Source organism: Phodopus roborovskii, unplaced genomic scaffold, assembly GCF_943737965.1.
Source record: "Phodopus roborovskii unplaced genomic scaffold, PHOROB, whole genome shotgun sequence".
NCBI lineage: Eukaryota > Metazoa > Chordata > Mammalia > Rodentia > Cricetidae > Phodopus > Phodopus roborovskii.
This window is the reverse complement of record NW_026126549.1, coordinates 25422225-25494313: the sequence shown is the minus strand read 5'-3', so window position 1 is coordinate 25494313 and position 72089 is coordinate 25422225. Positions and strand designations below refer to the sequence as shown.

General features: G+C 39.8%; 2 pseudogenes; one reads left to right on the top strand and one right to left on the bottom strand.

Moving 5' to 3' along the window:
• Positions 1-14559: 14559 nt before the first annotated feature.
• LOC127234306 (60S ribosomal protein L29-like) lies at positions 14560-15031 on the bottom strand (annotated as a pseudogene).
• A 34578-nt stretch (positions 15032-49609) lies between these two features.
• LOC127234082 (alpha-enolase-like) lies at positions 49610-51219 on the top strand (annotated as a pseudogene).
• Positions 51220-72089: the final 20870 nt, after the last annotated feature.

The window sequence follows — 72089 nt, the reverse complement described above, 5'->3', positions numbered from 1 at the left end:
CAGCACAAATCACAGAAACCCTACAAAATCATGGAAACTGAACAATGTGCAATTGCACCATACCTGGGTCAAATAAGAAATAAATAAAGAAATTAAGGCCTTCCTAAAATTCAATGAGAATGAAAACATCCGAAGTTATGGGATACCTTGAAACAGTGTTACGAGGGAAGTTCATTTCACTAAGTACCCATATGAAGAAAACAGAGCATAATCACATTAGAGAATTAACAGCACAACTGAAAGCCTTAGAACAAAAAGAAGCAAACTCACCCCGGAGGAGTAGACGCCAGGAAATAATCAATTTGAGGGCTGAAATCAATAAAGTCGAAACCAGGAAAACGATACAAAAAAATAAATGCAACAAAGAGTTGGTTTTTCAAGAAAATCAACAAGATAGACAAACTTTTATCCAAACTAACCAAAAATCAGAGAGAGAACATGAAAATTAACAAAATCAGAAACAAAAAGGGGGACAAAACAACAGACACAGAGGAAATCCAGGCAATTTTCAGGTTATACTTTGAAAACCTGTACTCCACAAAATTTGAAAATTCAAAGGAAATGTAAAAATTTCTAGATAACTATCATGTACCAAAATTAAATAAAGAACAGAAAAACAACCTAAATAGACCTATAACCCCTAACGAAATAGAAGCAGTCATCAAAAGCATCCCAACCAAAACAAGACCAGGGCCAGATGGCTTCAGTGCAGAATTCTACCAGAAATCCAAGGAAGAGCTAATACCAATACTCCTCAAAAACAGGTTCATTACCAAACTCTTTTTATGAGGCTACAATCACCTTGGTACCCAAACCACACAAAGACACAACTAAGAAAAAGATCTACAGACCAATATCCCTCATGAACATTGATGCAAAAGTACTCAATAAAATACTGGCAAACCAAATCCAAGAATACATCAGAGAAATCATCCACAAGTAGACTTCATCCCTGTGTTGCAGGGATGGTTTAACATATGAAAATCTATCAACATGATCCACCATATAAACAAACTGAAAAAGAAAAACCACATGATCATCTCCCTAGATGCTGAAAAAGCCTTCGACAAAATTCTACACCCTTTCGTGATAAAGGTCTTGGAGAGATCAGGGATAACAGGAACATACCTAAACATAATAAAAGCAATATACAGTAAATCAACAGCCAACATCAAACTGAATGGAGAGAAGCTTAAGGTGATTCCTCTCAAATCAGGAACAAGACAAGGCTGTCCCCTCTCTCCCTATCTCTTCAATATTGTACTTGAAGTTCTAGCCAAAGCTATAAGACAACAAAAGAAGATCAAGGGGATTCAAATCGGAAAAGAAGTCAAACTTTCTCTATTTGCAAATGATATGGTAGTTCACATAAGTGACCCACAAACCTCTACCAGGGTACTCCTACAGTTGGTAAACACCTTCAGCAAACTAGCAGGATAAAAGTTAAACTCAGTAGCCTTACTTTATTCAGATGACCAAGGGGCAGAGAAAGAAATCAGAGAAACATCACCCTTTATAATAGCCACAAACAACATAAAATATCTTGGGGTAATGCTTACCAAACAAGTAAAAGACCTTTATAATAAGAACTTTGTGTCTTTAAAGAAAGAAATTAAGATACCAGATATGGAAATATCCCATGCTCTTGGATAGGTAGGATAAACACAGTAAAAATGGCAATCTTTCCAAAAGCAATCTATAGATTCAATGCAGTCCCCATTAAAATCCCAGCACAATTCTTCACTGGCCTTGAAAGGATAATAATCAACTTTATATGGAAAAACAAAATACCCAGGGTAGCCAAAACAACCCTGTACAATAAAGGAACTTCAGGAGCCATCACCATCCCTGACTTTAAGCTCTACTACAGAGCTATAGTCCTGAAAAAAGCCTAGTACTGGCACAAAAATATACAAGTAGACCAATGGAATCGAATCAAAAATCCTGATATTAATCCATACACCTATGAACTCCTAACTTTTGACAAAACAGCTAAAAGTATACAATGGGAGGAGAAAAGCATCTTCAACAAATGGTGCTAGCACTAGTGGATGAGGGTGTGTAGAAGACTGCAGATAGACCCATGTCTATTGCCACACACAAAACTCAAGTCCAAATGGATCAAAGACCTCAACATCAATCCAGCCACACTGAACCTCTTAGAAGAGAAAGTATGCTATACCCTTGAACAAATTGGTACAAGAGACCACTTCATGAACATAACACCAGTAGCACAGATTCTGAGATTGACAATTAATAAATGGGACCTCCTCAAACTGAGAAGCTTCTGTAAGGCAAAGGACACAGTTGAGAAGACCAAACAGCAGCCCGCAGACTGGGAAAAAAAATCTTCACTAACCCTACATCTGAAAGAGGGCTGATCTCCAAAATATATAAAGAACTCAAGAAACTAATCACCAAAACACCAAATAACCCTATTAAAAATGGGGTACAGAACTGAAGAGAGAATTCTCAATAGAGGAAATCATAAAAGGCTAAAAGACACTTAAGAAAGTGCTCAACATCCTTAGCTATCAGGGAAACGCAAATCAAAACAACTTTCAGATACCATCTTACTCCTGCCAGAATGGCTAAAATTAGAAACATCAATGACAACTTATGCTGGAGAGGATGTGGAGAAAGGGGAACACTCCTTCACTGCTGGTGGGAGTGCAAACTTGTACAGCCATTTTGGAGATCAGTGTGGCGGTTCCTCAGTAAAGTGGGACTCAGTCTACCACAGGACCCAGCAATCCCCCTCTTAGGCATAAATGATCCACATCCATGCAACAAAGACATGTTTTCAACTTTGTTCATAGCAGCATTATTTGTAATAACAAAAACCTGGAAGCAACCTAGATGCCCCTCAACTGAAGAATAGATAAAGAAGATGTGGCATATTTATACAATGGAATACTACTCAGCAGAAGAAAAAAAAAAAAAAAACCAATGGAATCTTGAAATTCGCAGGCAAGTGGATGGTACTTGAAGAAATCATCCTGAATGAGGTAACCCAGTCACAAAAAGAGGAACATGGTATGTATTCTCTCATATATGGATTTTAGACCTAGAGCAAAGGATCACCAGCCTATAATTCACACCACCAGAGGAACTAGGGTACAAGGTGGATTCTGAGAGATTCATATAAGGTTCCTCACAGAAGGGGAAAGGGACAAGTTCTCCAGGGCACATGGGGAGTGGGGGGCGGGTGTAGTGAGTGGAGAGAGAACTAGGAGAAAGAGAAGGGAAAGGGAGGAGTATTCGAGGAATTAGTTGGGAGGAGATTCAAGATGGAGGACTGACAGAAAAGAATTATGGGGTTTCTCTCCGGTAAGATAAGACCACATGGAAAAAAAAATTCTGGATATGTACATAAATTTCAAATATTCAAGTATGTTTTAATAACATTTATAATTCTTGTTCCCCATTTTAAAAGATGAATAAGTAATTTTTTTCCTGTTTCTCAGAGAACAACTAAAAATTCTGAATATATGCATAGCAAACAAAAAGAATACTAAGGGTCAGTGAGATGGTGTAACAGGAAAACGATCTTGCAGCCAAATGACATGCTGGATTCAATGCCCAGAAGCCAGGTGGTGAGAAGAGAAGACCAGTCTTCTCCAAGCTCTACGTGTGTGAATACACACATAAGCAGATGTACAAGAAACAATTTGTGTAGAAGACTGAAAGATGAAGTTGTCAGACTAACTATGGAAATTGCAATTTGAGACTAAACACATGATGGATTTTCTGAGGTTTCTTTTTGCTGCATATATCTTATATTTAGAACTGGAAAACTATCAACTCAGAAACATCATTGGATAGAGTTAGGGTGGGGGGAGGGGGGTTTATCACCCAAGAGCCTTTTCTTTCTAGCCAAAGAATCAAAACAGGGGCAACCAAGCAAAAAAGAAACTTTAAAAAGCTCCAAAGCAATACAGAGAAACACTTTCTCGAAAAACCAAAAGAAAAAAAAAAAAAAACAAACCAAAAAACAAAAACAAAAAAACCCAAAAAACAAAGCTGCTTTATTGAAAGCAAAACATAAAAGAAACCTACCTCAAAGTATAGGCTTCCTCCACCCAGTGGCAATGAGACAGCTTCTACTATGTACTGCCACTGCCATGGTATGAAAAGAGGCCAAGGATGAAGTCAAAACTCTCTCCATCACTTAGCAACAGTTAAGCCAGTCCTGCCTAGTCCTTCCCCAGTAACAAAATACCCTTGCCTACACAGCCTGTGTGGTATCGGGGGACCATGTAAGGAACCAGAACCTCCGTACTGTCCAGTAGCAAGGTGGAGGTGGGGTGGGGGGAACTCTTCTCCATCCCACATCAAACCTCCAGTTTGTAGAAGCACATGGTTTCTGGACCTCCATTCCCATCAACAGAGACAAGGTGGAGGCCACCCACTCCCTGTGCTGGAGCAACACCCAAGGAGGTGAAATGGGAAAATCGGAACTTGGGCAACAAGGTAACAATTGACAGAAGTTAACTCCAAGATGGTAGGAATGCTAGAATTGTTTGACGTTTTGATTGTCTCAAAAGTCCTCCAGAAAGCAGGTGCAAGTATACTTTAAGCAAATTTACAACCAGTGGAGGCAAAGACAGAGACTGTGAAGAAGTCATTGAAGCTTGGAGAACTGTAAAAGATCAATAGCCAAAAACTCATGGGGTAGGGATAACTGTAGACTGGGCTGGGGTAGGGCAGAAGACAGGGTCGACGAACATGAAAGACAAGTGATCTTCTACTCTGAGCAGTGGAGAGGATGTAAATGGGGATGTATGGAAGAACTGAGGACCAGGAACTCTGGAACTCTGGAGACAGCTAACATTTATGTCATTGGTACCAGGAAGAGAGGAAAAGCTTGGGGCTGGGGTGAGGTAAGTCATGACTAAAACGTTTCCAATTTAAAATCCTGTAAACTCTTTGCTCTTACATGGCAAATAACTGATTGAACTTGATGAAGGCAATTTGATCTGTTCCTGTTAGTGTTTATGTCATTCCAGCTTAGTCAGAACATTCATGGTAGTTGTTCTCATGACTTTTAATGACTCAAGAGGGCCTATATTTATGAAAAGAAAACATACTGTTGGCAATAGTATTCTAATAGACATCTGAATAGATTCTGAGACAGAAAAAAATGAAAACAAAGCAACGAGTGATTATCTAGAGACAGTATGGCTTGATACGTGTCAAAGAAAAGCCCAGGTTGAAGAGTTGATAAGATAAATATTAGACTGTTACTTCTACAGCCTGGGATGGTTTTGAATAGTTTTCTATTCTACTGGTTATATGTTAGATGCTATAGTAGCTCCACTAACAATGACATAGTGCTTAAAAGACAGCCCTTATCACACTGTCATATCTGTCAGGTAGTGTCTTTTTATTTATTTATTTTTATGTATATGGGTGCTTTACCTGCATGTGTGTGTGTGTACACCGTGTGTATGTCTGGTGCCTGTGGAAGCAGGAAGAGGGCCTGGGCCTGGAGTAACAGACAGCCATGATCTGCCATGTGGGTGCTGGGAATCAAATCTGGGTCCTCTGGAAGAACAGCAAATACTCTTAACTTCTGAGCTATCTCTCTAGTCCCTGATAGGATTTTAAACATTTAGATTAGTCCTTTTAATCTTTAAAACAACGCTCTATGACACACTATACTAAATATTATTAACCCACTTTGTGAACGAATAAAGCAAAGTAAAGGGTTAAAAATCTTGGCCATAATCATGTATCTGTTAAGGGAAAGGCCTGGTAATTCAGGCAATCTGACTTCAGTAAGACAGACTCTGTCTTGAAAGAAGGAATGTAGAGTATTTAAGACCACTTTTAAAATGACATTTCACTTGTAAAGACATGAGAAAACTAGTATTTCAATGTTAACATATAACAAAGATACTGTTGCAGTGTTTTATGCCAAGCTAATTGAAAAAAAAATATGCTTGCAAACATTATAACCTAGTAGTGTCAGCTACTGACCTACAAAATAGCAATGATATAAAAGCTTTCTTACCTTTACCCCCAGATCTTTACCTGGTAAAATGCGCTAGAAATTCAGATTGTAACAAAAAACAAAGGAATTCCCCTAATAACTGTTGATCATTTCTGGAATGATGGGAGACAGTGACAGAGGCTCTAACTCTCTTTTGGGAGAATCTCTACTAGTGACTGTAGATTCACCTGTGGTTGTTGTATCATTGTGGTACAAGAAGAAAAATCTACTCCGAGAGCTTTCATATCCAGGGGCATGCACAGTCAGAAACTGACACAGCACTGTGGGGATGTTCTTGACACCATGTGACAAGGTCTGATTATTTTCCAGATAGTAGTGTTATCCAAGTTCTGGAGAGTTCAGAATATTCATGACTTCATAACCCTCTGCATAGAATTTCTTTTTATCCTCTAGTCTACATTAACACACACATGAATAACATCTCTACAATAACAGCTTCCTTCAATTAGGATAATTTTCAAGGAGGGACTTCAGTTACAATGATGGTATGCCATGCTTAAATGTAAAATGTCTCCCAAATGCTAACAGAAAAGTTGGAGTATTTCCCAAGAGGCTATCACATCTCAGTGTCAGAGGTGGCTTCATTTTCTCTGAAAGATCAGTGGCATGGATACCAGATTCATTGAACTAGAGGACTGTTTTCCAAGAAAAAGGAAGCAAGGAGAATAAATCCACAGAACAAACTAACTATAATAAGATTTACTAAATTAAAATGCACTGCATTGCTCTGAGTCCTGTGTTATGATTACACAAAAATTGTTTTGTCCATGCACAAAGTGGAAATTACTGACAGTAGTATTGACTTATCAACAATGGACAATTTGGAGAAGTCATCTCTTTATTACAGAAGCATTTATTGAGCATTTTATCTGTGTGTTCATATGCTCATTGCAAGAAAACTGAAGTGATTTAAGAAAAATTATTAATGCGGCAATCACTGTGGGGGGGGAAATGTGTATAAAGTACACTCAAATACAAGTGAAGAGGATTGCATTCTGTTGGGTTGTAAAGGAAACAATAATGAATACAGGTCAATTGATGTGTGCCTTGTGGAAGTCTGCTAATTAAGGAAATTATAGACAAGACGGCTTTTGGCAGGTATGACAACATGAAAAGAGAAACTACATAAAGGTGTTAACACCTTTGGATTAGTCCTTTAATTACAATGGATAATCTAATGGGCATGGTGAGTTTCAGAATCGGGGAAGAGGATGGAGATGAGAATGGTCATGTAGATTTTGGGCAAGTATTAGATGAAACTTGGGATGCTCTTCTGAACCATGTGAGATTAGTCCTTGCTACAGTTGTTAGAAAGGCCATGCAGATCAATATAGAGTAAGAGACTCAATATGCAGTCCCCAAGTCAAATCTGATCTATCACTGCGTTTTCTGAAACATGTGATGTAAAAGGGATTCTGAGTACCACCATGCAATAAAATAATACTTGTCTCAGAGGCATTAGAATTGAGGGAGTAGATGCATGCATACAAAGAACTTAGGCAGTAATGTTAGAGGTCATTTTAGCAGTGTCCCAAATCCAAAAAAAAAAAAAAAAAAGAAAAAAGAAAAAAGAAAGCTAGCTCCAATTAGCTTTGTGCTGTTTATACCAATGTATTCCTCTTCCCTTGTCTGTCTCTCCCACTAGACTGCTCACCTTGTTAGGACAAACAGTTCTCTCCTCTGAACACACAATGGTTCTTGGAAGATAAATGGTCTATTTCATGATGTTGCTCTGATTAAACAATGGATGAATGGTAAATCAAGTTATAGATGGATAGGTGGATGCTTATTCACTGAAGCATCCATTACAGAATATTAGAAGAATTGCAGCATACATATGAAACAATTAGTGATTAAAAATAGTTACTCTTCTCAATACTCAATACAGACCATGAAATAGGCACAAACAATATAATGCAAGTTAGAAAGCAAAGAAATAAATTAGAAACCTATTTAGAGAAAGTTATAGTAAGTTGAAATGTAGGAAACAAGGACAATTATCTTAGGCTTAAAAAACACCAATTTTATTCATTCATTTGGTCAACAATAACCATAAATTCAGAACCTAGAATGAACTGGAATTGTGTTAGGAATAAAATGTAGGAAACTATTTTGAACTCTTCTTTTTTAAGATTTATTTATTTATTATGTATACAGTGTTCTTCCTGTGTGCCAGAAGAGGGCACCAGATCTCATTACAGATGGTTGTGAGCCACCATGTGAGTGTTTGGAATTGAACCTAGGACCTCTGGTAGAACAGCCAGTGCTCTTAACCTCTGAGCCTTCTCTCCAGCCCACATTTTAAACTGTTTATCTCTAAAACCAAAACAAAATTGATATTTCTCAATGGCCAGAAGGATATTTATTTCTGATGGCTTTTACAGGTAAAAACATCCATGTCTCAAGTTCTCAACAGGCCACCCTAGGGAGAAATTTCACCTGGGCACCTGTTTTGTACCTTTTGTAATGTGCAGTTATGACGCAACCTTAAACATTGGTAAAATGACTGGATTTGCTGACTGTCCAGGTAAGGGTTTTGCTACTACATGTGACCATTAAAAGCAGAAATGACGTCAGAAGAATGGGAAATGTGGGAACACTTTAGTGCTGACCAAGGGATAAGACATGGTTTGGTCTCTCAGAGGACATGTAGGCCCTCAACAGGCAGCTGGAATCAAACCTGTTCTGGGCAGAAAGGCAAAGTTTGAGCAGAGGTAAGAAAGTAGAAATATAATCTCGGATCACATAGGGTTTTCTTTCTCCTTGAATTAAAAGAAGCAAACAGTTGTCTCTATTTCAAAGACTTAAAAATGTGCTTTTACAATAGAAAACAATCAATTGATAAGCTGGAGACTTACTGCATAAGTTAGAACAAAATGTACTAAGTCTTCATAGATGTATGTCCAGAAAGAAATGCAACATATGCATATGATAATAATTCAAATTAGTAATAAAATGTCATATTTTAATTTTATAATACTATTTTAATTCCCAAAAACTGCACCATCAAACAGCATTTATGGTCTTAATCTAGAATGTATTTTAAAATGTTTAACTGTAAACAACTTGTTTTAACAAATTGTGACCCCAAAAATAATCTTGTCTCTTCATTAATCTAAAACCAGTAAAAGGCATTTGCATAAATGTGTTGTAAACACAATAGAATAACCACAAGTATCTTATATTCACACAAATATGCATTTAACAATTTTTAAAATATAATTCTTAACAATGCTCGAACTTACTTCTCAGCCTCTCACAATTCTCACAAGAATGTCTAGACAAGAGATATCCACATTTCCAAGAATACTGGGCACTAGATTATCTGAAAGCTACAGAACCATTTGTTTTTATTTCCAGAGCTCCTATTTGGAGCGTACGAGTGAGAAGTGCCTCTCTTGCCTCTCCAATATTCTCTAGATTTACACTGTGCCCAAAGAAAAACTACCACTGATTACTGATCAGGTCATTCAAATTTAATTAACTATACTTTTTAACTCAAGACAAGAAAGCCCTGGGTTTCAACTGCAGCACTATATAAACAGTGCATAGTAGTACATGCCTGACACAAGCCTGTGATTTTCAGCCATTAGAATGGTGAGGCAGGACAAGAAGAAGTTCACAGTCATAGTTGGCTGCATATATACAACAGTTTGAAATACAGGAGACCCTGTATCAAAAAGAACAACAACTATGGCTTCTTGAAGGAATGCTATACCCATGTAGGGTTGCTAAGTAAAACCTAGCATCACCTCCCTTCGAGTTGCTAGTTGGGGAGTCTGAGGTACCTCAAAGCAATGCAGTGCCAGTACCTACCATAACTTGCTTATAAGATCATATTGCTTAAATGATCACATACTTTGGTCATTTAACCTAAAGAAATCAGGTGAGCAGTGACCTTAGATCTTCCTCCACGTTGGCTAGATTTCATAGTACCAGAAAGTTCTGTGCAGACTGCTGGAGGAGAAGAGAAAAGCCATCAATAATCTTATTCAACTATGAATTCTGTGAGCTATAATAATGACCAGCCAGGGGAAAGACACATATGGGTGAGACAGAGGCATGAATGTTATGTTGGTAAGCAACCCCTATGTGACTGGATTTAAAGCCTGCTCTACAAGAGGAAACCCATGCCTAGTGCTAGAAATCTCTCCAAGAACCCATGCCTGGGATGAAGCTCCTAGGCCCTAGGGGTAAACCTACTCCTATTGTTTTGTTAACTAGGCACAGTACAAGCTTCCTTCTGAGTAGCTATCTCTGTATCCATGAGTTGGTGTGGCTCTCAGTCCTCATCAGAGAAGCATCTTTGTGCAGTAGTCAGCTGCTAACACCAAGACTCACAACTGGCCAAAATTTAGAGATCAAGTGTCCGTGGAGTGCTCAGCTATAAATGAAACATCTGTATCACACACCTCTCCACAGGGTGTGTGGAGAGCACAGGGATCATAGTGGAGGAGGAGGGATCTGGAAGTTTTTAAGAATCAGAGGTTGGAGTAGAATGAGGCAACATAGTATCTCTGAACGTTGTTGAACCTCTGCACTCATGTCCGTATGCAGCTGTGACTGTGTGCATAAGATCAAGCCAATTAACTTTCCAGCATGGATGGGAATAGCACATGAGCCCCTATCCCTGGCTGAGAAGCTATTGACAGGTGATGGCTTCTAGGGATGGGACAGTCCATTTTCTTTAGGGGTGTGTCCCCTGGTAGATTGAATTTGCTCCAGTGGATGGTCCCACACCCATGCAAACATGGCTCACACTAATTGTAAACAACTTGTTATATTTTAAAAAGAGATTATGAAATTCAGAGTGGAACATGGTTGCAGGGTCTTGGAAAAGTTAGAATAGAGAGTTTGGGTACATATTATCAAAATACATTGTGTGCATATATGACCCCCTCAAAGAATACATTTTTGACATTATATTAAAATTAAAAAAGAAATTAGATCTACTCTGGTAGTGTTCAAATATCAAACAATAAAATCATGTAATGGTCCTAAAACATAATTAGAGACTGGTAAACAGACACATTTACAGTCAAGAAAAATTAATCTATTCATATCAGCACATTTTTGTCAGATTTTATTCTTTATTTTATATGCACATCCTTGTGTGTGCAGGTACATGTGAGGGGATTGTAGTGGACATGTACACTTGCTTGTGAAAGCCAAAAGACATTCTCAGGTGTCACTACTAAGAAGCCCCCCCCTTTTCTTGAAACCCTCATCTCTCACTGACTTGGGGCAAGTTCCCAGGCTGGCCCTACTAGGCATAGGATTACAAATGTTCAGCATCATCATTGACTTTTAATATGGTTTCTGGGATCAAACTTGGGACTTCATGCTTTGCCAACAGAGCTATCTCCTAAGCTCCTTAACAAATATTTTATTTAAAGTGCATAAAGCATTTGGCATGCTTTGTTTAGTTACTTAGAACAGAGGAAACTGCTCCTTCTAAAGCACTGGCCTTAGCCAACACACTATAATCAATTCTTAATTTTTTTCATGAAGATTCAAAATTATGATACCATAAAATATGTTGACAAGTCTCATTTGTCTATGTTTGAATCTTGTATACAGACAATCTATTAAATGTTCAACTTATAGAGTGGTGTCTTCCTGATGTCTATAAGACATCTGGATTTCTCATAGGATGCTAGGTAAGGAAGCCTAAACATGAGTAGGAAGACAAACTATGCTTAGGGAATGTTCTCCAAAGCAACATACTGTTTTACATTACTGCTCAATTTCTGTAAATTTAAAAAATAAATGCTTTTGTTGAAAGAAGCTCTTTTGAAAGTAACAAATTAGAAACAAACAAAACAAAACAAAAAAACATAACTACCTTATTCACAGCTCCCAAATAGAGGAGACTTAAGATGCAAATAATGACAGTATGTTAACAATGGTTTTCTGTTTTCAAAGTGCTGAATATATACATATTCAAGAAGAACTTCAGGCTGGTACTGCAGTACCAGGAGCACAGCAGAGAAAGCAAGCTAAGATTACTGCAAAGTCTGCCTTAGGCAGCATCTTGCATAGAAATGAATGCGGTGGTTGCACTTGTAGGAAAACTGAGTTAGCACACAGTTCAATAACCCATAGAGCCAACTAATGTAACCCCACATCTCCTGCATTTCTTCCATTTCCTCCATTCTGTGTGTCAACACAGAGCTTGATGTTCCAATTTGCATGTCAGTTGGCCTAAATGCACAGCAAGTACAAGTGATCCCTCCATGCCAAAATTCTTGGTACCCTTAAGATACATAGTTTAGTCTCCTGAATGTAGTTGTATGTTCATTAGGGCACTTCTGGCTCACTTTTACACTTGCAGGAATCAGTGTGATTTACTTTGGCCCATGAAGCTAGAATAGTATCTCAGTCCTGGTGACTTGCCATCTCTTTTGTTAAAACTGAACCCTGAGTTTGAGTACTGTAAACTGAAAGTGCTGCAGAGCATGCTGGCCAGTACGCAGCTGTAGCGATATTTTGTTTGTAATCTAACAAATGAAGCTTGCCTGAAGAGCCAAGCCGCTAGTTAGCCATAGAGGACAGGCAGTAGTGACTATACCTTTAATCCCAGTACTCAGGAGACAGAGGCAGATGGATCTCTGTGAGTTCAAGACCACCCTGGGCTTCATGAGAGTGAATCAGTCTAAAAGAGAAACAGAGCTCACACCTAGAGAGGACTATAAAGCAGGAGCTCAGTGCAGTCATTCGGAGTAGTCTGAGGTTTGGTGGAGGGCACTGCAGTCTGCAGTCACGCTGAGGACTGGATCATCCCCTCTGGTCTTTTCCTTTGTAGAGGTAAGAACTCCCTCATGGTTTGACTGCTTTGCTTTTATGGTCTTCTGCTTGAGCCCCAATATCTGTCTATGGGTTTTTATTATTCATGTTGCATGGCTTTCTGTGGAAACGCAGTCAGTCAAGGCACGGCTCCCTTTGCCTTTCAGCTGGGGGATGAGAGTGGTTAGGGTAACAAGGAAGCCAAAATTCCCCATCTAAACTAAGAATGTATTCCAAAACACATTGTTCAGCATTGTTCCCTTATTTAGTGTGGAAATGTCATTTCTCCAACTCTCTTCGGAAAGCCGAACGGTGCGTGTGGTGGTGCACACCAGCCGGATATGCTGAGTAAAGCTGATAGTGTACAAAAATGCAGTTCCCACCCTGCTGGTTTAGGGCTAGGAGTGTCATGAGCCCTGGTGGCATCAAGCTACAGTTTTGACAACATGAGCTTCTAAACACTGCTTTGGAAATCATATAACAGGGGTTTAAATTAGATATTTTTAAAGTGGACAGACATCTCAGCTGAGAATAGTCTTACCTGGAAATGATGCTGAAGAAATAAAGTCTTTTATTTATTTGTTTGTTTGTTTGTTTACTTATTTATTTATTTTTGGATTTTTTGAGACAGGGTTTCTTTGAAAATAAACCCTTAGTTATTCATCTTTTCATAGATGTGATTGTCTCTGTCAAGCACAGTGATGCCTACTTCCAGCATCAAAGAGGAGATAGCAGAAACACTCTGCTCTCTGCTCCAGGCCATGCCCAAGTCCATCTGGCTAAGAGGCTGGCACTGAGTCATCTGTCACTAAGTAGTTTTGAATGAGTGAATGCGGTTCTGATAAATAAAATATCCTTACCAGCTCAGATACACAATAAAAGCTCTGGAGATTAGGGACTTTGGAGGAGTTAGAATAAATAAAACTTCATGCAGCCAATGGCGTGCCCAGCGCTTTCTTTCTCGCTTAAAGTATTCATTAAAACCTTCAGTCACTCAGCACTTCAAGCAGACAGAGTTAGGGATGCTGAAAGTATGAGGCTGCAGAGAATCTGAATGCTTAGGCTGTCTACAACTTAAGAAATCACTAGGTTAAATTAGTAAATTACCTACAGGCTATCTATAGATAAATGTAGATGTAAATTAATCATCAATGGGAAATGGATATGGTTAGTAATGAAAATACAAACTTGGGAAGAAAATTATTCGATCAACTTTCCCACCAACATTTCATGTACTAAGCAACATGGCCTACACTACCAGGGCCACTGTGTCACAGGAAGTAAATTCTGCCACCTTTTTTTAAGAGATGATTTTGGACATAAGGACTAAGTGATAAAGACCACAGTCACATTTGGATAAACTGAACTAGACTGTTGTCCCTGAACACAGACCTATTCACATTTGATTGAGTCCTCTCTTGGATCTCTTCTTAAGAATTTGTCTCTCTTCATTTAAGTTCCTACCCAGAGTCCACTTTGCTTACTGTTTTTTTTTTTATTTTGCTGGTAATGAATCATAAATTTATTTTAAAGCAATGCTTCAGTATACATATAATTTTATCATGTATTAAAATTTAAAAATTTGCATGATAATGAGATGGGTGTGATCATTTATTTTTACACAAATATTTATTTATTTATTAACAGATCTTGCCTCAAGTTTATTTGTAAAAACAGCATAGGGCACAGGTCATCTGCAGATAGTGTGTAGATGTGTCACACCAGTCCATCTGTCTTCAAAGTGGCAGAAACCCTTTCTATGGGGCCTTGGCGCCTTTGGGAGACTGAGCTGGAGCTGCAGCCTGGGCCTTAGATGGAGCTGAGGCCTCTGCCTTGGTTTGAACCTTGGGCTTTGGTTGGCAGAGCCTATGACCCTTGGCCATGTAGTTTCTAATCTTCTTCCCAAGCTTGGGGGTGAGCGATGAAAGCCAGATGGCTGAGTTTGCAGCCGAGACCCTTTGGCATCTTGGGTTTTACCACCTTGGGCTTCACAAGAGTTTTGATGGCCTCTGCGCGTGCACTCATTGCCTTGGCATTGTTTGCCTGCATCTTCTTCAGGCCTTTCTTGTTGTGTTTCTTGGCAAAGCCCATGTTCCTCAGGAACTTGGGGTCAACTCCCTTAAGAGATTTGTATCTTTGTGATCGGGGTTTCTTGATGCCATTTCTGTGCCATTTCTGGGACTGGTTGTGTGTGGTGTGGTTCTTGGAACGGTATCTGGCGGCACCCATTACACAAAGATTTAAATCTTGACTATTTAAAACTGATAGAAGAGCCATGGAGTGTTGAGACCTTGGTAGGATGTTCTGTAGGAGCTTGGAAAATAAGAATGTATTGTTTTCATTATTTCTACATTTTCCATGATAGTTTGCTTTGCTTTTTTTAAATAACTTTTTTGTAGTATACTCTGATCACCATTTCTCCTCCCAGATACTTCCTCTTTTCTCTAGCCTTCCAACTGCATGCCTACTTTATCTCTTGAGGAAAATAAAATAGGGAAACAAACAAACAAACAAAAAACTAAAATAAGAAACACATACACATGCAAATACACACAAAACATATAAAAACATAAACTCAGACATCATAAAATATAAACAAAAGCCCATCAAAATGAAAAAATATCCAAACAAAGCATTATGAGGCAAAAATCCCTCTAAAAATATTATTGAGTTCATTTTGTATTGATCATCTACTTCTGGACATGAGGCCTACCCCTAAGTGTGGTTTGTATATCCAATGATACTCCATTGGAGAAAACTTTTTACCTTTGCATGTGATTGACAATTGGAGATAGCTTCTAGGTTAGGGATGGAAGTCCATGTCAATGCAACTTTGCTATGATCAATATCTGAGGAAATCAACTTAAGGTAGGGAATATTTCATTTGTCTCATATGATTTCAGAGGTTATAGACCATTGTCAAATGGCCTCATCGTTTTGGAGCCTGTGGTGAAACAGACTATCATAGCAAAAGGACACAGTGGACCAGAGCTGCTCAGTTTATGACAGCTAGGAAGCAGATAGCAAGGCAAGAAGAGATCAGGGATGAGATGTTACCCCAAGATATGCTACCAGTGGCATTGTCCTCCAACCAGCCACCCTTCTCAATAGTGGCAACAAACCTTGAATCTAATATTGAATTAATCTATTGTTTAGATCAGAACATGTGTAATCCAATTACTTCTCAATGATTGTTACTAAACAACTGGGGACCATACCCTCAACATCACAAGGCTTTAGGATGGCTATTACATATCCAAACCATACCACTAACATAGATTGTTTATATAAAGCTTTAAAAGATTTTACTCTAGACAGAGTATGTCACTAAGAGTGAAAAATTAGATGGCGTAATTATATTTCTCAGAAGAAAACTATAGTATGGTGAACTTCAAATTTCAAATGGGGAAATAGGGATGGGATATGATATAGCAGAGACGGGGTCTTCATTAATGGGACATACTGATTCCTGAACCATGTAGTATGAGCAAAGATGTCCACCACATCATAGTCCAAATCTGCTTTTCATATTATTAAACTTGTCATAGCACTTTAAAAACAAACTATAGTCTTAGCCTCCTGCAAAATCACAGAAATTCAGACATTAGCTTCATTAGCTAGAAAATATTTATGTTGGGGCTGTCTCTGTAGCCATTTCTCAAGTTTGACGATGCAAATCAATATTTGTACTTCACAGAGCGTTTGATACATAGCATCCTGATTTGCAAAGATTAATTTAGCATTAATAAAAAATAATTAATTCAGCTTATGAAGCTAATTGATAGTCTGTTCATGGGAGCTTTGCTAGTCTCTGATAAGCACATAGCACTGAATTTGCACAACTTTTAAAAAAAATTTATAAATGTAATTAAATGTGCTAATGATATATCCAACTGAATAAAACCAAGTTTTTATTACATATTATACTAAACTAAAATATTTACAGATTGATATTTTAGTGTTGTATTATATGGCTAGCTGTTTCTTTTAAACAAACCATGAAATTAAAGAAAATATTTATTTAATGGACTAATTTTTTTGACTCAAACATCAGAAAGCATAAGGGCTTTCTGTTGCTTTGTTTTAGAACTAGTTATAAATGCTGAATCCAAAAATGTTCATGTTACTTGTCATTTCTAAATTCCTGTTGTACTTTTTCTTCAGTAGTGCTATGTTTTTCTTTGATCCCAAAATGGAAGTGGAAATGAGATCTTGATACAGGAAATGTTATGGTAGACTCTCTAGGACTCTGTTTCTAAAATGGAAAGGGGAAGCACAGGAGAACAAATCTGGCACAATTTCCATTAGTGTGGATGGTTGATCACGTCAAGAAGGATGAAAAATAGAGGAACAGAATCATGCTCTGTGGTGTGGAAAGATGACAAATTGGGGGTATGTAGGGATAATTTGAGATTCCTCTAGACTTTAGCAAAGGATTAGCCATAACCTATCTTCCACTAGCATAAATGAGGATCTGCTTCACCAGCAGAAACAAAGCTAGATTCTAGTGAATGCAAATACAACCAGATGAAGCCTTTCTCCTTATGGGACAGTGCACACAGAAAGTTGTACAGTCAAATAAGCTCACTGCAGGTACTCAGATGCTAAGGAGATCCCTGAATCTCCGTGAATAAAACCAAGATTTGATACATTATGGGTTTGCCATGCATAGTGAACAAACACAGGATTCTTTATTAGATGTGTGTATGTGACTAGGAATCAAACCTGGGGCCTTACATGTGCCAGACCAGTTTTCTACAACTCAGCTACACTCCCATTTCTTCCACTCCAGATAAACAAAGAATGATTTTATAATATAAATATGATTATTATTCGTCTGAAATAAAAATTAAATAGAACATTTTATATTTTTCTAACAATCCTAATGACATTAACATCATTAAAAAGGGTCAAACAATGTTAATTAAGCAATAATACCATCCATTATTGCTAAAACTAATAATTAAAAATAATTGAAAAGAATAGATGGCACATGTTATAACTATTTCATTACCATAATGTCTGTGTAACAGAATTGAAACAGTTTACTGAGTTGTCAAAATAGCTGTAAAGTCTTCATTGGGAAAAACAAAACCATACATTAAGCTTTTTGACATTTTTTTATTGGCACTGACTGAATCTGCCCTTGACCTTAGGGACATGCTCAAACAAAACTACGGTTATATTCTCAAGGAGTATCACCCACATACCAGTTATGACCGCTGGTTGACAATGGCAGCTACAGCTCCTAAGCAGACAATGCCAGTCTTAATCACATGTGAGTCATATACACACCTGACAGTTACTGCTGACAATGAGCAGTACTAGTATAGGAATCCTGACATCACTGTGGCAATTTAAAAAGGCTCACTCTAACCACTAATCCTACTGCCTCACCTTCACACTTCCATTGTAACCCACAGATCAACTACTGCCCCTGAAATGGTTTTTACCCTAGCAATGAAAGGAGGCCACTGAGATAAATAATTATTTTAGGTTTAGCTTTCTTCTATTCATTTTCTTTGTGAATAATTTAATATTTGAGTACTTACAAATTAGTGTACTGGTGAAAAAAACATTGCAAGATAACAATTCATTGGAAGTTACATATTTGTCTTGGATAGCATTCATTACACACAGCACAGCAGCAGTTTATGACAAATATTTGTGAATGTGCAAGGTCATACACTAACAATGGACTACACAAAAGAACACTTGTCTTTGTAAGGAGCATATACCATGTTGGTTAAGAGAAATACACTACATAGCTCAGCCACTCAGAAGTTAAATACAATGGCTAGTCACCAAAGCAGAAGCTCAGGCTTCTTAGCCATATTATTAAAATCTATTCTAAAGAAAAAATTTGCCATTCTTTTTTTAAATTTCCATGCATGTATGCAATTTGTTTCTATCATATCCATTTCCAATCCATTCCCTAAAATATGATTCTTTATTATATATATTTATTATTTTTTCTTATTTTACATATCAATCCCAGTTCCCTCTCTCCCCCTCCCTCCTATGCCTGCCAACCCCCCCTCCCACCCTTCCCCCTCACACACACACCACAGAGAGGGTGATGCCTTCCAGGAGGATCATCAAAATCTGTCAAGTCATTTGGAGTTCCTAGACCCTCCTCCCCTGCCTATAGGCTAAAGGAGTATCCCTCCATGGAAAATGTGCTCCCAAAGTCCTTTTGTGCACCAGAGATACATCCTGGTTCCATTGTCAGAGGTCCCTTAGCCTGCTCAGGCCTTCTAACTGAGACCCATGTTAGGGGTATAAAGCTGGTTTCCCAGCTATCAGTCTGGGGGTCCATGAGCTCAGCTGTCTCTGTAGGTTACTGTAGCCTGGTCTTGAACCCTTTGCTCATCACTCCTCCCTCTTTGCAACTGTATTCCAGGACTCAGCTCAGTGTTTAGCTGTTGGTGTCTGCTTCTGCTTCCATCAGTTACTAGATGAGGGCTCTATGATGACATATAAGTTGTTAGTTATCACCCTCATTATCAGGGAAGGTCATATAAGGTAGCCTCTCCACTGTTGTGCAGATTATTTATTGGGGTCATCCTTTTAGGTCTCTGGACAATTCTCTAGAGTCAGTTTTCTCTTCAAAATTATAATAGGTCCCTCTTATTATCTATTTTTTTTCGCTCTCATTTATTCATCTTCTGACTCAACCTTCCTGATCAATCCCACATGTTCTCTTCTCCTCCCCTTCTCTTTCTCCTAACTCCCTCTCAACTCACTGCCCCCCCCACATCCAATATGCTCAGGAGATCTTGTTCTTTTCCCCTTCTGTGAGGGACCTTGTATGAATCTCTTAGGTTACTTGTTGTATCCTAGTTTCTCTGGTGGTGTGAATTATAGGCTGGTGAATCTTTGCTCTATGTCTAAAATCCATATATGAATGAGTACATACCATATTTCTCTTTTTGTGACTGGGTATCTCATTCAGGATAGTTCCATCCATTTGCCAATGAATTTCAAGATGCCATTGCTTTTTTCCGCAGAGTAGTATTCCATTGTGTAAATGTGCCACAACTTCTTTATCCATTCTTCAGTTGAGGGACATCTAGGTTGCTTCCAGATTCTTGCTAGTACAAATAATGCTGCTATGAACAGATGAACAGTTGAACAGTTGAACAGATGTTTCTGTTGTATGAATGTGGATCACTTGAGTATATGCCTAAGAGCAGAATTGCTGGGTCCTGTGGTATACTGATTCCCATGGTCCTGAGGAACCGCCATATTTATCTCCAAAATGGCTGTACAAGTTTGCACTCCCACCAGCAGTGGAGGAGTGTTTCCCCTTCTCCACATCCTCTCCAGCATAAGTTGCCATTGGTGTTTCTAATTTTAGCCATTCTGGCAGGAGTAAGTTGGTATCTCAGAGTTGTTTTGATTTGCATTTCCCTGATAGCTAAGGATGTTGAGCACTTTCTTAAGTGTCTTTCAGTCTTTTTGATTTTCTCTATTGAGAATTCTCTCTTCACTTCTGTACCCCATTTTTAATAGGGTTATTTGGTGTTCTGGTGACTAGTTTCTTGAGTTCTTTATATATTTTGGAGATCAGCCCTCTGTCAGATGTAGGGTTGGTGAAGATCTTTTCCCAGTCTGTGGGCTGCCGTTTCGTCTTGTTAACTATATCCTTTGCCTTACAGAAGCTTCTCAGTTTGAGGAGGTCCCATTTATTAATTGTCAATCTCAGGATCTGTGCTACTGGTGTAATGTTCAGGAAGTGGTCTTCTGTATCAATTTGTTCAAGGTTACTTCCAACTTTCTCTTCTAAGAGGTTCAGTGTGGGTGGATTTATGTGGATGTCTTTCATCCATTTGGATTTAAGTTTTGTGCATGGAGATAGACATGGTCTATCTGCAGTCTTCTACACACCATCATCCACTAGTGCCAGCACCATTTGTTGAAGATGCTTTCCTCCTTCCATAGTATACGTTTAGCTGTTTTGTCAAAAATCAGGGATTCGTAGGCATGTGGGTTAATATTAGGATTTTCGATTCAATTCCATTGGTCTAGCTGTCTATTTTTGTGCCAATACCAAGCTGTTTTCAGGATGGTAGCTCTATAGTAGAGATTTAAGTCGGGTATGGTGATGCCTCCTGAAGTTCCTTTATTGTACAGGGTTGTTTTGACTATCCTTGGCCTTTTGTTTTTCCATATAAAGTTGATTATTATCCTTTCAAGGTTAGTGAAGAATTGTGCTGGGATTTTGATGGGGATTGCATTGAATCTGTAGATTGCTTTTGGCAAGATTGTCATTTTTACTGTGTTTATCCTACATATCCAAGAGCATGGGAGATTTTTCCATTTTCTAGTATCTTCTTTAATTTCTTCCTTTAAAGACACAAAATTCTTGCTATATAGGTCTTTCACTTGTTTGGTAAGCATTACCCCAAGATACTTTATGTTGTTTGTGGCTAGTGTAAGGGTGATGTTTTTCTGATTTCTTTCTCAGCCCCTTTGTCATCAGTATATAGTAGGATACCAATTTTTTTTATTTTTTATTTTTTTTTTATTTTTGTTAATCTTGTATTCTGCTAATTTGCTGTAGGAGTTCCCTGGTAGTTTTTCAGGTCACTTATGTAAACTATTATATCATCTGCAAACAGTGACAGTTTGACTTCCTCCTTTTCAATTTGTATGCCCTTGATCTCCTTTTGTTGTTGAAGAGATATAGAGAGAGTGGGCAGCCTTGTCTTGTTCCTGGTTTTAGAGGAATCACCTTAAGCTTCTATCCATTCAGTTTGATGTTGGCTGTTGGTTTACTGTATATTGCTTTTATTATGTTTAGGTATGTTCCTGTTATCCTTGATCTCTCCAAAACCTTTACCATGAAAGGGTGTTGAATTTTGTTGAAGGATTTTTCAGCATCTAGGGAGATGATCATGTGGTTTTTCTTTTTCAGTTTGTTTATATGGTGGATCATGTTGATAGATTTTCATATGTTGAACCATCTCTGCAAGCCAGGGATGAAGTCTACTTGGTCATGGTGGATGATTTCTCTGATGTGTTCTTGGATTTGGTTTGCCAGTATTTTATTGATTATTTTTGCATCATGTTCATGAGGGATATTTGTCTGTAGTTCTCTTTCTTAGTTGTGTCTTTGTGTTGCTTGAGTACCAAGATGATTGTGGTCTCATAAAAAGAGTTTGGTAATGAACCTTCTGCTTCTATTTTGTGGAACAATTTGAGGAGTATTGGTATTAACTCTCCCTTGAATTTCTGGTAGAATTCTGCACTGAAGCCATCTGGCCCTGGTCTTTTTTTGGTTGGGATGCTTTTGATGACTGCTTCTATTTCATTTGGGGTTGTAGGTCTATTTAAGTTGCTTATCTGTTCTTGATTTTATTTTGGCAAGTCATAGTTATCCAGAATTTGTTCATTTCTTTTGAATTTTCACATTTTGTAGAGTACAGGTTTTCAAAATATGTCCTGAAAATTGCCTGGATTTCCTCAGTGTCCATTGTTAAGTCCCCTTTTTCCTTTATGATTTTGTTAATTTGCATGTTCTCTCACTGCCTATTGGTTAGTTTGGATAAACGTTTGTCTATCTTGTTGATTTTCTCAAAAAAAAAAAAAAACTATTTGTTACATTGATTTTTTTTGGGGGGGTATTGTTTTCCTGGTTTCTATTTTATTGATTTCAGCCCTCAAATTGATTATGTCCTGGCATCTACTCCAGGGTGAGTTTGCTTCTTTTTTTCCTAAGGCTTTCAGTTGTACTGTTAATTCTCTAATGTAACTATCCTCTATTTTCTTCACATGGGTACTTAGTGCAATAACCTTCCCTCATAGCACTGCTTTCAAGGTGTCCCTAAGTTCGGGTATTTTTTGTTCTCATTCTCGTTGAATTTTAGGAAGTCTTTAATATCTTCATTTGTTCTTTCACCCAGGTATGGTGCAACTGTGCATTGTTCATTTTCCATGAGTTTGTAGGGTTTCTGAAATTTGTGTTGTTGTTGAATTCCAACTTTAAAGCATTACCTTGAGGTAATGTCTGTTTTTGAAGCTTAGATGTGTTTCTTGTATGCAGCAGAAGGATGAATTTTGTCTTTGTATCCATTCTGTTAGCCTGTGTGTTTTTATAGGTGAGTTAAGGCCATTAATGTTGAAGGAAAGTAAGGATCATTTGATTGTTAATTCTTGTTTGTTTTAGATTTGTTGTTGGTGGTGGTATTGTAAATATATTTGCCCTGCTATATCCTTTGGGTTCTGGTGAAGTGGGATTATCTATTGCCTATGTCTTTGTGAGTGTAGTTAACTTCCTTCAGTTGGAGTTTTCATTCCAGAACACTCTGTAGGGCTGGATTTGTGGATATGTATTGTGAAAATCTGGCTTTGTCATTGAATACCTTATTTTCTCTGTCTATAGTGATTGAGAATTTTGCTGGGTATAGTAGCCTGTGCAGGTATCCGTGGACTCCTAATATTTGTAGAACATCTCTCTAGGACCTTCTGGCTTTGAGAGTTTCCATGGAGAAGTCAGGTGTAATTTTTATAGGTCTGCCTTTATATGTTACCTGGCCTTTTTCCTTCACTGCTCTTAATAGTCTTTATTTTGTATGTTCTGTATGTTAGCTGTTTTGATTATTATGGTGCAAGGAAACTTTTTTTTTTTTTGGTCCTGTCTATTTGGTGTTTGGTATGCTTCTTGTACTTTCATAGGCATGTCCTTCTTTAGATTGGGAAAGTTTTCTTCAGTGATTTTGTTGAATATGTTTTCTGTACCTTTGAGCTACGGTTCTTTGCCTTCTTCTATGCCTATCTTAGGTTTGTCCTTTTCCCAGTGTCCCACATTTCCTGGATGTTTTGTGTTAAGGATTTGTTGGATTTAAGATTTTCTTTGGTCGATGAATTTATTTCCTCTAGTTTATCTTCAGCGCCTGAGATTCTCTCTTCCATCTCTTATGCTCTGTTGGTTATTTGCATCTGTAGCTCCTGATCATTTGCCCAGTTTTTCTATTTCCAGCATTCCCTCAGTTTTGTTTATTGTCTCTATTTCAGTTTTCAAGTCTTGAACTGTTTGAATTGTGTGCTTCATATGTTTGATTTTTTTTTTTTTTTCTTTGCTTTCCGTACTTTCTTTTTGAGGTTTTTTTCATTTCTTTTTTTTTTTTTTTTTTTTTTTTTTTTTTTTTTTTGTTTTTTCTTCCATTTCTTTAAGGGATTTTTCTCATATCATCTTTGATGGCCTCTGTCATTTTTATGAAGTTATTTTTTTAAGTTGTTCTCTTCTGCTTCATCTGCTTTGATGTGTTGTCTAGTTGGTGTAGATTCCCTAGATTCTGGTGGTGTCATGCTTGTCTTTCTATTGTTGGGTGTGTTCTTGTATTGCTGTCTTCCCATTGCTTCTTCCAGTGGGTGCAGATGGTCTCTCTCTTTCTCCCTACTCTCCTGGTGGGCGTAGGTGGGTCAGGAGTTCTTCTTCCAGTGGGTACAGATGGTCTCTCTCTTTCTCCCTACTCTCCTGGTGGGCGTATGGGTCAGGAGTTTGACATCTGTAACCCTGGATGATCCAAGCTCTCTTGGAGGTCTCTCCTCCAGCAGAGGGCTAGCGATAGGGTTCAAAGATCATGCGAGTGTGTCCTCGGGGTGGTCCCTCATGGATTTGCAGGCCCAATGTGCTCAGACCAGACCAGGAAGTTCCATAGAGGTGGAGGGATTGTTGCACCCACACTCTGGTCCCCCAAATATCTGATTCTTAAAAGCTGAAATGTTATACTTCCATGACTCCTTTTCAAGAGGTCAGAAATAAAAATAGTAAATAAAATATAAGAAAGACCAAGACACAAATAAGAATCAAATTATTTAAAAGAAACTTTGTCTCCCTCTTTACTGATTTTCATTACTGAGGGGCTATCAAACATTTGGCAAGAGATAACTTCCTTGTTAGTTCATTACTGGAAAATTGGAAGGAAAATAAAAACACCTCAAATATCATGAAATAATTTTATATCAGAATTAATCACAGTAATGCCAATTCTATAGAATCAAGAAAGGAAAAGTACAAACAATTTTCATCTTAGTAAGAGTCAGGACATTTTCTTAACATTTTTATTTTATCTCTGGTATATTCCAGAATACTAAGGGGAAAACAGTGGCCCAGAGAAGTCCAATAATGGCCCTATGACCACACTAACTGGAGCAGGACCAGGATTAGCTTCCAAACAGTTTGGCTCCAGAACAGGACTCTTGGCTATAATGAAAATATTCAGGGCATTAATTTACAAGCAGACTCAAGAGAATCTAGGAAGCTATTATATCTGCCATCTGCATATCATCCATTCCAATCATGGTCTAAATACATCCTTTCCAATCCAACACTCTTCAGTTTAGCCCCTTTCTTATATACAGATGAAACAAGAAATGTGTTAGAGAAGCCTAGGGAAAATTAAAGATATGGAGAGTAAAATTTTAAAAATCAAAATAATATTTTAATTTGAATAGAAGAAATAACCATGTACTAATTGAATGTCTTATTTTATATTTAATATCATTAATATATGACAGTGGGAATGATGTCCTATATCTGTAAAAAACATAAGATACACACATTTGAATTTATATATTTCTAGTTTTACAGAAACAAGATTGGCTTATTTTGAGGTGGCACCTAAATACACACACACACACACACACACACACACACACACGGAAGCTTTGTTCTGTAAGTTTGCTTTTAGGCGAATTTTGGATTGAGAATCATACATTTCTTTGAAATTAAATCAATGGTTGGTGCTTTGAGGGAAGAAAAATAGGAGTCAGTTTTTGTCCTCAAAGGTCTTATATTAGGAAAGATAAATACAAATACTACTAGCAAGAATGCAAAGAAAGGAATAAAGGAAGTTTCTTAATACTTATTAGCTGGGAGACAACATAGAATTCTGGTTTAAGCTGGTTGCATTGTTAAGTTGTATCCATTTTAGAGTCCCCTAAGAGATGGAAACCAAGACAAAGAGGGACCCCTGAGTTACAGCCAAGGCCAAAATACAGTGCTTGCTAGAAAAAACAAAAGACAATTGTCATAATTAAAGAAGTCAGAGACTTTTGGTTGCTTCTCTCTCTTGGTGGCTGTGATATCTATGAATGGCAACAATGGCCAACATGGTAAGATACCAAAAAGAGTGCATTAGTGACCCACATATCTTGACAGGAACCAACTGTTGTCTGATTTGACTTGCCCACTCAACAGAAGGGAAAACATGCCTGCTACTGTAAACCTAGTCAACTACCATGGCCACTTTACTAAACCAGCGTAAGTCCTGACTGCATTCTGAATACTCATCCTCACACTCACAGGTAAGTGTAACTCTTATCATTCAAAGAAGCTTCTCTTTGCGGCAAATGGAGACCATGATAGCAACTTAAACATTATGAGCACACGAACCACATTATGGACCACAACCACTGTGACTAGCAAATCAGACCATAAAGGACAGAAGAGAGATGGAAGCCTCTGCCATATCCCAGAAAAGGCACGAATGCCTGCCTCCATCATCAGCCTCCGTCTTACTTAGAGTTTCTATTGCTGTGATGAAACACCAGGACCAAAATGCAAGTTGGGGTGGAAAGGGTTTATTTGGCTTATACTTCCATATCATACTCTGTCACTGGAAGAAGTCAGAGCAGAATTCAAGCAGGGCAGGATCCTGGAGGCAGGAGTTTATGCAGAGACCATGGAGGGGTGCTGCTTACCGGCTTGCTCCTCATAGCTTGCTCAGCCTTTCTTACAGAACCCAGGGCCACCCAGAGATGGCACCATCTACTACAGGCTGGGCCCTTCCCCCCATTGATCACTATTAAGAAAATGCCTTACAGCTGGATCTCATGGAGGCATTTCCTCAGCTGAGGCTCCTTCTCTGATTAATCCAGCTTGTGTCAAGTTGACACAAAAGCAGCCAGCACAACAAAGCCCTTATCAATTTGACACACAAATGTATCACTACATAACCACAACCCTTCCTTTCTTATTCATCCCTAAGATCTCATATTACAATCACAATTTTAAAAGTCCCACAGTCTTTACAAATCCAAACACATTAAAATTTCAGACTCTTCAAAATATCCAATCTCTTTTAAAAGTCTTTCATCTGTGGGCTCCTTTAAAGATCAAAATTAAATTAGAAACCTTCTTTGAGAGGGAAGAATCCAGTACAATCTGAACCAAGCAAAACCAAACTCAACAGTATAAATAACTCAATGCCAAATTATCTGGGATGCACTCCCATCTTATGGACTTTCCAAAGGGCTTGGGTCACTTCTCCAGCTCTGCCCTCTACAGCACACACAGCTGTTTTCTAGGCCCTTGGAGGCTCTACTCCAAGGCTGCTGCCGTTTTTTGGTGAGTCATCACATGGTACTGGGATCTCCTAAATGTTGGTATCTTCTGCTGCAACTGGGTTGCGCTTCACAAATAGCCTCTCACAAACTCTCTTTATGGTGCCAAGCCTCAACTTCTTTGCATGACTTCTTAGTCCTGGGCCTTCAACTGCCACTGAGGCTGCACCTTCACAAGTGGCCTCTCCTAGCCACAGTACCAAGCCTCAGCTGCTCTCCATGACTCCTTAATGCCTTCAAAACCAGTACCATCTGGATGACTCTTACACATTACAAGTCCCGCTGCCAACATGAGGGTACGACCATGGCTTCCTCTGGAACACAGCTTCTCTGTGATCTTAGAAAACACTTCCCAGAAGATTACACCTCAGTGATGATGGTCTCTTCTTGATCACCACTAATTTCTTAACTCCAGTTAACCAGCATCAATTGTCCCAGTACTGTAAAAGTGTTTTTTGTTTGCTTATTTGTTTTTGTTTTTTGAGACAGGGTTTCTCTGTATTGCTTTGGAGGCTGTCCTGGAACTCACTCTGCAGACCAGGCTAGCCTTGAACTCACAGAAATCTGCCTGCCTCTGCCACAAGTGCTGGGATTAAAGGCATGCACCACTGACACTCGGCAAATAATGTAAAAATTTAATTTTAGTAGCTCTGGTATCTTGGTAATCATAGCTTATTCTTCAGCCCCATCTAACCAGAACCATGGAATCTTAAGTCAAAATAGCAAATGGTCCTGAGAGAGTCTTTAAACTTCCTTCTAAAATCTCACAAGCCGGGCCTCCATCTCTTACACTGCTCTCTATATTCTTATTTTCCAAGCTCCTACAGAACATCCTGCTCTATGACTTTTCTAGCCCCAAGGTCCAAAGTCCTTCCACAAGTATCCTAAAAACATGGTCAGGTCTGTCACAGCAACACTCCACTACAATAATACTAATTTGTCTTAGGGTTTCTATTGCTGTGACAAAATGTCATGACCAAAAAGTTGGGGAGGAAAGGGTTTAGGCGGCTTATACTTGAGCATTGCTGTTCATCACTGAAGGAAATCAGGATGGGCACTCAAACAGGGCAGGAACATGGAACAGAAGCTGACACAGAGACCATGAAGAGGTTTTGCTTACTGGCTTGCTTAGCCTGCTTTCTTATAAATCCCAGGACCACCAGCCCAGGGATGACACCACCCACCATGGGCTGGGCCCTCCACCATTGATCACTAGTTGAGAAAATGCCTTACAGCTGGATCTCATGGAGGCATTTCCTCAGCTGAGGCTCCTTCCCCTTTAATGACTCTTGCTGGTGTCAAATTGACAGACAAAACCAGCCAGTACTTCTCTCTCATTATTCCTATGCTATAGCTATAACTCTCAACAGACTAGAGGAGGAGGCTGTAGGCTGAGTTGTGAGCAGCCAGGGGCCCCCAGGTCTTCATTCTTTGGCCATTAAATAAAAGCTCTTTTTTGTCCCATCAAAAGCTAAAAACAAAAATCGAAATTCCACTACCAATCAAAAATACAGAGAACAAATAATCATGTGATACCCAGCCCAGTTGGTCCATCAGCAACACAACTCCTACATCTGAGACTCAGGGAGCATCATCAGAGGGCCCAAAAGAGTCTAAGAGCCAGAGGTCCAGGAAATCTGCAGCGATATTGTGTCTCCAAGGAATAGAAACAACCCATGATAAACCCAGCAATATGACTGCCTTAACAAGACCTAAACAAGGGCAACACCAACAGATGTGCTAAAAATAAATGGAGAAAATCTACAGGGCCTCGTCCCTAGACAAAGAACTAAGGAATACTAAGAGTGGGAGAATTTGTCTTCCACAGGATTAGCCCCCTAATTGGTTGTTCACTAACAACTAGTGAGGCCTGAAATCTTATATATACAAGCAACACTAAATGGACTCAGGTGTGTGTGTGTGTGTGTGCACGTGTGCAAGTGTGTGTGAATGACAAGGAGAAAGAAGCATGAATTTAAGAGGAAGCAAGGTGGAGGCATGAGAGAAAGATAAAATGATGTGATTTGTGGTTTTATCAATTTAAAATAGATACTACTTTCTGCACACATTAGTAAATTAAATGTGTGTTTTGTGTTCTATTAAAAAAGGGAATGGGTAACTTATCCAAGACAAACATGGTAGAGCTCACTGATGTTTTGGAATAGATGGAACATTGAAGTATTATATTTATTAATAAATAATAAAAATAGTAAAAGCAGAGAGGCAGGTACATATAGGTACCCCAAAATAATTTAACTAAGGTAAAGTACCAGGGTAAACAAACAGTTATACAAGAAAAATCAAAATTATCTTTACCGGTATTTTTATTATAATTAAAACCAAACATTTTTACCACTAGGGAATAACCAAATAATATTTTTAAACATCTCTAAATATATCAGAATTTAAGAAATATAATACTGCAGTCCTTTTCCCTTAGGCTGTGAAGAGTCACAATTCATTAGTGGCAATTGTCTATTTAATTATTAATCTTGAGGGCAGAAGATTATTGGCATAATGAAATTCTGGACGGCAGAACAAAGATTTGCTTTTGTCCAGTATGATAAGCTCTATGTTCACTATGTAAACATCCAAGGGAAAAATATAGAAGCAGTATTCAGAGAAATAAAGTCACAGGTTTTAAATATCACCTTTAATGAAAATCTGAAACAAAAGCCCTATTTTTGTAAGCTAGTTTTATGAACATGACTAAGGTTTGGTAAACAGAAAGAGTAGACCAATACTTAAAAACCTCACCTTGTGTCAGTTTGATCTTCATATACTTAATTGGAATTCTTATTATAACTACTCTTTGTAACTTTTATATAAAAAGTCTTTTTATCTTTAACAAAAGAAGTCAAAGAAAGACACAAGTGTTTCACTTGAGAAACTGATTTCTGGACCAGTGTATGTATGAGGGCTAATCTTAGTACTTGAAACGTTAGTGTGACATTTTTCTGTGACTGAGAAGGAAAATAAAAAGTCCAGGATGAAACAATGAGAACAACCTGTGACCTCTCTAAACACAGGAATCAATGAGAACATAGGAGGCACACTGGACATCTCTACCCAATCTCATGAGTGACAGAATAAACCTGTGTGTGATACACAATGATGTCAACTCCAACTCTACTTCCCATCAACTGCTTTCTGTCAACTTGAGAGAAGTACATGACAAGGATGTCTGTGTGTAGATGTAAGTGCAGACATGTGTGAATGCAGGAAGGCACCCGTGACCTTTCAGGATTGGGTTAAAACATCCTCAAGCTGTATGTTGACTGAGAGGATTAGTTTTCTACAGCTCACTTCATCAAAATTGCCTACCTACTGTGATAAGTGACAAGAAAGCAGTTCTAGCTGCTTATCAAGCTGCTTGTAGGGGATTGATATAAAGTATTATTCTGTTTTTAGCAAACTAGAGCCCTGGTCTGTTTGGATTTCTATCACCTCAGAATGTGGTTATCAATACCATTGCCAGATCTAGTTGTGTTGAACTTTTCCCACATATGGTTATTTTTGGAGACTGTGCAGAAGTGGACAAATACAAACTCTCGGGAAATAGTAAATCATTTAATATTGGCTGTTCTGTTTTGGCAATACATCACAGTTTGCCTTCTATTGCTGTGATGAAACATCATGACCAAAAGTAAGTTGGGAGATAAGAGTTTATTTCATCTTACACTTCCAGGCAATGGTTCATCACAGAAGGAAGTCGGGACAGGAACTCAAAGCAGCATGACTTGCCTATGGATGGCACCACCCACAGTGGGCTTGCCCTTTCATATCAGTCATCAATCAAGAAGAAGACAATATCTAGCAGACATGCCCACAGGCCAATCCAAACTAGGAAATTCCTCAACTGAGGTGCTCCTCTCTAGGCTATGTCAAGTGACAGTTGAAGCCAATCAGGACAAGTGAATAAAAGTTACAGACAGGAAATTAAGAAATGTATACTTTTCTATTGTCTCTAAAAAGTGTTATAAATCATATCAAATGCCCCTTGTCCTTAGCTTCTCTAATTGAAGAGTGAACTCCTAAATTACCCTTGTAGTCCCCCCCCTTGCCTCCAACCTTCTAAAGCTTTCAAAGGACACCATGTGCCACTGCTTTAATTTTGACTCAGTGGATCATTTAGATTTAGAAGACATTGGTGCAAACATCTAATACAACATGTTCATGAGAGAGGGAACCCTGTCAAAACTCAGGAGTAACAGAGCCAGGCTACCTAGTGTAATTCACAGTGTGCACACACATCAAAATGTCACATCATGGCCCCAACTGCTCCTCACTTAGAAAATAGAATAAAGCCACCAGGCTTGGTGGTACATGCCTGAAATACCATTTATCAGGATGCTGCAACAGAAAGGTGAAAAGCTCAAGGCTACAATATGCTGTAGATTGAGTCCAAGAGCAACCCAGATCTGGACTCAACCCAAAATCTATAAGGTATAAGGTTATAGCTTAGTGGGTCGAACTCATGACAAACATGGAAAATCTTGGGTTCAACTCCAAGAGCTGCAAATAACAAATATACAGACAGACAGACAGACAGACAGACAGACAGACAGACTGACTGACTGGCTGGCTGGCTGGTAGAGAGACAATAAAGTTATGGGGAAAGTGAAGTAATTAATTGTTCATTTTAAAAGGGAGTAAAATAAGGAAGTGAGGAAGGGAGGGAAGGAGGGAGGGTAGGTGGGAGGAAAGGAGGAAGGGAGGGAGAAAGGGAGGGAGGGTGGGAGGGAGGGAGGGAAGAAGGAAATCCAGAGCATGGATTGTGCCTGTTGCTGTGGTATTCAGTTTATCATTATAGGCTGCAGCATAATAGAGGCTTCCTGACTTCATCTAAAGCCTTATGTCTTTCTCCAGCACTTTAAGACTATTCTGAAATGGATCATGAAGCCTGAGATGATGCCACAATCCCTTCCATCATTTTCCTCTGCTCCATACTCTGCATGGAGTGAATAAGCTTTTCATTGGACTGTTTCTTTTTTCTCCATCAGATCTCAGTTCCAGTATCAACTGCAGGGGAACATTTCTGAGGCCACCTGCCTCCATTCAGTTCCTAAGTCTTGGCACATACAATGATCCAAACCTCTTCTCTACAATGTGTCAAATTAGCACTTTAGATTTGACACTGTTTCTAATGAGGCTGTCAACATGAAGAGGAGCCACAATGAGGGTTTTTAATACAAGAATTTTCCTATCTTTAATGCTACTATTAATAATACAGTAGAAAATTTAAATTATAGTATCACTGTCAATATTCTCTTTGGTTTCTCCCTACAAGCCCTACATAAAACCATACTAAATTCAAGACTAAAAATACACTTTTAAGAACTACATAAATGCTAAAGTTGACAGAGCTATGATTTTAATGGAAATAATCATCTTTTAATTATATTCTCAAAGTCTTCACTTCTAAGGTCTCTTCTCATCTCTTATTAGTATGGTTAAAACAAAAGATGATCTATATCCTACTGTGGGCAGAAATTAAACTGAGCCCAACATCCACTAAAAAATTGCGAGTCTATACAGGGACTGAGCACTGCCAGTCTATACAGGGGACTCAGTGTTAGCAGTCTGTATAAGGGACTAAACATTGCCAATTTAAACAGAAATCTAGCATTGACTATCTATACAGAGCACTAGACATTGTCAGTTTGATGGGGGGGTGTCCTTCTGTATACTGTGAATATATGTTTCTCTTATTGGTTGATAAATAAAGCTGTTTAAGCCAAGGGACAGGCAGGATGTAGCCAGGCAGGAAGTATTGGTGGGGCCACCAGACTAGGAGAATTCTGGGAAGAGGAACATAGAGAGTGAGATGCCATGTAGCTACTGGGAAGGCAGGATGATCAGAATTCTCTGGTAAGGCAAGACTATGTAGAGATATACAGATTAATATAAATAGAGCTAGCCAATAAGAAGCCTGAGCCATAGCCCAAACAGCTTCTAATTAATATAAGCCTCTACATATTTATTTGGGACTAAATGGCTACATGACTAGGTGGAACAGAAAGGTTCATCAACATCAGTCTACAATGGGACTGAGCACTACAAGTTTATAAAATCAAGGGTGCTAGTTTCATAAAATATTCTTGAAGAAAAAGGTTAAAATATAAAATTCATCCTTAGGGCAATTTTGACATATAAGTTAGTAAGAGGAAATATCTATTTGGACATGGCATAAAATGCTTCTTGTAAGTTAAAAAGTCAAGTTATAATTTGTTATCTATTTTTAAAGTCTTACCCCAATACAGAGTAAATGTAAATGTCATGCCACTACACAGACACATAGACACACACATACACACACACACTCACACACACACACACACACACACACACACACACAGAGTGATTTAGCTGGAGTCATGCAAGCTTTGGATACAGTGACAGCAATCTAATGACAGAAAAATATGAATGTCATGAACATTTTCTGTTTCTATGATTTTATCCAAAAAAAGTAGCTCTTCTCTGACCTGTAAAGTTCTTGACTTTTCATTTTCCCTGACCCAGCAGCTGAAAGTGGTAGACAACTTCTGTGACTTTAATGTAGAGTGAAGAATTGGTGTCCTCCATTTAATAGTGGATTGTTCTAGGAAATTGAGATGTAGAATTAAAATAAACTGGATACCTACTTCATGTTTACCAAGATCTTAACTAATTATATGTATGACATTGAAATTTTAAACTGAATTTTGATGTGAGCATTATTTTAGAGTACTTATTATTGAGAATTCTATATAAAAATAAAGTAATATAAAATCATTCCTAGACATTATTGAAGAGAGACCAGTGGCTCTCTTAACTTGCTGCCTGTAGACCTGGATATAGAACTCTCAGCTACCATGTCTGCCTCCACACTGCCATGCTTCCCACATTAAGGATAATGGACTAAACCTCTGAAATTGTAAGCAAGGTCCCAGTTAAATGCTTTCCTTTATAAGAGTCATCATGGTGTCTCTTCATGAAATAGAACAAATACTGACCAAGACAGAAATTGGTACCGGGGGGGGGGGGGTTGCTGCTGTGAAAAGTCTGACCATGCTGCTTATTGGCAGACTGTGGATTTTGGATTAGGAAAATACTTGAATACTTTAATCAGGGCTTAATGGGCCATATCAGTGGGCCACAGAAGACAATGGTACTAAGAGCAATGTAGAGTATGATGATCCAACTCAAAAGGTTTCAAGAGAGACCATTCTTGTGATATATTGGCAAAGAATATGGCGACTTTCTACACTTGTCCAAAAATTTGCCTGAGGCTAAATTGGAGAGTTTTGGACTAATAACACTGGCAGAGGAGATTCAAAGATAGCCTCATATTAACTGTATTACTTGGTTATTAGTGACCATCCATATGCAGATCTATAATAAAAAGAGCAAGCTGAACAAAAAACAAATAAATAAAATGTACAGTTTAAGGAGAAAAGGGGGGGCCAAGAAGTACAAGCAAGCTAAGTCCAAAACTCAAGGGGATTAAAAAAAAGAAGAAGAGGAAAAGAAAAAGAAAAAACAATCCTTAAGAAAAGCCTGGCACTAAATGTAATAAAAGGGGTGGTGACCTCAGAGCCCGACCCCACCCAACTAAGCTTCTAACTTACAAAAAGAAATTAAAGAAAGGCTTACTCAGTGAAGGAAAACATTTAAAAGCAGAATGCTAGAGAAATTGTATCTGAACAAGGGGGCCATGTTCTACCCCATCAAGCAGAAGAACTTAGCATCTTCAGCCTTCTGGCTTTACAAAGTTCTTTCCCACAACAAAAGTGCTAGAATGGAAGGCTGAAGATGCCTCTTGAAAAGCTCAACCTCTAATGTAGATTCTATATATACATTCTAAAGCACAGAACCATAGGATATCCAAAAATGAATTTGAAGGGAACCAATACAGCCAACAACACCCATCTTCGGCATGAATCTCAGGCAGGAACCTGTCCATTTCAAATCTATAAACCATATGATGACTCTTTCCTCTTTACAGATTAGAAAATAGAGGTTCAGGTTGGTTGAATAGCATCTCCAGATCAGCTCACAATTGTGGGCAGCAGGCACTGCAGCTCCAAAGTGCCTGTGTGTAGCCACACTCTTGTAAAATAGCTCCATGCTAGAAGCACAAGTGCCCTCAGATGACAGAGTGTCCTCCTGGGGTCTTTGCATAGGCTCAGGAGACAAGTGCTGTTCCTCTCTGGATCACAGCTGTTCAGTACTATCTGGAAAAAATTGCCTGAAAGAAGGAAATGCTCACTGGATGTTGGTGGTGCACGCCTTTGATCCCAGAACTCAAGAGGCAGAGGCAGAGGCAGAGGCAGAGAGGCAGAGGAGAGGCAGAGGCAGAGGAGAGGCAGAGGCAGAGAGGCAGAGGCAGAGGAGAGGCAGAGGCAGAGGCAGAGAGGCAGAGGCAGAGAGGCAGAGGCAGAGGAGAGGCAGAGGCAGAGGCAGAGGCAGAGGAGAGGAGAGGCAGAGGCAGAGAGGCAGAGGCAGAGAGGCAGAGGCAGAGAGGCAGAGGGATCTCTGTGAGTTTGAGGCCAGCCTGATCTACAGAGTGAGTTCCAGGACAGGCTACAAAACCACAGAGAAACAGTCTCAAAAAACCAAAAAAGAAGAAGGAGGAGGAGGAGAAGAAGAAGAGTAAATGCTCATAATGATAGACAGAAAACAGACAGTGCATCCTTCTTGTGTATTGTTTGTTTTCTCTTATTTTGTTTAGCTGCAGTTGATACCTGTGAAAACCCAAATGATCTTGAGTCACATTCAGACAGTACGGGGAATTATTATATCATCTTCTGATGGTCTAGATCCAAGTAAGTGCCCGTAGCCACACCCTTCTGTAACGAGATGTTCTGACCAACGATGTGTCTCTACTCTTTAGATGCATGCATCACACCTAAATCAACCCAAAAAACTACCTCGATTACTTCTTATATTATAAATCCTCTGTTTGATTTGGAAAGAACTAAAAACTGATTCCAATGTGAAGGCAGCATGGACCTGTCCTAGAAACCTCTTTTATTCTCTCCATCGTTTTACTCTCAGATATTCACTTTTATTACCAGTCTCTTTAATCACTGACTGTATGACATGCTGAGACCCTATGGAAGGTTCACTAAGCTGTCATCTATCATTGACAGGAGAGAGTAAAAAACATTCTATGAATCTCATTAGAATTTCCAGGCCAAAAAAAAAAAAAAAAAAGAAAAGAAAGAAAAAAGTAAATTTAAGGCAGTTTATTTTTCAGATTGTCATTTTCTGCTGGAAGAAGGATACCTGATAAGGATGGAAACCAATTAAGCTGTAGGATATAAATCTTGTCGAGACATCGTTCAAATTCAAAATGTAATTATAAATTAGAATGTCACTAACTGAAGCTGCACATTATTAACTGAAGCCAGCCAATTCAGACAAAACTATCAACCTGGATAAAGTGGGTACACAGCCTTAATTAAAGTACTTTGATGTGGTAAACCTAGCCATGCTGAACAAACTGCTCAGAGTTTTCAAGGAACAGGCTGATTCTATTTGTTTTAGCTTCTTATTTGAATTCATGTTTATTATGGTTTCGCCATCACCAATATCATGCTCTCTGTTGTGAAATGTTAATTAGGCAAAGATGTGATGCATTTGTTTGTGCTGTGGAATATTTACTGTATTGTGTGAAGGTGTGTTATATTTGTTTCTGCTGCATTTGTTTAATTATGAAAAGATATGCTGCTGTTTCACTTTGCCTGCCTACGGCCCCTGATTGGTCTACTAAAAAGCTGAATGGCCAATAACTAGGCAGGAGAAGGATAGGTGGGGCTGGCAGCAGAGAGAATAAGTAGGAGGAGAAATCTAGGCTCGAGAAGAATGAAAGAGGAAGAGAAGAGAGAAAGAGGAAGATGCCCAGGGCTAGAGGCCAGGCAGCCACCAGCCAGCCAAACATAGAGACTGCAGGAAAGTAATATATAAAGAAAGAAAATGTAAGAGACAGGAGAGAAGCCCTAGTCCCTACTTCACATGACCTGTCAGATCTACATGACCCCAACTGGATGGCATTCCCCTACATATGGAATTGGGGTGGGGGGATGGGAGGGGAGGGTGATTAGAGTGCATGTGAGAGGGCAGAGAGCATAAAAGGGAGGGAGGGAGAGGGAACTGGGATCGACATGTAAAATAATAAGTTAAATTTTAAAAAAATGCTTTGACTCCAAAATTTAAGTTCAAGGACAAGTTACTGGGGAAAAGGATTTCTATTTTTGTTTCCACAGAAAATGAAAAGATGTGGATTCCTTCCAGACTAATGTGGTTTGATCAAGCCAGACCACCTGAAACAGAGTACCAGGTGATCCTACATTCAAAACAGCTGGACAAAGCAGCCTTACAGACTAGAGCCAGGATTTCTGCATCTTCTTAGAATCTCCCATGACAGTGCCCCTTACCAGCAGGAAGTAGTTTGGAAAGAACGACGCCCAAATTCCCAAATATTGTCTATAAATGTTTGTTTTCATTTAAATGGACTTGGTTATATAAAATAAAAAAAGAAAAAAGAAAGAAAATGTAAAAAGCACTGAGGCAAAATATAGATAAAAAGTATTAAGTTATAAGAACTGGGAAGAAATGTACATAAGGCTAACCCTAAACACTAGCCAAACTCCTGGAATCTAGTTACAGAAGGGAGGAGTGATGAGCAAAGGGGTCAGGACCAGGCTAGAGAAACCCACAGAATCAGCTGATTTGAACAAGGCGGGCTCATGCACCCCATTCTGATAGCTGGCAAACCACCATAGGACCAACCCAGACCCCCTGAATGTGGGAGTTAGGTGGATTGGGTAGTCTATGGGGCCTTTAGTAATGGATCAGTATTTATCCCTACTATACGAACGACTTTAGGAGCCCATTCCACATAGAGGGATAGATACTTCCACAGCCTAGACACATGGGGGGGGAAGGCCTAGGCCCTGCCCCAAATGTTATGACAGACTTTGAAGATGCCCCACTGAAGGCCTCACCCTCCCTGGGGAGCAAAAAGAGGATGGGCTGGGGTTTGGTGGGGGTGATAGGGGAGGATGGGAGGGTAAGGGAACTGGGATTGACATGTAAAACAACCTTGTTTCAAATTTAAAGAAAAAAGAGAGAGAAAAAAAGATAAAGCTGAGCATTTATAACTAATATCAAGCCCCTGTGTGGATTTGGGAACTGGTTGGTGGCCCAAAGGAAAAAGCCTAGAACATTCTATCACTGAGGCAAGTGTGTGCCAACATAGTATGTTCCATCGCTTAGAGACAGTGACTTCATATTCACTCCATCACTAGGGATTGTGGATGAATAGGCATTTTCATCTCCTCAAACACACATTGGGATTTGGAATTAACTGTGATATTTCTTAAATACAATAATAATGCTAATACTGTGTTTGGAATTTTCATACAAGTTTTAGAATACAGTGTAGAATACATCACACCCCTAATCATTATCTTCTTTTCACCAGTCCCTATGAACCCCTGTAGATCAAATTGACAAGAACCATGGGGCTCAGCCAAAGCTGGGCTTGTTCCTGGCTCTGCCATGTGGCAATCTGAGCTTGGTCAGAAGAATTATTACATCTGCACCAAAATAGCTCCAGTGGCTGGAGGTACAGCCCAGCATGCATGAGGTCCTAGGTTTAATCCCCAGCCCTGGATAAAGGGAGCAGGACAAAAATGCTGAGGAGCTGGGCAGTGGTGGCCCACGTCTTTAATCTCAGCACTTGGGAGGCAGAAGCAGGTGGATCTCTGTGAGTTCAAGGCCAGCCTGGTCTACAGAGAGAGTTCCAGAACAAGCTACACAAAGAAACACTGTCTCAAAAAAAATCAGAAGAAGGAAGCTGCTCAGGAGGGAGAGATGTTTCCATAGGTAAAGATGCTTGCCACCAAACCTGACTTCAACTCTTCGGAGCCACTTTTTACATTGTCCTATGTTCTCCATATGCACAAAGTGACACACATGTACACACACAGAGAGAGACAGATAGATAAATAAAGCAAAATAGCTGCAGACCTATCATAATGATAGGACTTATAAACCTAACAATATTGTATCTTCCTGGTGTGATTGTATGAAGCCATCTAAGTGTTGCAGTGACATGTCAGCAAATGATATAATGACTCCAGCTAAGTCTTAACAAATATGGTTAAATCCACTTCAACCCCTTTCTGTTTAAACTGTGCCATGCATGCTGAGATACAGCAAACATTAACAATGTGGATTTGATGAATGAATCAAGAAAAGGTCATCTCAAATGAGACTGGCATACTTGAGGGAATTTCAGACCAAAAAGAGAGCCCCCTGCTGGCAGCAGAGCAGTACACAGCATTAGCCGAAGGTCATCCATCAGCAGAACCCCGTTGCCCACGAGGATGCCTGATTTGCTGACTCCTGGCTCCTCTCTTTTTGGTGAATCTGACTTCTCCATGGAGTCTAACCTGGGTCTGTTTGGCTCTTGACTCTCACGATCCCAGCAGCCCTTCCATGAGTAACAGGTGTTTCTTATTCAGAAAGCCATTTAGATAAGTACAATGGTATTATTTTTTCAGATTTTGTTTGTTCTGTTTTTAGTTTATTGGGATTTCCCCTTCCCCATGTCTGATGAGGTATAATCAAATTTTTAAACTGTCAAGTCTCAGAAATGGAAGAAGGAAGCCATCATTCAGGTTCATGAACCATCTGGAAGTTTCTACACTTCCTTTATAAAGCAAATTTGTTTTAATATATACCTTTTCTGTGACATTCATTACTAAAAGCTTGTTTCAGGAAAGCACTGAATAATTTATTTCACTCCAAGGTGCAAACAGCTAGCCACACCTACTCTATCACCAGCCCATGAAGGGGCCTCACAGGGGTCAAGGAAAGAAATCATCTGGACTGTATAGCTGTGGGGTTGACTTTATTTTTTTTCATAAGTTTACTTTTGTAAGCATGTTGCTTACAGTCATTTAGACAGTCATTTATATTTGCAAATATTTTAACAAACCAGATGATTTGTATTCTGAACTCCCAATGGTTACATCTCTATCAGTTATATCTGCCAGGTTGAGACTAATTTATGCAGAAGCAGTCCCAATGACTATTTCTATCGGGCGGACATCTCTAAGCCAAAGCAATGACTTGTCTATATTCATTACAGTACTAAATTACAGAGATTAAAAATACATAAACCATGAAGCCACGTGGTGATGTTTCTATGGAACACTTCCCAACAGACTCAAAGAGGCTGTGTTTATACATCTGATTAGAGAATTGGAAAAATAAAAAACAGAAAGGCAACACCTGATACCAATAAAGAGAAGACACCATTGTGTTTTTATGTAGCATGATTTATTCATTTTTCATGTTTAGATAAAAGTAGGTCAAACTTGAAAACAACAATTTTATCAATGTTTTTGACAAGAGTAAAATACAAAATAAAACTTACTTTTATCTTGTCATTCTTGGATAAGTTAATTTATACCATTTTTAAATAATCAGATTTCAAAAGGAGATGTTTATGTATATTTGGCTTTATGTTTCCGTTCTAATAATTACATTTGCACCAGCCATAGAGGCACATCCCTTTAATCCCACCTTTCAGAAGACTGAGGCAGGAGGATCTCCATGAGTTCAAAGCTAGTCTAATGTGCACAGTGAGTTCCAGGACAGCTAGCACTACAAAGAATCCTGTCTTTAAAATTAAAGGAAAAAAAGAAAAGAAAATAAATTACACTTGCTTTTGTACTTTTTATTATATTTAATTGCTTACATGGTATCTTTATTTTTTAAAGGAAACTCATTGGTAGTTTAAGTTAGGCTTAAAATAATTAAATGAAATTAAGACTAGTTGGGCTTGCTTTCTAGCCCTGAACTACATAAGAGATCTCACTACCAACTTGGTTAGCTGGGTATATTAGCCATCTCCGTCTGAATATTAACTTGTACTGAATACACACCAAAACCAGAAGTAGCTCCCCCAACACACACACACACACACACACACACACACACACACACACACACTCAGGTGTTGCCTGCTTTTATTTAAGCTTGCTTTTCTTTGTACAGATGAGAATGATAATTGCTGGGTAAAACAGCCCAAGGTTAAGATCCCTGATTTTATTCAAGATGATACTGAAGACATTCAGCCTTGAAGCTCCCTGTCTTTTTCCTAACGGAGAAGAATCTAATAAATTTAAAGTGAGGATGTATGACCCTTGTGCAACTGAATTACTTAATATGGGTTTAAATACTAACATGCTCTTCAAAGTGAAATGCTGCGAAACAATTAGCAGATCCAGTCAAAGTTCTGAGCCAGCTAGTTTCAAAACGAGTACTTCTTCATTCTTGTGTAGAGAAGAGAGGTAATGCATTTTCAGAGTGAAGAATCAGTATTCTGATTCTTACAGGCCTTTGGCTGTATTAGTTGTCACTGTATTCTTAATGTGCCTTTTCAAGTTTTATGTTAAAACCAATCTTCAACGTGGTGACATCAACCAGTAAACTATTTAGGCTTTGTCCTCCCGAGTGAGACAAGTCATCCTTGGTGCTTATCACAGAGAGAGGATGAAGGTCCTTCTCCTTCTAACACTCCAAACACATCAACAAAGGGCCACTTAAAAAGCAAGTAGCACATCTTTATCTGACACAAAGCCTGCTGGTGTCTTGATCTAGACACCCTGAGCATCCACAACAGAAAGGAATACTTTTTTTTATTATTTAGAAATAACTAAGGTATTTTATAACATCTCCCATACACTGTGATTTAATCTTCGTTTCTTCATCTGTCCTGGGAGATGACCTGTTCATGGTGCAGCCTTGAGAAGCCAAATGAAGATGACAAAGCAAGCCAACCAAGGTACAGTGTCAGTCCCCAGCAAAGAATTCCTAATCCAGACTTGTTGTGGATGGTTTCTTTGTCACGGCTGGTCCTACCACCCTTCAGCCCCAAATAAATACACAGATGCTATATTAATTATGAAACTATATATGGAAATTCATGCAACCCATGTTGCTGGCACCATTTTGTTGCTGTATTTTCTTAATTTATCCAAAAATAGTAGGGAAGAGGGGAGCTGGGGAAAGAGAGGAGTGATGCTATATGCAATTTCAAACTAACAGGCTTTTTATTAAAATTTCATGTCATGATATAATACTAACAGCAGATGTCAGGAAAAGAGTCGGAGAAATCCAACCGAGGTACATGTGTACTCAAAATTCAAGCTGCAACAATATGAGAACTGGAATGTCAAGGTAGAGAAACACTGGGAAATGGACTGCTCTGTACTACATACTTCTGTTCCTGTGCCCTCCTGTTCCAACCTATGTCTCATCTTTTGCTCCTCCTAGAATTTAAAGAAAGCCCTATCTGTTATTTTTATGCAGAGGGTTCCTGCCCCAAAACCTGCTGGTGGGGAGTTGTGATTTTCCTTGCCCTAGAGGTGTTGTCAGACCAACGAACTAAAAGAAATCAAAACAAAGTGGCATTTCTGCTTTCATCCACTTTTTCAAAGCTCTATGACCTTCACCAGCCCAGCACATATGTAAACAACACAAGACCGGGAGCAGGGCTGTGCAAGTGGCAAAGTTGGCAAATACAGCCTAACAATGCCCAGCTCCCCAAAACAAGAGTCTGCAAAAGAGATTGTGCATGACGATCATAAGAATTGCGTAGGAATTCTGATGTGATAGGTCTTTCCCATTAATGACAATAGCAGGGAATGCCGAGCTGACATTTGCAACAGAGCACCAGCGTGTGTTGAACAGAGGTCTAGACCAAAGGTGGTGGAGCTGTATGTCATTCTCAAATCCAGAATAGACCGTGTACATCAGGTACAGAACACTTGGGAGTTTTCCACTAGCAAGTCAGCAGGGTTGAAAACCTGTAAAACTTCAGCACACAACAGCTGCTAAGTTAGACTCTCAGCATCAGGACCACACAGAGTTCCAGCTATGGAAACTGGACCCCTGCTAACGTTGTCCAAGCCTTGGGTACCATTTTACAGTGTAAAAATGCTCATCTCAGGTGGTATAACCAGGAAGCTCAAGTGATGTATGTATTTTTTTTTTCATTTCTCTTTTTATTTATTTATTTTGTACACCTGCCATGGTGCACATGAGGAGGCCAGAAAACACACCAGAGGAGGCTGTTCTCTCCATCCACCATTTATGTTCCAGGAATCAAACTCAGGTTGTCAGGCTTGGCAGCAAACACCTTTATTAACTTCTGAGCCTTCCAACAAGCCCAAGATAACAGGAGAAATTCATAAACAAACATTCACTAAACTTTTATCCCCCTGCTCCTCTTAAAAGAAGAAAGAAAACATAAGAAAAAATGTACAGTTCCTAACATTGGAAATTTCATAGATATCCGTGTTAACATGTGTTTGATTTAATAAAAGAAATGGAAGACAGGACACAAAAGCATGAATATTTCAAATCATAAAACCAAACATTCGAGTACAGTCTGGAATCCTAAGACGTCTCTGTGCTTGGCTGTCACATTTTGTATTTATCACGGTCTTGTCACTTGGCATCTGGAGGTTTATAAGACTTTATCTTCTCTTCCCTTGAGCCTATGGTTCACAGATTTCACAATCCTTATCAGTTAAACGTTATCAGTTAAAACTTCTGCCATCTGTGTCAGGAGTACATTTACTTATTTGATTTCAAGTCCCACTTTCCCTCTGCTCTTAACTGGAACTGACATGTGCTCATGCACTAAGAAACAACTTCCCTTCTTTCAGTATCATTTCAGGCTCCTGTCTTCCCATATTAAGGAAATAAAAAGAAAAAAATTATAGACTCAGTCCTGTGCTTTTAGTGTTTAGATGAAAAAATAGCACAATTAATATATAGTGTGCTGGCTAGTTTTATATCATCTCAAACAAGCTAGAGTCATCAGAGAGGAGGGACACCAAATTGAGGAAGTAAGCAAGCCCGGAGGGCAGTTTCCTAATTAGTAGTTGATGGGGGAGGGTCCAGCCCATTGTGAGTGGTGCCATCCTGGGGCTGGTGGGCTTGGGGCCTATACATGCAGAGCAAGTATGACGGGCAAGCCAGTAAGCAGCACTCCTCCATGGCCTCAGCATCAGCCCCTGCCTACAGGCTCCAGCCCTGCTTGAGTTCCTGTCCTGATTTTCTCCAGTGACAGACTAAGATGTTGAAGTATGAGTCAAACTCTTTCCTATCTAACTTGCTTTTGATCACAGTGTTTCAACACAGCAATAGCAACCCTAACTGGAACACATGGTAACTAAAATATTAATGTTGTGATGGGCATTATTTTCTTATTAAGTAAATTAATTATATTCCCTTCATATATATCTACTCGTTTCAAGATAACCTTGTCCTAACATTTTGCCTCTAAGATTTTAGAGCACACAGATATTTGGAAGGTCTAAGTAGTTAGAAAGGTCTTTTTTTATTATTATTATTAATCTGTAGTATCTTTTGTGTACTTATTGTTTTGTTTTAAAGATAAAGAGGTATCTTCCAAGTTCTGTGGAAAAAGAAGGGATATACCCAAAGACTCCACAAAAGCCCAAGTCTCAGGCTACAAGAAGTCTGTGAGTTCCACAGCAGTCTAGGCTTGTATTCTGTTACCATCTCTGACCCCCTTGACAGATAAGGCTTCAGAGCCTGTGTCTATGAAGCTCCAATGAGCACTGAAGACATGAACTCACAGTGGTTTGTGACTGTATACACAGACCTACACTAGATCAAGCTAGCCAAGGTCCCAGCATAGAATGGGAGGGGTTCATGATGTCTCATCCCTGGTCAAGGCACTATTGGCAACTGATGGCTGTTAGGCGAGGGTAAGTCAGCTTTCTCCAGGGGCAAAATGCATCCCCGTACAACCTTCGTCCTCAAGAGGCTGCCATGTTCCAGTTGATGGTTCTACACCCATGCATGTACCGCCAGCATTAAGTGTGCTCGATAGGTGTAAACAGAGAACATGAAATTGTCATGGTCAAAATGTGTTACGAGTAAGGTTTTCCTGCCGGCCTAGACCCACCGAGACGCCAGCCCCAATTAACACACAGAGACTCTGTATTTGATATACTGTTGTTTGCTAGTTACTTGTTTCTTTCCATCTGGCTCTGTCTTAATTATTAACCCATTTCTATTAATCTAAGTACTTCCACGTAGTCTTATCTTACCGGGGAGTAGGTCCAGACCTCTGTTCTTCAGTCTCTCCTTGCTGACTCCTCCTTACTACTTCCTCGAATCCTCCTTGTCTCCTAGTCCCTCCTATCTTGTTTTCCTATTGCCCAGCAGTGCTTTATTCATTAACTAGTATGAGAAACATATTTACAGAATGACATATCCATCATCTTCTCTTTTCTGTCTAAATAAAAGGAGGATTTTAACCTTAACATAGCAAAATATATCACATAACAGTTATAAAATAAGAATCTCAGTTAACAATATTTATTTCATTAACATTTAGCAAGATTTGAAGAAAATATTCCATCATCTATCCTATTTTGTGTGTCTAAAGTCTATGTAACTTATCTTTAATCCTAACTAAGGAAAACTATAACCATACTTATATGTCTTCAACTCCCTCAAAGACCACAGAAGGTTAATATATAAACTCTAGAAATGACAGAGACATCTTGCCTTGTCAGTCACCTGAAGTTTTTCTGTAATGTTCCATCTTCAGCCTATAGGCCATAGTGTGTCTGGCAGACTCCTCAGCAAAGCAGAAAATTTTAACCTGTCCATCTGTATTGGCATGTTAACAGTTATTTTTCTCTGGGTCCTGCAGACTGTCTGGCAGACCCTTCCATGAAGCAGGAATCCTGTAGCAATGTCCATCTTGTATCAGCAGTCACTTTCCTGTGGGTCCTACATGTCCAGTTTATACATCATAAAATCAAACAGTCCAGACAAGAGCAATATCTTGTCCAAATGGCTAGTCTTGCCATATTGAAAGCAAACTCCATAATGTGTTTCTTTGATGTCCATCTTCCTTTCTGAAGCAGATGATGTTGCCAGGAGCATTTATGTCTCACTGTCAAGAAAAAACCCTAAACCATTTTAAATGCCATATTCTGTAGGTCTTTGAAAGGTTTGAAGCATGCATATTCATCTCAAATACATGTCTGTACATCTAGAAATCTTAACTAACTTAACTATAAGATCTGACTATTATAGGTACTATCTATAATCTGTATTGAATTATACATTCCATTTCTAAATGAGCTATAAAAACATAATACCTAAACAAAAGGAGAAATATACATATCACAAAATTGACTTTAAATTGTATCAATAAATGAAAATCCTGAAGTCATATGCCAAATGCTTTGTGGTATTTAGAGATGAGAGCTTTGGGAAATGTGATTAGTAGTAGACACAGCTCTGAGTGTAGGACTTCCAGGGTTAGTTGCTTTCTGAAGAGAGGGAGAACTGGGATAACATGCTCACCATCTCACCATGTGTTGCTGCTCTCCAGCATGGAATGATGCAACAAGAAGGCTTCACCATGGGCCAACACACACCAGCATTGACCACCAGATCCATTAGCTTCCTATAAAGTTGGCTGGAGTATATATATATATATATATATATATATATATATATATATATATAGTCAAAGATGACAACTTGTCCTAAACTAGATAAAAAACCATCAAAACTGAAACCATTGAGCAGAGAAATGGAAGTGCTGTCAATAACATGTAGCACCCCAAGACCCCTTCCTGAAAACACTCCTTCTATGAAGCTATGCCCTTCCTGAAACTCAGAACTTCCCTTTCTTCCTCCAAGCACTCATTTTCATTTCCATAATATCTATTTCTGATGGGTATTTGCACTGTCAGGACCAAAGGAAGGAGAATTTGAGCAAAGCACAAGATAGGAGTATATGAAATATTATAATGAAACTCACTGTTCTACATTAACAAAAAATATGAACAAAAAAATGGTTGTGACATACAAATAACACCAAACAGACTAAGCAGGCTGTAATTGTATGTTTTATATGTCTACACACATACTGGTACATATGTAACAATAATAATCAAAGAAAAAGAAGGCATCCATTTTGACGGGAATAATGGGGATATGGGAAGTGTTAGAAAGAAGAAAGGGAAGGGGGAAGTGATGTGATTAAATTTTAGTCTAAAAAAATTTAAGTGAATATAAAAATAAAATAAATGGTTTAGCAATAAATGCTAAATTAAAAAAGAAAGAAATATGAGTTTGGATGCTGCACCTCAGCAGAGGCCACACAGTTATACCCCACAATACAGAGCTTCAAAGAGCTTAGAAAAGACTTGCATTGTAGGATTATTCGTTGTTTGGAGTTTACTGTAATTACTCGAAGAAGTTAATGTTTGGGTTATCCAACAGGACATGGAAATATTAAATTGGACATAAAATAAAAACATAAAAATGTGTGTTAACTGTGTAATTTATAAACATGCTCCATACTGGTGATTCTCCACTGGCTTTTGCAAGAATTCATGACACAGCACTTCTGAGATATCAAATTAATAGACTCAACAAACCTAATAGAAAAAGAAATAGAAAACCAGAGGCATGACTCAATTGGTAAAATGCTTCCCATGTAAGGCTGAAGCTCTGAGTTTGTTTCCCAGCATGAAAAGCTAAGTGTGATAGTACATACTGTAACCCATCCCTGGGGCTCACTGACCAGCATCCTAGGCCAATCAGTGTGCCCTAATCTCCAATGGGGGACCATGTTTCAACACACAGAGTGAGTGGCTCCTGAACAACAGCACTGGGAGAAAGAAAAGGCTTAAAGGCCAGATCCCTGAACCATCACCTTGCTGTGTAAACATTTCTTCTTTGTATAATCCCTGCTTTGTTGATAACATTCCATATTGCAAAACAGCAAGATGTTGAAGGGAGGGAAATGTTGATATTATTTTATCACAACACCAGCTTTTTAAGGAAAACAAATTAAATGAATGTTTCTCAGCAGCTATTTATCCTAACAGTTGTCTTAATGGTAATAGCCGATTTCAGCATTTCATTTTCTTGGTATTCTGTTTTATTTCTTCCCCACTTTTCAATGTGTAATGGCAGGCCCATGCTGTAATTGTCCTGTTGCTATGCAAAATCACATTTTGGGATAGCTTTGCCTCCAACACTTAGATAAGCAAATTACCTTTACAGCTCACTATAACCCTGCTGTGCTTCATTCTTTCTGTACAGAGATTGGCTCTTTGATATGACACTTATGTCAAGACGCAGGAAATGGTAGTAGAAAGCGACTCAGGGTCTGATATAAATTCGGGAAAGTCTCCAGAAAAAGTGACATATTCATTCACTTATTTAAAAATCAACGCACTCGGGTATAAATTTGGGTTGCTCATGGGTCACTGATAGATCCCCAAGAGCTAGAAACAATCTCTAGTAGTAGCATGTTGATGAAAATATATTTTTTTCTTAAAATGTGCACTTATTCTTTATTTTGATAATAGCTTTATAAATACTAATTATATGTTCATCAGGATTGCATAAATTGTAAAAGTACAAATATAAAGTTAAACAAGTAAATATGACTATGTGTGCCTATGTAAATACAAGTTTATTCAAAAACATATCTCAACTGGGCTTAAAAATGAATTTGGGTGATCTTTGACCCCATCTCCAGGCTTCTGCCAGAGGTGAGTCTGGGACCAGTTCAGGTCAAATCCCCCCCACACCCATTCCTGGGAACTCCCTGGGTTAGCCCCGAATCTCGATCCCCTCTATATCCTCTCCCCCAGAGAGAACAGTCCTAGTACTCTGATCACAAATGCATCCACCCAGAACCTGCCCTCCCCCCACCCTATGCCCTACTGATCCGACTACTCCACTGCTCTGGTTGAGCACTGGGACAAAGTACAGGTCCAACAACCCCTCCACATCCTGGGAACTTCCTGGATCTGCTATGAGCACATTAAACCCGCCTATCCACTCAGACCACCTTGAGTCCCTGCCTGCCTGATCATTTACCCCATCATTGGGCCTCTGCCAGAGGAGAGTCCTCCCAGAGAGCTTGGACAACCCAGAACTACAAATAATGAACTCTTGACCACTGTAAGAGTAGGGTAGAGAGAGAGAGAGACTCCACCTGCACCCACTAGAAGAAGCAATGGGAAGACAGCAATACAAGAACACACCCAACAATAGAAGACAAGCATAATACCACCAGAATCTAGGGACTCTACACCAACTAGACCTGAACACCTCAAAGCAGATGAAGCAGATGAGAACGACTTAAAAAATAACTACATAAAAATTATAAAGGCCCTCAAAGATGATATGAGAAAATCCCTTAAAAAATGGAAGAAAGAACAAACAAAAAATTGGAAGAAATGAAGAAATCTCTTTAAAAAAGTAAGAAAAGCCGAGCTAAGGAACAGGATCATGTGCACCTCACTCCTAAACGCTCTCCAAGGTATTTGCAGAAACCTCTGTTCTTTTCCTGCACGGCCACCTGACTGCCAGAAACTTGCAATGTCTATTCTCAAGATCCATGCCGGAGAGATCTTCGACTCCCGTGGGAACCCCACTGTTGAAGTTGATCTCTACACCTCAAAAGGTCTCTTCCGAGCTGCTGTGCCCAGCGGTGCCTCCACTGGCATCTACGAGGCCCTGGACCTCCGTGACAATGACAAGACTCGCTACATGGGGAAGGGTGTTTCAAAGGCTGTTGAGCACATCAATAAAACTATCGCACATGCTCTGGTTAGCAAAAAGCTGAACGTTGTGGAGCAGGACAAGATCGACAAGCTGATGATTGAGATGAACGGCACCGAAAATAAATCCAAATTTGGTGCAAATGCCATCCTGGGAGTGTCCCTGGCTGTCTGCAAAACTGGTGCCACAGAAAAGGGGGTACCCCTTTGCCGTCACATCACTGACTTGGCTGGCAACCCTGAAGTCATCCTGCCCGTCCCAGCTTTCAATGTGATCAACGGTGGATCTCACGCCAGCAACAAGCTGGCCATGCAAGAGTTCCTGATCCTTCCCATGGGGCATCCTGCTTCTGGGAAGCCATGTGCACTAGGGCAGAGGTCTACTGTCGAGCGCTGTCGCCTCAACAACAGGATTCTTCTGTAGTGTAGTTTTATTGTGTGGCTCTTACCCCGAGATGAGGAAGGACCCCGAGGAGGAAAAAGGGCTCTGCTTATATATGCTCAGAGGAGTCATGTCTGTTACTGATTGGTGCAGCCCACGATACTCGTGAAGTGTGTTACACATGCGCATTGCTATCCTTTGGGTGGAAAACAACCGCGCCTTGCTGGCTCATGGACAGGAAACCAGCGCCATCTTTGGGAGTGGCACCGGTGGCTCTCTACAGTCTACCACAACCTGAAGAATGTCATCAAGGAGAAATATGGGAAGGATGCCACCAATGTGGATGGTGAGGGCGGGTTTGTGCCCAACATCCTGGAGAACAAAAAAGCTCTGGAGCTGCTGAAGAATGCCATTGGGAAGGCCAGCTACACGGACCAGGTTGTCATCAGCATGGACGTGGCTGCCTCTGAGTTCTTCAGGTCTGGCAAGTATGACCTGGACTTCAAGTCTCCTGATGACGCCAGCAGGTACATCACACCTGACCAGCTGGCTGACCTCTATAAGTCCTTCATCTGGGATTATGCAATGGTGTCCATCGAGGACCCCTTTGACCAAGACGACTGGGAAGCCAGCCTGGCAGAAGTTCACCACTAGTGCAGGCATCCAGGTGGCTGGGGATGATCTCACAGTCACCAACCCCAAGAGGATTGCCAAGGCTGTCAGCGAGAAGTCCTACAACTGTCTCCTGCTCAAAGTCAACCAGAGTGGCTCTGTGACTGAGTCTGTGCAGGTGTGTAAGCTGGCCCAGTCCAATGGCTGGGGCGTCATGGTGCCCCATCGCTCTGGCGAGACAGAGGATACTTTCATCACCGACCTGGTGGTGGGGCTCTGCACTGGGCAGATTAAGACTGGTGGGTGCCCCTGGCCAATCTGAGCATCTGGCCAAGTACAATCAGATCCTTAGAATCGAGGAAGAGCTGGGCAGCAAAGCTAAGTTTGCTGGCAGATGCTTCAGTAACCCCCTGGCCAAGTAAATGTTGGTGGAGATCCCTGGAAACACTGGCTGCCTAGACCCTGTCCCTGATGTCATCATGGCGGCTGAAGGCCAGCCCAGTGCTTGTCCCTCCCATGCCACCACTTCCTTAGACATCCTTGAAGCCACACCTGACCACCTGGAGCCCTGCTGGAAACTCCAGCTTTGTAATTATGTGATTAGCTAAGTCATTGTTTCCAAGTTACTTCCAAGCTAGTGTGTGAAGCCCAGTGTAATCTCTAGGGTGGCTACAGGCAAGAACCCCACCCCAGCAGCTCTACATACAAAATAAAAGCCTCCTCATAAGGAAAAAAAAAAAGTAATGAAAGCCAAGAAAAAACAATCAAACAGAAGAAGGAAACAACTCAAACAGTTAAAGACTTGAAAACTGAAATTGAGACAATAAAGAAAACACAAACGGAGGGAATGCTGGAAATGGAAAAACTGAGCAAACGGTCAGGAACTACAGATGCAAACATAACCAACAGAATACAAGAGATGGAAGACAGAATATCAGGGGCTGAAGATAAACTACAGAAAATAAATTCATCGACCAAAGAAAATCTTAAATCCAACAAATCCTTAACACAAAACATCCAGGAAATGTGGGAAAGGCAAAGAAGCCCAGCTCAAAGGTGCAGAAAACATATTCAACAAAATCATTGAAGAAACTTTCCCAATCTGAAGGACATGCCTATGAAAATACAAGAAGCATACCGAAGAACAGATAGACTGGAGCCAAAAAAAAAGTTCCCTTGCCACATAATAATCAAAACACTTAACATACAGAACAAAGAAAGACTATTAAGAGCAGCGAAGGAAAAAGGACAGGTAACATATAAAGGCAGAACTATCACAATTACAACCAACTTTCCATGGAAACTCTCAAGGCCAGAAGATCCTGGAGAGATGTTCTACAAGTACTAAGAGTTCACGGATGCCAGCCCAGGCTACTATACCCAGCAAAACTCTCAATCGTTATAGACAGAGATACCATCTTACCCCTGCCAGAATGTCTAAAATTAGAAACACCAATGACAACTTATGCTGGAGAGGATGTGGACAAAGGGGAACATTCCTTCACTGCTGGTGGGGATGCAAACTTGTACAGCCATTTTGGAGATCAGTGTGGCGGTTCCTCAGGAAAATGGGAATCAGTCTACCACAGGACCCAACAATTCCTCTCTTAGGCATATACCCAAATGATCCACATCCATGCAGCAAAGACATGTTTTCAACTTTGTTCATAGCAGCATTATTTGTAATAGCAGGAACCTGGAAGCAACCTAGATGTCCCTCAACTGAAGAATGGATAAGGAAGATGTGGCAAATTTACACAATGGAATACTACTCTGTGGAAAAAACCAATGGAATCTTGAAATTCACAGGCAAATGGATGGAACTTGACGAAACCATCCTGAATGAGGTAAACCAGTCACAAAAAAGAGGAATATGGTATGTACTCACTCATATATGAATTTTAGACATAGAGCAAAGGATCATCAGCTTGTAATTCACACCGCCAGAGAAACTATTACAAGGAGGAATCTAAGATATTTATACAAGGTCCCTCACAGAAAGGGAAAGGAACAAGATCTCCTGAGCATATTGGCAGTAGGGGGGGGCAGTGAGTGGAAAGGGAGCTGGGAAGCCAGCATTGGACTGACTCAGACCCCTGAACATGGGTCTCAGAAAGCCTAGGAAGTCTACGGGACCTCTGACAGTGGTACTAGGATGTATCCCTGGTGCACAAAAGGACTTTGGGAGCACAATCTCCATGGAGAGATACTCCCTTAACCTACAGGCAGGAGGGAGGGCCTAGACCTTACTTCAAATGACTTGACAGATTTTGTTGACCCCTCCTGGAAGGCATGATCCTCCCTGTAGAGTGGGGGTGGGTGGGATGGGAGGGTGGTTGGGGAGCATGGAAGGGAAGGAGAGAGGGAGGGAGGGAGAACTGGGATTGATATGTAAAATGAGAAAAATAAATAAATAAATAATGAATTTGGGTAACACTAATGGCATTTGCAAGGTCAAATGGAAACCAGCTATTGTATAACCTTCCTAAAATATATACACCTCTGAAAGAAATCTTGATGAAGTCACCAAATAATGAGGGAGACAATGCTCCAACTAAATACCTTTCTCTACAAAAATGAACCCTCCAGTGCTGAGAATGGGTTACATCTGGCTGAGCCATTGGGAAAGGGGATCCCAAGGAAACCCTAAACATATCAGGATATTACCAATGCTCTTGGTTGTCCTCCACAATTTGACTGTAGGACCTTGTTCCTGAAGACAACACTTACATATTTCACTGAACATTGAGGAATCAAACTGGTGTCCAATGGGAGCCCTCATCCATACTCACTAGTATTTAAGGTGCTACAAAGTACTCTTTATGCTACCATAGGAGAAAGGTAACCACCAAACAAGCTACAAATCCTGTGATCTACAGGACTTGTTATACTGGTATGATAGTGGCACAAACATTGTGGGGGTACCCAACTACTCTCTGATTGGATGTAAGGCCTCTTATGAAATGGAGCCCATGGCTGACACTTGAGTGGTCAAGAGTCTGAAACTAGATTGGATTGGCCATGGGCCTGGGGGGGAAAAGCAAATACTATTATTTTGATAGAGGCATACAACAATAAAATGTCTCCCAATAACTTATGCTATACCCATAGATAGGCGAGACACTCAGCCATCATCAGAAATGCTTTTTTTCAGTAGATGGGAATCAACACAGAAACTCACTACTGGATGGAGTACAGAGAATGAGAAACCTGCCTTGAATCACTCAATAAATGTGGAGTTGACTCCTGAGATATGTTTGTGATAGTTTTTTGTCCAGTGTCAAGGCAACAACATATAGGTATATACACAGGTATAAAGCCGTGGTTCTCAACCTGTGGGCCCTGCCCATTTGGGATCACATATTAGATATCATGCATATCATATAACTTCATTACAATTCATAACAGTAGTAAATCACAGTTATGAAGTAGAAAGAAAATAATTTTATGGTTGGGGGGTCACCACAGCATAAAGAACTGTATTGAGAGTCACAGTGTTGGAGAAGTTGAAAACCATGGGTGTTAAGGAATGTTCTATTAGTGGGCATTACCCAAAATGGGTATCCTTTAAATAAGCTTTCTTCCAAAAAGTAGGTTATCCTCATCCAATCAGGTGGAAGGCCTTATACACATAATTTTAAAAGCATGCATAAAGAAGCCACTGACCTCACACTGGATGAGAAATGGTTGGGTTCACTGAAGAGCTGGACATCCATTTCCACCATTCCACACAGCACTGTCGGTCTTAACCAGGACTGTTAGAAAATGAAAGGAACCAAAGGCCAGCTTGCTGTTTTCCTAGCAGCTTAGCGGCCACACCTGCATCTACTGATACATTAACTACCATCTGAGCAGCCCTGCAGTCAGCACCCCACTGCTCAGACCTCAGCCTGGTGGGATTCCCGGTCCCGCTGGCACTGGCTCTGCTAATGCTGCCAAATGTAATTTTTACCTAAGTCTCTATCGTTCTATTTACCAATAAAGACTCAGGAGTCAGATGTTGGGTTGAAAACCTGCTAGCTCAGAGAAGCTGAGGAGTAACCAACTGCCCTTTCTTTTTGTCTGGAGACCCAGTAAGAGAGTGTCTCTCCACCCATCCCAAACCAAAAAGGCTGTCAAACTAGAAGCCCCTCCCCACTCCTTCCTGAGTGTCTCTCTATCTGTCTTCCTAGATCCTCCATATTCTCTATGGCTAATTTTTGTCAACTAGTTGCCGGCTTTGCCTCCTGACCCCAGGTTGATCTTATTAACACAGCCTTGGGTTTCACGGTGTGGTCAAATATCCTACAATGCCAGCTGAGTCAGACAAGAGACAGCAATCATTGTTACACCCTAAAGACTGCACTACAAGTTCACAAAGACTAAGGCAACAGCTTAAGAAGTGGCAAGAGGCAAAAGCAATGCAAATAATACATGTTAAGGGTTTTTATATTTATTTTATGTGGGTGTGGAGAGGAGGGAGGGTCATACATGCCACATGCCATGTGGGAGTCAGGGGACAAAGGACAACTTGTGGAAATCTGTTCTTTTCGTCCACCACATAGAAACTAAGGACTGAGCTGAGCTTGGCAGGCTTGGTGGCAAGTGTCTTTACCCCCTAAATAATCTCACTGAGCATCCCTGCCAAATGCGTTTTGATACTGGAAAGGGGAAAATTACATTGCAATCAAAGTAGTAAAAATAAGGGTTAATATTACAAATCATTATGTCTGCCATATAAAAAGGTGAGGTGGGGATTCAAGGATCAGAGTTGAGGGTGATGGCTTGAAGAGAGGGTGTGTAATTGCTTTTACCAGGGTTTTCCCATAAAACTACTTTAAAAATATTTGCCCATCTGGGCTGAAGGACAAGTTGAAGCTGACACATTCAATTCTAAACTCATCGTCCTGGTCTTCCTTGAGCCAACTTAAAAGTTATTAACCTTCCAAAACCAATCATTTTTTATGTCTCTTCTCTGCTTGCTGTGCACAGAATTCACGTGTCCAGCATCATTTCTCATCATAGTAACCCATCTAGACAGCACCAATCCTTTCCAGCTCCTCACAAGAAATGCTCTCATTCAGTCAGAGAACTTTTCCTAACTGATGTGCTCATCTCGTCCAGCAGCCTTTCATCTCTCCTCCATCACTTGAAAAAGTTTTTCTTTTCAAGCTTCTCACTTACAAAAGTTTCCTTTTTAAAACTTATGTTTTAACTTGGTTAAAATACAATGACATCATTTCCCCCATCCTCTCCTCCCTCCTACTCCTCCCATGCCCTCTCTACCCTCCCAAATCATGGAGTCTCTCTCTCTCTTTTTTTTTTTTTTTTTTTTTTTTTTTTTTCTTTTTTTCGAGAGAGGGTTTCTCTGGGGCTTTGGAGGCTGTCCTGGAACTAGCTCTTGTAGACAAGGCTGGTCTCAAACTCACAGAGATCCACCTGCCTCTGCCTCCCAAGTGCTGGGATTAAAGGCTTGCACCACCACCGCCCAGCTTGGAGTCTCCTTTTTTTTTTAACCAGTTAGTATTTATGCATATAAAGGAATAAATACATAAATACAAACTTTGTAGTTCCTTCAGTGTTGTCTGGACTTGTAGACATGTTTCTAGAGTGGATCACTTGGTAGTGGAGAGCCTATCAGAGGCTCATCTCTGGGGAAAATTTATTCTCCCTCTTTTGGTGTGCCATTCATTAATTGGCTGCTTGTCATCTAGTGATGAGACCCGTGAGATTTCACCCATTTATACTTGGTTTTTGAACTGCTCAGGCCTTCTTTAGACAGCTGTGTTGTTGAGATTTTATGGTTGTGTCTTCCCTGTCACAAGTAGAAGGCACAATGTTACAGCAGACTTCCTTGTCCTCTGGCTCCTACAATCATTCTTTTCCCTTTCCTGCAATGTTTCTGAGCCTTGAGTTCAGGAATTGCATTGTAGATGTATCAAGTTGTCAAGGAAGAAGACAGTTGGTCATCCTATCCAGCTATAAAACCTATGAATCACAAAAATAACTGAGCCAGCAAGATATTTCACAGTGATGAAATAGTGGACTCTTTATCTTAGAGGTTATCTGCATCTGTCAAATCAGATTTAAGGCCTGCTTAACAGCGAAGAAATTTTGCCTGGTACTGTAAACTGTGCCAGTCACCAATGACTGGAAAAGACAGACCCAAGAGACATACCCCAATTTCCTAAACCAGTGTGATTCCTAATGACATTCTAAGTACTTACCTTATATTCACAGATAAGTGTAGATTTTGCCCATCATCAAAGAAACTTCTTTTCACAGAAGAAAGAGACCATTGCAGGAAGCCCCAAGTCAAAATTCAGAGAGCTGACCATGGGATATCTAGTCACAACTGGATTTTCTTAAATAATAAATGTCCTTCAAGATCAAAAGAAATTCCAATGCTAGGTGATGTCACACTGACAGCAGCCTGCAGGCTTCTAAGTTCACCCCTGCACAACTCATACACCACATCCAGCAATGTGTTATCACTGTGTAATTAGCACCCACAGTCTGGCAGCAAGCTAGCCATTATCAACTGTGGAATTAGCATGGCAGTCATTTCCACATACTCCACAGTTGCACTTAACCATCAGCATGAAAAACATCAGGACCATGACACCATTAAGAACTGCACAAACACATAATGAGTAAATTCTTCTCATCATACCATACCCCCCAAATTTTTAAATAGCATTGAGTTTCATTTTAAAATTAAATGAACTACTAATACCTAAAGAATAAACACATAATCTCCTTTGAGAAAAAAGTTAGTAGGAATATTTGAGATTGTGATAAAAAAATTTTTTTCTTGGATGTTTCAAAGGTTTTAGAAATTGAAGCTATTTTTTAATGCATGATTTTAGTTCAGAATGACATTCCTTTCCTCTAGCCTCAGACCATTCTTGCTCATAAATGCCTTGATACACATAAGAAACAAATGTCCTCTGACTTCCTTCTGTCAGAAAGAAAGTGTCACTAGGCCCCAGGCTCAAAGAGCAGCATGTGAACCCCCAGCTCCCAGACTACTTCCCTTTGGAGACCCTCCTTTTCTAGACCCTCTGTGATTCTTCCTGAGAAACTTCAAAGCCAAGAGGGGGGAGCTGTGTCCAGAGTTTGGTGTGGCTCCTGTGGAGTGCTGAAAGATTGGTCTTCTGACCAAGCTGGAGGAATGGAAAAGAGTCTACCAATGAGTTACATTTGTAGCTAAAGCATGCTTTTTCTTTAATAGAATATTCTCAACCCATGGGTTCTGACCCCTTTGCCAAACTTCTATCTCCAAAAACATTTACATTACAATTCATAACAATAGCAAAATTACAGTTATGAAGTAGCAAAGAACATAAATTTATGTTTGGGGGTCACCGCAACATGAGGAGCTGTATTAAAGGGTTTCAGCACTAGGAAGGTTAAAGACCACTACACGGAGGATTTTGTACAGTGCATTTAGATCATATTCACTCCTACTTTACTCCTTGGCTCCTCCCAGATTCAGTACCACCTCCCTACCCATGCTCATTCAAGTCCTTTTTTTCTTTATAACCTACTGAATCCAATTTGTGCTGCCTACATACTCACAGACGTGAGGCAATCCACTGGAATGTGATTGAACTACCAGGGACCACATCCTTAAAGAAAACTGACTTTCCCTCCCCTGTAAGCCATCAACTGCCAGTACTGAATTTAGGAGCAGGGTCTTGAGTCCTTCCCTGTTCCTGCTATAATGTTGACTGGCTTGATCTTGCAAACAGCCACATCTGCTATGAATACATGTATTTAGCAATACTGTCACGTCCAGAAGACACAGTTTTACCTTGGTCTTCCTTGATTCTGGCTCTTACAATCTTTCTGCCTTGTCTTCTCAGGTGATGCTTCAGAATTCAGAGGATATAGATATGCCAATTGGAGATGAGGTAGCCACACTTCCTTATGCTCTGCATGCTGACCAGTTGCGTGTTTCTATGTCAATTGCTATCTAGTACAAAAAGACACTTCTCTGATTAGGGTACAAATCTAGGGATATAACTTTTCCCTCCAGTGACACCAAAATACACAGGATTCAGTATTAGCATTCATCACAGCTCTATTCACAGTGAGCAACTGATGAAACTAATCTAGATGTCAATCATCTTATGAAAGATAAAGAAAATTCACGGTAATGCTGGCAAAAGGATTGGCCAGGTAAAGGCTTTTGCTGCCAAGCTGAATGCCCTGTGTTTAATCCCAAGGACCCACATTCTGGAAGGAGAGAATTGATTACAGAAAGTTGTCCTGTGATGTACACATGTACACACACACACACACACTAAATAAATGATGTAGTTTTTAAATTTTTAAATGAAAGAAATACATTGTATATGTGACAGATATTATTGGTTGTCAACTTGACTACATCTGGAATTAACTGAAACCCAAGTGGCTGGATACGCCTGTGAGGGATTTTTCTAAAGTAAATCGTTTGAAGAGAGAAGACACACCTTTAATCTGGATCTTTTGAGGTGGGAAGGTCCATCTTTAATCTGGGCCACGTTTTCTGCTAACAGCCTATACAAAGGACATGGAGGAAGGAAGCTCTTGGTCTTTGGCTGTTTGCCCTCACTCTCCCTGGCAAATTCATTTCTTCACTGGCATTAGAGCCTAGTTCCTTGGGACTCTAGTATATACTGAAGACCAAGCTGAGACACACAGCCTTATGGACTGAAAAACTTAGACTTTCCAACAGTATAGATAGCCATTGTGTACCACAGCCTGTAAGCCACACTAATGAATTATATATATATATATATATATATATATATATATATATATATATAGTGTGTGTGTGTATATATATATATATTCTATCAGTTCTGTTCCTCTACTGAAACCTAATACAGAATAAATAATATTATTTAGCCTTCTCCCCAAAATAAAAAAAGAAAAGTAAAAGAAATTCCATCATTTGTTAGGGGGAATGTGAAGATGGTATTTGAGGGGTAAAAAAAAAAATCCCAGTTACACAGGAATAGGATTGATATGTTTATTTTGCTGGGCCTGGTTACTTTGTTTTGAAATAAGTCTTGTTATGTGTCCCAAGGAGGCTTCATTATATAGCCCAGGTACTCCTTGAACTCACAGGAGTTAGGCTTCCTGTTTCAGCCTCTTGAGTAATGGGAGTCTAGAAATGTGCCACAGTTCCCAGATTGATATTTATTTAAATTCCATTTGTTGTATTGCATGGGGAAACACTGATATTCTTATGGTAATGAATGAAAAGTCCAAAGGGATCATTCCTGTTCATCCTTTCCTGATGGGGCATGTCTTTCTGTATGCTTTGAATATGTTCCTCTTATTTGTTGGTGAATAAATGCTGATTGGCCAGTAGCCAGGCAGGAAGTATAGGCAGGGCTATCAGACCAGGAAGATGCTGGCAAGAAAAAGGCAGAGAAAAGGAGAGAGAGAGATGCCATGTAGCTGCCGAGGGGGGGGGGGGAGAAGAGGCTCTGGGCATTCTCCAATAAGCCAAGACAACATGGAGATACACAAATTAAAGAAAATGGTTAATAATTAAGAGAAAGCTAACCAATAAGAAGCCTGAGCCATAGGCCAAACCATGTGTAATTAATATAAGCCTCTGTGTGTTTATTTTGGATTAACAGGCTGTGGGACCAGGGGAAACAGAAACTCTGTCATCACTTTCCTAAGCCACACAGTGTGCATTTGTGTAGGGTCGGTGATGTTGAGCACTGGTGCTCACACCTATCTCCCGTGACACACAGATCATCCCTTCTCAGTGCAGGACAGGCTCCGATCTTCAGGTCTCCTTGTGTCTCTTTATGCACCCTGAGAAACTTTATAAATATCAATGTGGAAAGGTCACTTGAGAAAGAGACACTAAGTAAAAACATTTATGTTTAATTGGAATGAATTTTTCATAAAAGAAACATTAGTGAGTAATAAGAATAAATATATTTTCTTGGTAAATATTATTACATGAGATGACCCATTTTCTTTTCTTTCTTTTTTTTTTAAGAGAAAAGCATTTATTTAATGATGAAAAAAATCTCAGTGACAGAAATGAAACACCCTTGCATCTGTATTCTTTTTCAAACCAGAGAGCAGCTCTGCAATGACATTCTCATTTATTTGAAACAAATTTGTTGTTTTATTAAAGTCACCCTTCTTATATTAGATTGCTATAATATTCAAATCATATGAGTGATGGTTTGGTAAGTGACCAACACCCTAACAATGTACTGTTCAGGAAGTTAACAGGCAACATTCAAACAAACATTTTATAAGATGACATTGCCAATTTTAAGGCAATGCCAGTGTTCATATTGTGTCTAAGAAAAGATAGATTAAGCCAGGTGTTGGTGGCGCATGCCTTTAATCCCAGCAGTAGGGAGCAGAGGCAGGCGGATCTCTGTGAATTGGAGGCCAGCTTGATCTACAGAGCTAGTTCCAGGACAGGCTCCAAAGCAATACAGAGAAACCCTGTCTCAAAACACCAAGAGTAAAGATACATTGAGTTGTAGTCAGACTTATAAAATGTGCTTTTGAATAAGGAGGACTTCACTGTGATACAGCCTTATCATAAAGTGAAGAGCCATTAGATATACTGAAAGTTCCTGACTAAAATATATAAACACATGTCAATAGTAAGGAAATAACACTGTTTAAATGAAGAAGAGATATTTGTCATATAAGCACTAAGAGAAGACACTCGATTCCATTAGTTATTGAGAAAATGCACAAGGAAACCATGCAAAGATGGTACTACTGCACACCTATTGGGATATGACTAAAATTTTTAATCTGACAGGCAAGGATGGTGACTAGCTGGAAATTCACATATTGTTCAGGAATGAAAACTGGCACCAACACTTAACATGTTGGCAAGTCCTAAAAAGGTTAACTACACAATTGCTATGCCAACCACAACCTCATCTCTAGTGTTTAACTAAGAGAAATAAAAATGAATATTCAAAGACTGATACAAAATCCACAGTCTCTTTGCTCAGAGCATCTGAAATTAAGAAATAAAGAAATGTGAATGGAGAATTGATGAACCATGTAACAGAATGTATTAGCAATATCACTAAATGGATTGTTGATGTTCCTTAATGCAAATCCTGAAAGAGCTTATGCTAATGAAGACTGCTGGGTAAAACCACACTTTGTTTATGACACTCACAAAAAAGGACAGCTAGAGAGGCAGAGAGCCCATCATCTATAGAGAGCAGGAAGGAGTTTGGGGAATGATGGGAAGTTTCTGTTCTGATTGTGGAGTAATGCATGACTGTGTACACTTGTCTAAATTCATCGAAGTGATAAAAAGAATAATTTGCTCCAAATGAAAATCATAACAGTAAATGTTACTTTCAAAAACATATAACTGTGGTGATGAAAGAAAAACTCTGAATAGGTGTTTGAGATGAAGAACAAAATTTGAAGACTCACTGGGCCTGACCTGCCTAAGGCTCTGTGTCCACCATCCTGCTGGGCTTGCACAGTTACTGCTGTCGGCCTTCAGAACACTTGGGGAGAAAAAGCAGTAGGAGACTATGGTGTTCTGTACAATTTTCTATTCCTTAAAAGAAAGTATCTTGAGGCCTACACATAGTTATCTCTGGTAATTATTATGAATTATCTAGTTGTTATAAAAATGTCATGAATTATACTAAAAATGCATATGGGGAAAGGATTTTAATTTCCTTTCTATGGCTGTGATGTAAAAAAAAATCAGGCTAAAAATCACCTTTTGGAAGGGAGGGATTATTTTATAGTCTGCCATTAAGGAAAGACAAGCAACAGCCCAAATGATAAGCCTAAAATTCCAAAATGAATAAGGGAGGAGCTCATGAATTTCATGTCTAGTTGAAGACTTGTTTGTGGTTGATGGCTGCTGGAAGAGTAAACATCAGTTTTCCTTAGGGATGCAGCCCTTTGAAATGTTGTTAATGTTCCAGTAGATGGCCTTACAATAGGCACATACCTGTAGCACTAAGTAGACTTGGGGGTGAGGAACATGTGACTGATCTAGATGGAATGGAGTGGATAGAGTAAGGTAGATTTGATCAAAGTACATGTATGAAGTTTTCAAAGAATAAATGAAAGTATTATTTTAAAAACAGAGGTGAAATCAGGAAAACAACTTGCACACAGGCAAAATCTCATTTATGGATGAAAGCAGAGCTCCAGGTGATTCTCCTACAAGAAAACTAGCAATGCTATGGGGCTGGAGGAAGAGCCTAGGGCACAGACTCCTATACAACATTCAGAGGAACTGGGCCTGCCCAACCCCAGTCTCCGAGATGGAGAAACAATAAACTTTTGTGATTCATGTTACTCATTTGGGATACTTAGCTATGGCTTCTCTAACAAGCTAATAAAAGATTATTTTTCTTATTTATATTGTTATGTGCAAGACGGTATGTGGCACAAACAACTTTAATTGGTATAAAACTTAACCACATTATTAAAAAGTTGGTCCATTTTATGTAGACTAAATGATTTTCTCATATTTCAATGAAGTTGAAAAGATTACAGAGACAAGCTGTAATACATTTCTAAATTGCCATTTAGCCTTAAATTACACTATTTTCTTGCAGATATTTCAAGTGAAAGCATAATAAACTAAATTGTTTTAGTTACAAAATTATTTTATAACAAAGAAGACTCGGTGTAACCCTTAAGATATCATTTATAGAAGATGATTCATACTGTTACTTTCCTAAGCTAGTATAATTGCTAACACACCCTATATACTTATCAATATATCCACAGATGAAATTCTCACCCCTTATCAAAGAATCGTCTTTTTACAATGGGTAGCAATGATTACAGAAATCCACAACTGCTCAAAATGCAGAGAACAACCAATGGTATCCAACCCCAAGTGATAACATCTACAACACAACCTCTACACCAAAGACTCGGGAAGAGGGGGGTGGAAAGAATGTAAGAGACAGAGGACCAGGGTTTCTGGTGAAATCTTATCTTCTACACATGGCAGAGGAGGTGCAACCATGAAATCTCAACAGTATGTGTGTGTAAACAAGACCTGTACAATGACAATACCAGTTGACATACCAGTCTTACAGGGCACCATCCATGGATGAAGAGCTAAGGCTACTGAGAGAGGGAGAATCAGTCTTCCCCAGGGATGAGTCTATTGGTAGGAAGCCTAGAATCTCTGTTCAATGGGCCCATCTTGATAAACTTAGCTTGATTTGGTTTTGTATTCTTTCCACATTATATCATACGCTATAAACCCATCCCCACATGCATTTCACAGATTTCTGTTTGACAAAATTTTTTAAATCTCATCAAGTTCTTTAGTGGTATTGTGTGTCTCCTCCTAGACCACCCACACTTTCTACCTCATCTCTTGTGGCCTTAGTGGTAAGGCTAGTTGTATGTCTAGCCGCAATGATAGATGGTCCCTAGGGGACATCAGCATTGCTGTGTCTGTCACATCCTTTAGGGAAACTTTTTCTAGTATGCAGAATTAAATTCCTCTAGGCAAGGACAGATGAGGTAACACTGCATGAGGTGGGGATACATCATTTGCCATGGGTGGGAAGACTGTTTCCTTGGGCTGAATGGGCCCATCAGAATCTGACAACTCAACACCCTCAAACACCTTAGAGTCCCCCTACACGTTTCCATGACAAGTCACAGATCCCTTTTTTTTTTTTCCAATTAGTGCCTTAATTTTTAATTGCTGACCCTCTTCAAGGCTAGGAACTGAATCTGTGTTATAAGTCAGCTACTGTGTAATGAAGGGTTTGATCTTCTTCAACTCAAGCTGGAGAGAAGGTCCTCTTTCCGGATGTGTAATTTTAAAAAATGGCACAAGAAAGATGTCATGGGACAGAGTTCAAATGGAAGGATTTTTTGCTTTGTTTTTTGTTGATTTGTGGTTTTGGGGGGAAGGGGCCCAAAAAAGGGGGGAAAGAAGGGAGGAGACCAGACTCCATAGACAGGAACAGCGGGAGAGAGGAAGAGAGACAGAGACAGAGGGAGAGAAAGAAAGAGAGGATGATGGGAGGTGGGCAGGCCCTTTTAAAGGGAAATGTAGTAAATGTGCATAGGTGCTGCTCCTAGTTGCTGCAGCTGAGGGTGTATCCTGTCAGAACCCCATGGGCAGGCCAGTACAGATGCCTGAATACTAATGCAGCAGACACTTAGAAATCTTTAAACTGTTTATGCACATCTGGAGCCTGTCAGTTTTATCATCCATCTCTGCTGTTGTTGTTGATGCTGCTGTTACTTTGTTCAACTGTGCCAAAGGGAAACAGCCAACATCCTTATTTTCCCACAAATTTTCAAAGGTATTGTACATAGGGTCACTAAGTTCCTTGCTCCTCAAAATAGTAGCAAGGCAACCAGGAACAACAAATTACATCTCGCATAGCCTTTTAGTTCACATTCTGTGTGTTCAGTGTTCTCCATGCTACCAGAGGAGTCTCTACACCATAGGTTCCATCCAGTTGGAGAACCAGCTCCAGATATACCAAGCTCACTAGAGAAATTCATCCTTACATCTTTGTTTCTCTCAGAACTACCCCCCAAGACCACAGTTTGTATTTATCTGGGGTTCTCTAAAGGAAAAAGAACCAATAGGATGAACATTAAGACAATTTGTTAAACTTACATTTAAAAAGATAACAATTACCTCACACCTGAGAGCTGAGAATCTGATGGCTCCTCAGTGCTTGACACCAAGTGGCTCAGCAGTCAGAGTAGTTCTGCAGTGGCGAACAACCCAACACTTTCTTGGTCTACAAGACTGGGTCCCTCAGCAGTCCCAGCCTGGTTTCCAAATCCTGAAAGATTCCTAGAGAGCCACTTGTCCTTAGTCCATGATGGAATTCTAAAAACATAGTTCTGAATCTGTGACTCAGCAGCAACCATGGGGTAAATTGGCGTGGCTTCAAAATGGAATGACAATCCAGCAATCAGGAAAGCCACGTGAGAGAAGGGTCTATCATCTTCCTGCTGCCGTCCCCTTTGTTATCTGGGCTGCTACCAGAAGGTGCTGCCACACTTGGGGTGCATCATCCCATATCAGGACAATCCTTTAGGAGGTTCCAGTCTAGGGTGATTCTAATTTGTGGCAAGTTGACATTAATACCTACCAGCATATGCAACTTGAAAAGGGAGGTCCTAACCTGCCTGAGACTGAACTAGACCTCTGAATGTGGGTGACAGTTATGTGACTTGATCTGTTTGGGAGTGGGACCAGGACTTATCCTGGGTGCCAGGAACTGGGTTTTTGGAGCCCATTTTCTGTGGTGGGATAACTTGCTCAGCCTTGATACAAGGGGTGGGGGAGGGGCTTGGTATGCCAGACTTTGACTCCCCAAGGGAGGCCTACCCTCTCTGAGGAGTGGATGGGGGGGTGGGAAGGAGGGAGGCGGGTGGGTGGAAGAAAGGAAGGGAGGGGGAACTGGGATTAATAATGAAAAGTAAATTTTTTAATTTTTAAAAAAGGAGTTCCTAGCCTTGTGCTAAAACTGACTATAACAAGTTTCTGTTTGTTGCTATGTTATGTCTTGTTTAATCCATGCATAACAGTGAATTTCTGTATTCTCTCCACCTTTTGGCTGTTGTAAATAAGACTACTATAAACATCTGTCTATAAATTTTTGATGAAGCATCTGTTTTTAATACTGTCCCGGATAAACAGCAAAGAAGTACGATTGCTGAATCATGTAGCAATTCTATGGTTAGAGCGCTGAGAAAACCAACCGTTTTCCTTATTTCCACCCTATTATTTCCCCAGTGGCAGGACTCAAGGTTCTTATGCCCCTTGTCCCACCCACTCCTTTCGTGTCACCAGTATAACCAGTTTAAGTGGAGCATTGTGTTAGTTGCCTTCCTGGTCACTGTGACAGAGTAGTAGAGGAAATGCTGATTGAGTGAAACCCTGAGTGGATGTGTGTTCTGACATGAGCACAGCCATGTAGAGGGCTTCCCAGGCTCTGGAACCCATGGGAAATCAGCAAAGCCATTATCCGTATGGTCCAGGCTGAGAGGGTTGGCAAAGCTCTTCTTGGGAGTCCAAATATGAGTGTTTATGAATGATTGATCAGTGTATGTAGACTAGCAACTGTGGCTTCCTCCTCCCAGATGTTGCAGCCTGACACTGCTGGCCTTCTAAGACTAACTAACCCCTCTCCCTGTGCTGTACCTAACAAATATGCTGTTTCGGGGCTGCCAGGGTGGCTGTAGCCCCACCTGATCTCAGCTTCACTGTACTTTGTCTCTATGTCTTTCCTTTCTTCACTCCCTCACCACCCATACCCAGGGCTTTTTTTAGGTTCACAGTTTTAAGATGGGATACAGACAACATGGATGGGAAGGTGTAGCAGTGCAAGCATGAGGCAACCAGCCACACTGAGTCCAATCAGGAATCATAAAGACGAGAATACTCACACTGAGCTTGCTTCTTCATATTCAATATAACACCCTGCCCATGGGAAGGCCATGCATGCTTAAAGCAGGCCTTCCGTTCTCAGTTAAGTATCTCTGGACATACACTCACAGACAAGCCCAGCCGCGTGTCTCCTAGATGACTGACTCCAAATCCAGTCACGCTAACTACAAAGAATGATCACAGGAGCACCCTAGTGTGGCCTGGATTTGCATTTCCTGAGTGGCAGTGGAGAGTCTGCACTCACATACTTCCTGGATGTTGACACATGCTCCTTGGGGGAAATGTCTATCTGAAACTTTGGTCCATTTTCAACTGGGTTATCCTGTATGTGTTTCATTGTTGAAGTTTACACTAAATACCTGAGGGTTATCAGCTGTATTACTTACGAATATATTCTTCGATTCTAAGTGGCTTTGTTTTTGTTTGCTGGCTGGCTTTATGTTTTGTTGTTGTTTTGCTGAAACAGCTTGCCACCCAGCTTAGGCTGGCCTTGAACTTCCAGTCTTCTTTCCCCTAAAACCTGCCTTCTGGGATTACAGGCAGGCATTCAGCAAACTTACTTCCTACTTTCCTGACACTGTCCTTTCAGAAACAGTGGGTTTTAATTTTGAAGTCTTGTCTGTCTATTCATTTTCACTATGATGATGCAATGATGCCTCTTAAACCTCTCATCAAATCTGAGGTCATGGAAATTCATTCTTACTGGCTTTCTCCTAAGACCCTGATAGTTTCAGCGTGAATATTTTGTTCTTTGATCCATTTTAAGTTAATTGCATATAGTAATAAGGTAAGACTCTGGATCTGTTATTTTATTAGAGATATTCACTCATTTGAAGTTTGATTTAAGTAAACAGGGACAAGAGCCTGGGGAGACTGCTCTGTGGAGAGTGTTTGCTGAATAAGCATGAGGACCTGAGTTCAGGTCTCCAGAACAGACCTTAAAGTCTGGTTATGACAGCAAGGAGCTATAATGCCAGTGGTGGGGGAAGGGAGTCAGAGACAGACAGATCCTGGAGGCCTACTGACCAGCCAGTCTAGCTGAAAGGGTAAACTTCAGATTCAGTGATAAATTGTGCCCCCCTGCCCCAAGGAAAAAATAAGATGTAGAGCAATAGGGGGAGATATCCAACACCAACCTCCACATTCACAGGCTTAGATCAGAGCACACGCATGGGGCAGGGTAAGAGGAGGGGAAGGGAGGAGTGGGAAGGAGGAGGAGGTAGAGGAGGAGGAGGAGGAGGAGAAGATACAGCTGAGAGAGAGCAGTCACTCGTCCACACCAGCCACACTTAGAAACTGACAGAAGATCACCATAAGCTCCAGGCCAGCCTGGCCTAAGGTAAGACCCTGTCTCAAGACACCAGAAATCCCCAGGAAAGAAGCATGCATTGATATACACATTGTCTTGGTGAGTGTTGAGTTTTAGGGGGTAGGTATTTGAAGATAATCTAGAATATAAATTAGAAGAAAAAGAGAATATAATTATACAAATTCATTACATACTACACATCCCTATTTTCATTGTTAATGTTAGTAGGTCAAAGAAAATTTTTACAGTGCACATGCTACCACAGCTTCCATTGGCCACGCTGAGATTCCCATGGAGCAGTCACACTGGGAATTACATAATGTGTAACTTTAAAGACGGTTCAATGGCATTTAGTTCAGAAGGATGATAGCAACTCCATGTCAGAGAAGTCACAATGACCCTGTTTACTCGCTCAATGAATAACTCTCCAATACAAACTAAATGTTTCAAATTGGGATATGTTTCTTTGGAGAAGACATTCAGTTTAGAGTTCCCTCTGAACTGATGAGTTACTGGTCTGTGTCAAAATGAACGGCTTGTCACACACACTGTCCACCAAGCACACTTTTGGAGACTGTCTTAAGCAGGAAATTCACTATTATTTGACTTTCCCATTGCCATGGCAATGTGATCTGATCAGAATGTTAGCTAGGGAAGTCCCGGTGACCTTTTCGGGGTGGGAAGGTGGGTTCTAGGATCACTGTTTTCCAATACTCATATGTATTATTGTCTTATTAAAGTATATTTCAAAGAGAGTGATAACAGCTCTAGTAGAATGCTGAAGCCACATTCTGAAATTCCTTTTCCTTTTGTAGAGAGTGCACTGGAGCCGGAGAGTAAATTCAGAGCTTGACTCATGCAAACCTGCTGGAGATGCTAATGAGCTCAGGCAGGAACCCGCACATTGCAGTTTCATTATCTAGCTCCTCTGCCCACATTTAAAAAAAAAAAAAATCAGTCAATTTCTGTGTACATGACATTTAAATTTTTATGGGAATTATCCATTTGGTAATAATAAAGAAATTCAGGGGCTGGAGAGATGGTTAAGCAATTTAGATAATTTGCTGCTCTCTTGGGGACCCAGGTTTGATGCTCAGCACCCACATGGTGACTCACAACCATCAGCAACTTCAGGTCCAGGTGATCTAACCATCTTCTGTCCTCCACGGACACCAGACATGCAGGTGATATGTAGGTATACATGCAGGCAAAGCATTCGTACACATAAAACAAATAAGGACTTTTAAGAAACAAGTTTAACCATGATGAGCAGGCAATCTATGAATTTTTAAAGATGCCTACCATTAAATAGAACTAAAATGTAAATAAATGGTGAAAGAACCTCACATGTGCCCATCCTCAGTTCAACTCAAGACACCTGCCAGCCCACTGAGGCAGCAGAGCATGGCGGTCTTCCGAGAAAGACTCATTGCTTTCCTTCTGCCTCCAGCCACTCACAGACCAAACCCAAAAGTAGCTGAAATTTCCCCCTAAAGATCTACTTAGGAAAATGGTGGCCAGCAGCACTCAGTCATGACCTTAGAGAGTCATGTGAGAATCAGGTAGCACTAGCCCACAGTCATGGTTCAGGGACAGGCTCCAGTGACATCGATGGATTTGGTCATATATTTATCAAAATATATGTGTCAAAATGCCTACTTGGTGATAGGCAGGAAGAAGACCCTCTGGGCTTCCCTGCTTCCACTGGGCCTCCCCAAAGACAGGGTGGATATACATGAAAGGTGTGGCCAGCCCTCTGAGAGACAGGAGTGGGAGTGCCGACAGTGTTGGTTGGCTAAAACACAGAACACTTGTGGAGACTGACTTCTCCAGTCCTAATCAGAACACGACATTACAATGGTGTTTCCTGGTGGCATGTCAGCTTGACGCAAGCTAAAGTTATCAGGGAAGGGAACCTCAACTGAGAAAATTACTGCAGCAGCTTGTCCTGTAGGTAAGTCTGCAGGACATTTTCTTCATTAATGATTGTTGTGGGTTGGTCCAGGCCACCTTGGACACTGCCCATCCTTGAGCAGGTGGCCCTGGATGGTATCAGAAAGCTGGATGAGCAAGCTGTGAGGAGCAATTCAGTAAGCAATGTTCATCCATTATCTCTGCTTCAATTTGTACCTTCAGGTTCCTGCCCTGACTTCCCTCAGTGTCAGAGTGTGACCTGATTGTCAGCAGAAATAAACCATTTTCTCCCTAAGTTACTTTCAGTTATGGTGTTTTATTGCAGGAATGTAACCCCTAACTAAGAGTTCTAGAGTCCTGTTCATACTTAAACATTAACTTCTTGTTTACATACTAGAAAGGAAGACTAGTATTGTAGGAAAGGAGAAGGGTGGCCATGTAGGTAAAAGACAGTGGCTACTTGCCAATCAGTACTGCCTGGTGTTATAACAAATGTCAATATGAGCTCTTTCTGGAACATAGTAGGTATGCAACTACTATGGGACATATTACTGTAATCAGAGCATGGGTTGTGTTATGAATGTGTTTCATTCTGCTTTTGTTTTATTTTTATTATGTAATGTTTTGAGGCATTGTCTGCGTTACATTTGCTTTATACTGTGTCATTCTTTTAACTAGCAGGATGAGGTATAAAGTTAATGTCATCTCTTTTAACAAATGAAATTATGGCTAACAAGGTTAAATAATTGATTCAAATGTGTATAGTTAAATATAATTGTAGACAGAAATTACTGTCCCACCAGCAACTTCCAAATAACTGGCAGCCGCTCCCCAAATTACCACACAGAGGCTTATATTAGTTATAAATGCTCGGCCTGTAGCTCAGGCTTATTACCAACTAGCTCTTACACTTAAATTAACCCATAATTCTTATCTATGTTTAGCCATGTGGCTTGGTACCTTTTCTCCAATTTGAGCGACAAATCTTTACAATGTACAAGAGGATCATCCGACAGCATATAGTTGTGCCTTTCATTCATACTTCGATATACCTTCTCCTCCATCATCACGGTAGTAGAAGACAAAAGCATGGGAAACTACAGATGTGCAGGGCAGGGGTGGGGCAGGTGAAATGGAAAGAGTACTGTGCTTGAAATATACATCTATCTAAACAGGATTAAGGAAGTAAAATCAATTTTCTAGTAGAGGAAGGAAATTAGATCTGGCAAACTTCAATGGCCAAGGGAAATTAGGACTGTTCATAATTTTATGAAAGATATATCAGATTTTCATAGCTGTTTTAGAGGTTGCATAATCAAAAGTAAAAATAATAATAGTATATTCAGAATTTTGTGTATCATCCCAGTTAGGAATCAGTGCCATAATGCCATTTTAAATAAATATTTCTGTTTACTTTAAAGTGTGTCCTGACTTATGTAATAGATTTTATACTGACTCTTTACACTTAAAAAAACAAAACAAAACAAAAAAAACTATGCTTTGTCTCAAAGAAAGCCCATCATTTCTTAATTCCCTTGTTCACTAGAGTATCTGTGCTTCTAAATACTAACAATTTTGATAATAAATTGGTCTGAAAATGGGTGGGAGTAACCATTAGTACAGATGAAGAGCTGTTGCAATTCACAGGACAGAACCCCTTG